This window comes from Asterias rubens, chromosome 13, assembly GCF_902459465.1.
Source record: "Asterias rubens chromosome 13, eAstRub1.3, whole genome shotgun sequence".
Lineage (NCBI taxonomy): Eukaryota > Metazoa > Echinodermata > Asteroidea > Forcipulatida > Asteriidae > Asterias > Asterias rubens.
The window spans coordinates 1066244-1127191 of NC_047074.1; the positions used below are offsets into that span (position 1 = coordinate 1066244).

The 60948-nt window shown below is 38.9% G+C and overlaps 5 protein-coding genes across 5 annotated transcripts; 3 read left to right on the forward strand and 2 right to left on the reverse strand.

The window, feature by feature from the left end:
- The first annotated feature begins 18233 nt into the window (after positions 1-18233).
- LOC117298762 lies at positions 18234-22622 on the forward strand. Its single transcript, XM_033782082.1, has 9 exons — positions 18234-18336; positions 18571-18643; positions 19029-19103; positions 19721-19823; positions 20132-20221; positions 20469-20532; positions 20886-20952; positions 21383-21509; positions 22507-22622. The coding sequence occupies exons 2-9, from the start codon at positions 18577-18579 to the stop codon at positions 22598-22600; spliced, it is 687 nt and encodes a 228-aa protein (XP_033637973.1). The 5' UTR covers positions 18234-18336; positions 18571-18576; the 3' UTR covers positions 22601-22622.
- Positions 22623-24171: 1549 nt separating this feature from the next.
- Positions 24172-32407, reverse strand: LOC117298761 (EF-hand domain-containing family member C2-like). Its single transcript, XM_033782081.1, has 11 exons — positions 32242-32407; positions 31212-31400; positions 30041-30191; positions 29295-29521; positions 28407-28766; positions 27883-28021; positions 27123-27431; positions 26452-26648; positions 25941-26074; positions 25082-25372; positions 24172-24395 (listed from the first exon to the last, which is right to left on the reverse strand). The coding sequence occupies exons 1-11, from the start codon at positions 32281-32283 to the stop codon at positions 24191-24193; spliced, it is 2244 nt and encodes a 747-aa protein (XP_033637972.1). The 5' UTR covers positions 32284-32407; the 3' UTR covers positions 24172-24190.
- A 590-nt stretch (positions 32408-32997) lies between these two features.
- LOC117298563 lies at positions 32998-35278 on the forward strand. Its single transcript, XM_033781883.1, has 2 exons — positions 32998-33894; positions 34372-35278. The coding sequence occupies exons 1-2, from the start codon at positions 33462-33464 to the stop codon at positions 34494-34496; spliced, it is 558 nt and encodes a 185-aa protein (XP_033637774.1). The 5' UTR covers positions 32998-33461; the 3' UTR covers positions 34497-35278.
- Positions 35279-38036: 2758 nt separating this feature from the next.
- LOC117298265 (organic cation transporter protein-like) lies at positions 38037-51626 on the forward strand. The gene is made up of 10 exons (XM_033781410.1): positions 38037-38306; positions 40675-41067; positions 42740-42970; positions 43087-43286; positions 43739-44074; positions 44901-45035; positions 49337-49422; positions 50075-50195; positions 50465-50537; positions 51093-51626. Exons 2-10 carry the CDS (start codon positions 40708-40710, stop codon positions 51312-51314), a joined length of 1764 nt encoding a protein of 587 aa, XP_033637301.1. The 5' UTR covers positions 38037-38306; positions 40675-40707; the 3' UTR covers positions 51315-51626.
- A 2461-nt stretch (positions 51627-54087) lies between these two features.
- LOC117298682 (uncharacterized protein YwbO-like) lies at positions 54088-59181 on the reverse strand. The gene is made up of 5 exons (XM_033782001.1): positions 58983-59181; positions 57311-57407; positions 56572-56734; positions 55453-55615; positions 54088-54547 (listed from the first exon to the last, which is right to left on the reverse strand). Exons 1-5 carry the CDS (start codon positions 59086-59088, stop codon positions 54414-54416), a joined length of 663 nt encoding a protein of 220 aa, XP_033637892.1. The 5' UTR covers positions 59089-59181; the 3' UTR covers positions 54088-54413.
- Positions 59182-60948: the final 1767 nt, after the last annotated feature.

Below are 60948 nucleotides of genomic sequence, written 5' to 3' on the forward strand. Positions count from 1 at the left end.
CAATAGGCTCACTGTATTGTACTCATACAATTGACACCATCTAAATCTATGTGAAGAAATACCCAAGAGCATTTCTCAATATGTATGTGTCATGTATACTGTGTCAGACGTTAAACCTCCCTGCAACATTTTCAACATAACCCCTTGTTCCAAAGTGGAAGGTCTTATAAAAATGGTTTTATTGGAAACACGCGTTCATTAATTTCTTGATTTAAAAACTTGGATGCTGAATGAAAATAAATTGCGCTCTGGCTTAATCACGATTTATCACCGACCCGGAGTGTGGGTTGGATTGAACGGCCGCCGCGAAATAACACAGCGGTAGCCCGGAGTGATCAAGCTATATTACAGGAAAAGTTTAGTGGAGACCGCGTTTATGAATCAAAAAAATATTAATCCATTGTTTGGCTCTAACTTTGACCCATTTGCAGGAATAAATTCGTTTCCTCTCGAATGGAAATAGCGTCAAAAGTCAAGATGACAATCAAGGCGTCTTATATGTAAATAATTATCAACTTCAAGGTCGGGTGTATCTAAATAATGTAGAAAAAATGCACTGGGAATAAAGCGCAATCTAGAAGGTGGAGTAATCTAAATAATGAAGAATAAGATGCAGAAGAGTGATAAAGCGCCATATTGAAGGTCGAGTTTGGCTATATCTAAATAATGCAGAAAAATACACAAGCGCTATATTGAAGGTCGAGTTTGGCTATATCTAAATAATGCAGAAAAATACACAAGCGCTATATTGAAGGTCGAGTTTGGCTATATCTAAATAATGTAGAATACACATGCGCTTTCTTGAAGGTCGAGCTTGGCTTTATCTAAATAATGTAGAATAGTGCACTAGCGACACAGATCTTTATAAGAAGTGCTGAGTGAATCCGACTGTCGTTGTTCGGTAAAGGTTTCATTTGTGGTATCCCTCCGATTCGCATTCGCTTAACATACCCCATAGACTTGGAATCAAGCCGTTGTTTAAATACTGCAATCCTCACAGTTATTTGTGTAGATTCCAATACAACTTAATTTCAAGTCTGCACACCACATGACACATGGTACATGTCTGCGATAATTTACGTTATTGGCCTAATTCACATGACATCATCAAAACAATAAAATATGTGTATCGAGACGATTAAACCGTGACCAATTTCAGCAAGGAACCATATAGCTAGGCAGTGTATTTATTGAGACCTTCCATTACACATTCATGCTTTTATGTAGGCCTATTCCATTTTCATAAGAATTGATCACTGTGATTTGGACTACCACATGGTCTGCGATAATTTACATTATTGACCTAATCCACATGACGTCATCAAAACAATAAAATATGGGTATCGAGACGATTAAACCGTGACCAATTTCAGCAAGGAACCAGATGTATTTCAAAGACCATTCATGTTTACGCATTCATATTTTGATGTATTCCATTTCACAACCATTGATCACTGTGATTTGGACCACCATCATTTTTGACCTTGTGACATCAGTACGTCACTGCTCTATTTCAGGCTTTCGACCGGAAGTTCCCCTAGTGTTCAAACACCTGCCATTTTGTTTTGTTTTATTCGGAATGTCTTTTGGTCTGACCAAGGTCAGGAAGAATCTCATTCTTCATGGGTTATTAACCTTCCTTCCTTCTACGATTAAGAGACCCGCCTTGAGTATTACTCAATGCCAGGGGGTGATGACGACGAGAGACGGTAGTGGACGCAGGGACTCATGCAGGGGTTGAAAATGGTAGCTAAGACGCGTCGTGGAGGATTATTCCTCCACGGACGCGTGGAGTATTTTCCGGAGGTCGGGTGCGGGAGAGAGGTTGCATCACCTGGCAGGAGAAGCCTGTCTCATGGACAGGTTTCAAAACTCACGTACATACATCCCCTTGTCTCGATAAAAACTGTGCACAAATTTATCTGGAGCTGTTCAATTATACGGATTTTGTCTTGTTTTGTTGGCCTCCTTTCGCGTTTCACCTTTGAACGGTCAGTCAACAGACGGAATACCAAGATACAAAAGCCGTTATCGATAGTTTGATAGAGGGCGCACCAGTTTAAATATACCCAAGGTGGCGTGCAATTGTAGTAGTAATGTGAATAACCAATCAGGATTTCAAACCTATTTTTTCAAATCAACTTGATAAAGGCACCAACTGTGGCAAACACATCTTTTGATGACCGTTCTTAAACGTGTGTACTTCCCTGGACAACTCATTTTCATCTTTGGATGACCGTTCATAAACGTGTGTACTTTCATGGACAACTCCTGTCCAAGATGTTAAAAAGTCCAGAATAAAAAAAAAAAAAAAGGTTCTCTAGAGAGTTATTTTAATAAAAAAAAAAAAAAAAAAAAAAAAAAAAAAAAATATCTGCTGAAAACCTTTCTTCATTTCAATATTTAACTGTTATTTTCTATATATATAATGAGTAGGGTAGATGGCACTAGCGTTCGATCCACACCGGACCTTCTTCAGAGGCATGATGCTATGTTCAAATTGATCAGTACATTTACCACTCTGGGCAGGTTTTTCACCCACTATTTCCCAAGCAGTCATACTCTCCTTAAAGGTGTGAACAGAGGTAATAACAAGCGGTCAAGACTTAAATTAAATTAAGCTGCGTGTTTGGCGTCGCTCATTCTAAAAAAAGAGGGAAAAAAAGGGCCGTAATTCACCTTTTTTTTTTTATTTTTTTTTTATTTTTATATCTCCTCATGGTGACTGAGAGTGTGTGCGTGTAAATAGCGACGTGCACAGTCTCGCGAGATTCGTGAACTTGGCGTCAATTGACAACGTGTTCATGTCTAGATCCAGCCAAGTAGTCGAGAATTGCTGATTGGATTTTGTATCTTAGGTTGAGCATGAGTGTCATCAATATTATGGGGGAGGGGTGGATGGGGGCAGAGGGGCCGATGCGGGGGAGTAATTATAAGTAAACTGCTTTGTTTGGATATGCATTTAAAACCCTTTCTGTAGTATAAGTGTAATCTTTATTTCAAACTGTTGGTAATATAATGCAACAAACGTATCATCAAACTAGCGGACTAGTGACTGCAACTCGTAAGCCCGAAGAAAGAAAATGTTCATCTTTCAATTCGGGCTTAAACTTACTAAAGCTCAAAATTGTTAACCATACTATGTGAAGTCGGAGCCCAATTTCATACAGCTGTTAAGCAAACAAAATTTGCTTAACAACCGTCTCCTTAACTAACAAAAATGAGTTGGGCACCAGCTGCATCAATGTAAACCTCATGGAATTTTTGCTGGCCACCAGTTTCTGTTAAGCATAATTGTTTTATTATGGGTAAAAACTAACATGAATATTAAAAGTATACTTAATTTATTGTACTTTTGGTGCTTATTAAGCAGCTTTATGAAAACGGGCCCTTGTCTGATGCGGAATGCGAGTCGGGGTCCACTAAGTTAAAGCACCAAGAAAGACCCCGTTAAACGAACCTATTCTTTAATCAACAACAAGCATTAATGATAATCGATGAATTAACGGACTTTCGTAGTCTCCACTTTAAGAAATGACTGCGAGGAGAAGACCCAGTTTAGCGAAAGGTCAAAATCTCAAAAAGACGCCACAATTTGGAAAAACTAATGACGGTTGTAAATTCCCCGTTTTAAATTGAACACCCAATCAATTTGATGGTGCGTGGCGGCTCAATCATTTCTCACTTTAACTGAATGCCGAAAAAGGGTAAGACCCAAGCTGGTTATTATGGTGTAATCCATCTTCATTGACAATGCAATGTCACCCGCTGTGCGTGACTTGTTGTATCATGTAGAAATAAACTTGCAAATACATCATTTGCGAGTTGGATCGTGAAAAGTGGAATGCCAATTTTTTTCTTCTTTCAATCTTGGCGTGGGATATATGAACTTCATCGGAGCAATAAGTTAAATGGCATACGGAGGGAATGACACTATTTCGTGAAGGGTTTATTCCATAGGAATGTTCTTCATCAAATGTTAGAACAACGTTTGAATGAGAGACATTGGCTTTGCCTTGGCGTTCATATACCCAAAATGGCTGCCCGTTGAGGCTAAACTCTTATTTACAGTGATGCACTTTGTAATTTATCTTAGCTGCAAATACACATTCCCCGAAGGAAGAATGATGGAAATTTTTTTAAATGCTGGGAGCGAGCAAACATCGTCGCTGACTTTTTCCCAGAGTTTCTATGTTTTGATTGCTACGTCACTTTACCCCCGGACCAACCATCCTGACGCCCAATGCTTCCTCTGATGTTCAATATCACAAATATTTAATAACAAAATAAAAATAATGATGATATGAGGGAAAGTGAGTTTTTGTTTTAGAACCGTTCGCGATTGTTTTAATACTTCATAACCATAGATGTTAATAACATGTGAATATTTTGATTAAAAATTATTTCTCGGTAAAGTGGTTGCGTTTTAGGGAAATCTCTCTTATTGTCTCTCTGCATATTGTGCGCATACTGTTTATTTGTTCGTTATTGTATGCCTATGTGGTTTTAGGGTTTTCTGTTTTTTTTGTAATTTTTTTAATTGTTTATATTTTTAGACTAGCAAGCCGAAGTGAATTTCACTGTATATGTATTTATATGTGTGACAATAAACAATTGAATTGAATTGAATTGAAATCGCCTAAAAACCGGAGCGAATGATTATGTCAACGCCTAACAGGAATACACAACACAATGTGAGAAGCGTCTCTGACAGTAACGCTTTCAGATTCAAATTTCGGGCATAACAAATGGTATCCTTCTACAAATTAACCACGTTCTTGGAAGTGACATGATTCTCGATAGGCTTTAAACTATCGCAAGCTGCTGTGGGCTTCTTATATACAGTGGACACTATTGGTAATTGTCAAAGACTAGTCTTCACAGTTGGTGTATCTCAACATATGCATAAAATAACAAACCTGTGAAAATTTGAGCTCAATCGGTCGTCGAGTTTGCGAGATAATAATGAAAAAAAAAAAACTTGTGTCACGAAGTTGTGTGCTTTCGAGACCTCAAAACCTGAGGTCTCGAAATCAAATTCGTGGAAAACTGTGTCACTTCAGAGGGAGCTGTTTCTCACAATGTTTTATACCATCAACCTCTCCCCATTACTCGTCACCACGAAAAGTTTTTTGCTAATAATTATTTTGAGTGATTACCAATAGTGTCCACTGCCTTTAACCAGAATTTTGTATTGCCATTAATCTTTAAGAGTGATACCAAACGTATATCATCCCTTTAAAATATATATATCATGATCGTTCCCTTGAGCTTGACTTCAATTACCCAAGGTTGTATGATTCTATTGCCATCGAGACCAGAGGAGATAAGTTTACCGAGGTGTGTAACACATGTATGCTGAAGCATCCGTTAAGGGGTTTTCAAGTTGCTTCCATACAGCAAATTGAAATCAGTGCATTAAAACCTCATCATTAGACTGCGAGTGAAGATCATAAAGAAATATTGAGTGCCCCCACTCAATGTCTTGCAGGCCAGTGACACTATTTTGTAGAGGAATGTTTACGTATTTCACTTTAAGAAAACTGAAGTGGCATTGCCACCTTGGATAACACTTGTCGAGGAGCAACCACACGCACAGCATGTTTACATCAATGACATTCGCGGTAACTGCCGTGTTTTTTTTTTTTAAATACGTGGCAATTAGAAGGAAACTTCTATTATATCTTTTTTAATAATAAGTGGCCATTTATAATGTGACATATCTGTCTTAAAGACACTCCTGGCAAAGGAGAGATGCATAAGCAAGTGGATCTACTATATGAAGCTTCTTTGTTTTTAATAATAATAATATTTGCTTCTTATAATTGCGCTCGCATCTGTCACTCGGTGACGCACATGGCGCTCTAAAAAACATTATATACCTCATGTAGAGAATCCTCTAATCTGATTGGTTAAAAATGGAGTCATGGAAATAGCTATGCCCCCTTTTTCTACCATGATGACGTCATAGTCACTATGCCCGGGGCATAGTCAATTGACTATGCCCGCGACTATGCCCGCTCTAAAAAATAACGCAACTTTGACATGTAGAATGTACGACTAGCGTTCCGTGTCACGGCGCGACCTTTCTTCGCTGACGACCTTTCACCGTATAGTCAGAGTGTTGTTGATTAGAAGAATCTTTATTCGGTATATAAAAGAAATATTGACTGCTTAGTAATCGGGCTACAGTTAAAATTATAGGCACTCGGTGATGTCAAAACCATGACTATGCCCGAAGCGAATGCCCTCAGCTTCGCTTCGGGCATAGTCATGCTTTTGACATCACCTTGGGCCTATAATTTTAACTATGCCCCTCATAGCAGTCAATATTTCCATATTATCACTCCTCTGTGGTAGCAAACAAAGGCCTATTGTCCCTTTTGTTTCAAATTGGTTTGAAAGTCTCAACATGGAACACCTTTAATCATTTAAAGTTTCACCGACGAAGCAAAACCCGGGGGCTGAAGCAGCGGGAGTTTCCTTTGCATAGCTGCACATTTTCCAACCGTTTTATGATTAAATTTAGAGCATAAAGAAAGTGAATCCTACCTTCATCCTTTTCGAGACCGCTATTATTGTCTCTCCTTTGTTGTTGGTATAAATATTGAGTAGCTTTCAACCCTGATCGCGTGGGCAGTCTGTAAAAAAGAAAGACACAAAAATTAGTTTTAACAAAAATTGTATTTTAATATTTGCTTCATAGCTATAATAAAAACAACTTTAGCGAGAACAAAGGCTATGACTGCTCTTTTTTAAAGCGTGAAACTATAATTCAATATTTATGTTGAGATAATTATTATTGGATCGGTCGAAAAGCGTTCTGAAAACCGTTTGTTATAAAATGCATATGGGTAGAAAGATGTTGTAAAAGTAGAATACAATGATCTACACAAATATACCTCGAAATTGCGTGGTTTTCTTTTTACCTCGTCGACTAACACGACTCGGCCATTTATGGATTTTTGACTCCCATAAATGGCCGACCGTGTTAGTTCGCGACGTTAAAGGAAAACCGTGCAGTTTTGAGTGATATTTGTGTGGATCAATTTATATTCTACTTTTAAAACATCTTTCTAACCACATGCATTTCATCATCAAGGAAGGATTTGACCGACACAACGTGATCACAAGTGTCTCGAATAACCAGGCCAGGATTCGAACATATTATGTAACTATAGTCATTACAGAACTTGAGTCTACTTGAAAATTGCTGTCATGTAAAAGCACATGGTCATTCTTAAATTAAATGTCCACCACACAGTATACCACAGAGAAACTGACACAAGTATAGCCCAACCAAGACGTAGTGTGGTTATCACACCAGTGCCCAATTTCATAGCGCTGCTAAGCAACACAATTTGCTTAGCATGAAATTTCTCCCTTGATAAAAAAAGGATTACCAACCAATTTTCCAGCTGAATACCAGTAACAAGCAACATGAAACATATCGAAATTTTGTTGGTAATCCCGTTTTTATCAAGGATGAAATGTCATGCTAAGCAAATTTTTGTGCTTAGCAGCTCTATGAAATTGGGCCCAGGTGTAGAAGGCCAAATTTATACATAGCATTATTTGTTTATTGGTAACACATTCATACGCGCCAATAACAGGCCGAATAGAAAACGAGAGGAAATGCTCGGTTTTTAGACCTGGGAGAAAAACCACAACGGGGAAAACCCACACAGTCATGTAGAGAGACTGAAACCACAATTCGTACCGATCGTCGGTCTGAAGTGGGATTCGAACCGGTGTGGCGGTTTCAGTCTTCCGCCGTGTTCAGTTTTCCGGGTGACGTTGCCGGACATTTCAGCACGTTGTTCGAACGGTTTTAGCTTTCCGGCGTGTTCAGTTTTCCGGGTGACGTAGTCAGACAAAAATACCGCCGCGAGTACCCTTGCGCTTATGGCGAGTACTGTAGTGTAGTTCTCTCAGTGACCCCAAATTGTTTCTACTACGATTCTTTTCTGTTTAGTCACATATTCTCTTGCCCCATCTTAACACTCATTCGTGTGTACAACACTGCTTGTGTCACTGATTTAATACAGGATAATTTGCTTGGTCTTCACACCAAATTCTCTCAAACGATCCACGCGTTCGCCGCTCGCTGTACTCGTGGACACCGCCATGAGGGAAACAAACCACTGAGCCAACCTGATACCACTTAAAGGCAGTGGACACTATTGGTAATTACTCAAAATAATTATTACCATAAAACCTTTCTTGGTGACGAGTAATGGGGAGAGGTTGATAGTATAAAACATTTTGAGAAACAGCTCTGAGGTGCCATAGTTTTCGAGAAAGAAGTAATTTTCCACGAATGTGATTTCAAGACCTCAAGTTTAGAACTTGAGGTCTCGGAATCAACCATCTAAACTCACAGAACTTCGTGTGACAAGGGTATTTTTCCTTTCATTATTATCTCGCAAGTTCGATGACCGATTGAGCTCAAATTTTCACAGGTTTGTTATTTTATGCATATGTTGAGATACACCAACTGTGAAGGCTAGTCTTTGACATTTACCATTAGTGTACACTGCTTTAAGACATTCCGTCTCTCTTAGACAGTGATCGAAAATCTGTTCTTGTTGAAAGGAAGACGCGTTTATAAACTCCGATTTAATGATACTAAATGTAACATACGTAATCACTGCACGCATCTTTTGATAGTCGGCGAAAGATCAAGGGATTTAGTGTCAAACATTAATCAATTTAAAAGCGTCTGTCCTCCACTGGTCTAGTTCATTCAGTAATTATTCCTTCAATATGACGCTTACATTCACAACAATCAACGCATGCTGCAGATTCGCTCCAATTACGGCATCTTCAACAAATGAAAATATCTCCACCCGACATTGGCTTGGATTATTGATAACAGTAAGTTTTATTCCAAGACAAATGTGAACAGATTTGGGGCAAAGGTTTTGTTACTCGTGAAAGAAACAAGTTACGTATGACGTCATTGACCACAATGCAATTAGGGCTTATCTCTCTTGTGTATAACAAATAATAAAAAAAACGACGCCGCCATCTTTTATAACAATAGAAAAGTGCAAGCGTGTACGCGCTGCGCACCACTCTCAGCCAATGATCTCATTTCACGCATGTACGTCACACCACAGCCAAAAAGGAAAACTATAACATAACGCGCAAAAGTGATACGTCGTTTGATTTCAGAAAATCATTTCCTTCGTTCGACGTGTTTTCTCGTTCCAAGACTTGCAATCTATTGTCCAGCGACTGGCTAAATTTGCCTCAGGGAGGGCGCTGTTTTGAGAGTGTGACGTCATATGCAAAGGGTCAATTAAAGAAGCTTTTAAGAGCAGAGTCAAACACCTGCTCGATAATTTTTTTCCCGTGTAAAAAATCCTCACCAGCGTGCGACAAAGATTGGAAGTGAAATATAATTTTAATTGTATTAAAGCCACACGAGTATTCGACTCCAGTGCGAATATGCACTATTTTCAGATCTACGCTCTCATGGGTTCCAACCAAAAAGGCATCTTACGATTAAATTGAAAGAGAGCAGCGAAAAATCATTTCCCCCAGACGAGATTCTAAGAAGGTATACTTTGGGGAACAGGAAAATTAGTCCTATAACAAGATTTGGGGAATTTTGATGGAGTGTGGAAATTACACCAATGCAGTTTAAGTGTAGCTCAATCCTAGTGTATTTCTTTAAAGACGAGGTATGGAATTTAAAAAGTTTACAGTTTTGTTGTTGTATAACCATTTTATATAATACTGTCTATGAATCAAGATAGTGTACGCTGACAAAAACACATATTCAATGTATGTATGAGATATCGACTACCTTGAAATATCAACAAAAATGTTTGACACTGTACCAAAAGAAACGTAATTCCGAGAATACATTTATAGTTTGCAAACACAAATGCAGAGAACATAGACCTAAAGGCAAATCAGAGGAAAAATATTCACTCATCAAACCAAGTACATCTTGGACGAATGTTCTACACGGTTCGTAATAGTTATGCGACGTCACGACGAGAAGTGATCCTACTTCCAGACGTCATACTTAAGTTGATCCCTGAGGCTTAAAACAAGACACCAGTCTATACATTGGATAGAGACATACCTGAGCTGAGCTGTGTTGTGTACTGAGAGAGTCGCGAGTCGCAACATGGATGGACCAATTGTCTTTATTGGTCACGTGCTTACAGGCTGGGAGCCATTTCTGTCTACATGTAGTACAAGCCATTGTGCAGTCTAGTCTGGCACCCTGTGTGCAAATACTGTTTTTGTTTGAAAAAGGCTTCTGAACCCAATTTGTCGCAACTCTCACACCACAGCTGGTGGCTTGAGTAGAATAAGGCGCCCTCTTGTGTTAACTTAACTCATTAAAGATGAACTGAGGAGGCATCGTATCTCTTGTTTTTCTACTATAATGAGAATGACTTGATAACATGATGCAAATCACTTCTAATGTAACTGTTATTGACGGAGGTAACAGGTTTACCCACAAACGTCATCCCTTTCTCTCTCTCTCTCTCTCTCTCTCTCTCTCTCTCTCTCTCTCTCTCTCTCTCGACAAAACACACCGGTAAGTTTGATTCCCAACACCGCCTGTCTCCACACTCGCGGCACGCTAAATCAATACTTAGGCTCGCAAACATTATACTGAGTACAGAAACCTCTTCTTTTCCTCCTCTGGAAAAAAAAAACCAAAAGGGTGCGAATGTCAAGCACTTGAACATGCCTGGCAAGACAGCGCTGTGCTACCGTGTCGTGAAACTATACCGGACACCGAGTCGATGTCACCGTAGACGCCTTTCGAGGCGCAAAGTTAGCCAACTTCGGGCCACAAGAGTGGCGCGCTACGGTGATGATTTATCCATTCAGGTGGTTTAGGTTACATGGGCTTGTATGAACGGCTAAAAAGGAAGAGAGTTTAGGTGTGTATTGACGAAATGGTATACGTTTGTAAACACTGCTTCTAGCTGCTGATTCGGGTGCTACTTCCTCTGTGGGTAATTTAGGCTGATTTTCTTTTTGTTCAGTTTCAAGATCAAATTATTAGTGGAGAAGAAAAATACTTCAGACAAAACGCTACACTGTAAATAACTGGTCGCTGTTTCTTTAAAGGTGTGTTGAGTTTTCAGAAGAAGGAAAAAACCACTTTCCAGAAGAAGAAGAAGACAAGTTTCCGTAACTAATGAGAATGAAATCGTCGCAAATCCTAGGAACAACATTTGTGCAATGTAATCTTCATGACGTCACACGGACAGACATCGCCCTCACTGGAGTCAAACAAATCATGAGCTTAGGGGCTCAATATGAGAGATTTGTTTTTACCTTCGATTTTGAGGATCCCTCGGGAATCCCTCTGTTCCCACTGGGATCCCTTGGATCCCTCCATTGCAAAAAAAATAATAACTTTAACAACAAAAATATGCTTGGAGATGAAAAATAACATATTTACATAAATACAAAAAATGTCACTTACACAATGAAGCAATTCATAATCTGATGTAACGATAAACATACACCAAAAAGGTCCCTTAACCAATTTATAATTTACATATTCAATACATTGTGGTCGGGGCACCTAAAAGTGGAGCTCTATTTTCACGTTTACAATATAGTTTTTGATTTAGTTTAGTAAAAGAAAACATACCCTAAATGTCCAAACGCCCCGTGGAGAAAAATCAAAATGTTAGTCACGATCGTGAACAAAGTGTTTTACGAAAACCTTACTAAAATGCCTTTTGGTGAATGCATAAGTTGACGTAAACGGCAATTTATGGAAAGTGCGATGTACTGACTGCTGAAAACAGATGGTTTATTCTCTTAACAATATATTGGATGGATAAATCCCATGTACATTATATGCGGGTCTCTAACAGCAAAGAAAGTACACCAGGTTGCACTGTTGAAGCTCTCTACACTCCCTTTGCTGTGAGCTTATTCCATAATTGAACTTGTTCAACACTTTGGAATGAGAGAGGGGAAAAGAGTTGGGAGCCAAATCAAGACCAATGACCACTGATAATAGATCGAAAATAGCCGAGTATATCACACAACCATGTAGGGACAAAGTGTCGTTAAGAACGTAGGGAACTTCGGTATTACTTTAAGGAACCAGCCAGGCGGGAAAGTCTTGGCTAATTTTACTCCTAATTGCTCCCGCAGTAAAGTGCAAAGCATTTACACTTCGCGGTAATTTTATATTGACTATAAAGTTGGCCCTCACGTCACACAGTGAATGCGGTGCTTTCATGCGCAACAACCCCATTGAATCAAACTGCAGAGATATTTTCATCAATTTGGATTGAAATCGTAATTATAATGTGGCTGAAGTCAGTGTGGGTTGTGGAACCAGACCTTGTGACGTCAGTGAATGAAAAGAAAGCTCAATATTCGATGACCTTTATAAACGGCACTGGACACTTTTGGTGATAACTCAAAATATATAGCAACTTACATTTGGCAGAAGCAACGGACAGTTGTTGATAGTATACAACATTGTGAGAAACGGCTCCCTTTGTAGTGTAACGTAGTTTTCGAGTAAGAGGTAATTATTTCTCACTAAAATATTTGAATCTGAGAAAGACTTGAAGGGTTAAGTTTCTTCAAGAAATGTTGTCTGTACAGCCAGTATTGGTCTATTCTACTCTGTCATTCATATAGAAAAAAGTAACCGACATATTAATCTAAAACTAATTAATTTCGCTATTTTGGTCCCGCATATGCACCGTGGTGACATTTTTATGGGTCACTTTTATGACCTACTTTAATTGATATACCGACTATTTTTATACCGATAGTGAAATAAAAAACTTCTTCAATCACCTTTCCATTCGGATGAATCTGTCGGGTCCAGTTTCCCGCCTCAGATCCAACAAGTTTCAAATGTCTTTTGGAATGAATAAATAATGAAGGTGGCATCCAAACAAACTAAAGGCACTGGACACGTTTGGTAATAATACTGTCAAAGACCAGTATTCTCACTGAGTGTATCCCAACACATATATATTACAAACCTGTGATAATTTGGGCTCAATTGGTCATCAAAGCTGCAGATTGAAGAATAGTGGAAGGAAAAACACCCTTGTTGCACGCTTTCAGATGCATAATAAAATGCCTTAGATGTAGTCTTTTATTGTCATAATTGAGTTAAAAAAAAAAGGGGGAAGTTTTTATGCTAACAATCATTTTGAGTAATTACCAATAGTGTCCAGTGCCTTTAAAGATAAATTGCAATAAAAAACAAACCTGTTCTCTGTAGTATTCTGTATCCATCAGAAATCGAACTTGATATACCTGCGATTACCATTTATACTGTTTATCAGAACAGGTGCTCTACGCTTCAGTTTCCGCCTGGAAAATAACTTTTATCAGTTGAAGTTATCATCCAAGAAAACGTCTTAAATATTTATAATGCCGAGCTCAAGTTTCTCCTAGGCTTGCATTTGCTGACCGGAGTAGTCTTTAAAAGAGACGGTACAACAATAAAATATATTTCTTTTAAATGTTTCGGGAACAATCTTTTTTGATCTATTTTGTAAGTACTACTTTTCTCCAGAAGACGATCAGAGCATACTGATCGAAACGTCGAGTTGAAACCAACGGCTCTTTTCAGAACCACCCCAACTCTTTAGAGATAGCCATTACATGGTGTTACCGCAAACCTTTCCATATCGTATTTCCACCATGCAAAGTTTCAAATCTTACTTATTTTGGATGTTTCTTATACAAGAGCCGTTGGTAGGTCTCGTAGTTTTGGGTTGTGTACTCATTCATAGAAGATGATACTCTTCAAAAACTTGGGTGTTAAAATTGACACCGTGGGTGTCGTCACTATAGATACCCAAGAAGGATTCAATATTAAGATCATAGGGTGACAGAACATAATTTTGTTTTAGCGCCCCCTAATTAAAAACAAAATGGGTTGGGGGACTACCGGTTTATAACATTCGTCGTGATTTTTTCCAGAACCTTAAGTGTTACGTTATTGATAAAATAAATGGAACCGTAATATAAATGTTATTTATTGATAAAACCATATCTACCAAACTAGGGGAACCTCCACCAGAAACCACCACCACAATTTATTTATCCTCGTATTTCATTACAGCTAATTATGATTTACCTTTTCACTTTAGAGTTATAATAACAGTCTGGCATGCCAATAATTAATCTTCCCTTCAAATTGGAACCTGCAGCAATGAGGTGAGAAACTGTTGTATTTATTTTGTTTGAACTGCTAATGCCATTTTTGTATTTCCAGCTACGCAATAAACTTCCACCACATTAAAGCCAATGGGAAATGGATTTCAATAATTTGTCAATGTTAAGCTAACCATGACCTATTAGGCCTTCATTCCACTTACCCTGGGGCTGGAAAAACAAAAAGCACCATTAATGAATCTTTATTGAAAATTTGACCGACTTATGGAATGGGGTTCACGCCTTGTTACGTTGTGAAAACAGTTCACAAACGTAGGCCGTACTCAACGTTAAAATTAGCCGGGTGCATGTAGACGGTGATTGACGGCCTTAATTTGCTCTGAAACCGCACAATAATTGTTTTGACAACATACAGGGGGAGGGACAAAATGGTCAGTTGTTTTTCTATAGTTAATGGCCATGACACTTTTCTCTTTTGTTTTATGAAGAGTAAAGCATACACATTTGTATTATAATGTTTGATTGGCACTTTGGAGAGAGGTTTTATGTGCCATTCAAATTGATTTATTTTAATTCTACTTTAGCTAATTACATAAATCCTGCAAGCACAAATATTTTTTTGCTAAAATAAAAAAATGGTTTAGCAGCCAGAACCACACAGTTACCATAGTGCGACTGGTACCCCAGTCATTTCTTGCGAGCCAAAACGATTTGCTAAGCAGAATTGTCTACTAAACAGCTTTATGAAATTCGGGCCTGGTGTTTTTGCTAGAGTGTTTCGAAAAAGAAAATCGCAACCTTCCCTCCGTAGCGAATAAGTTGGTGTGGATTCTCAAGGAACCTTCTCACCTGACCCCTATTCACATCTCAAGTGGTATCATGGTACCTCTGAGAGAAGGGTACCCTTGAGACCAATGTAGGTGTTTAACTGACCAGAAACACTTGAGAGAATCCCACAGGGGTAGCAAACAGTGCCGTGTGACCGCGGGAACGACCGAAGGCTTTGATGGAAAGTAGCCACATTTTTAGTTTTTATGAGAATATTTTGTCAGTCTCGTTCTCCGTGCTCGATCATCCTTGAATCGTTTGAGTCAGTGAGGATGGGCCGTCTGGGAGACACATCGCCACGGGTGAGGAAAAGGCAATTTCTTGCTTTGTCTATATTTTTCCAAAACTGTAAGGAAATTTGGAGAAATTTACGTCAGCATATCTCCCATCCGTTGGCATGGTAATATAGCCGGTATGTTGTCTATTATTCACTGTTGTAAATGGGACTGGACGTTTTACAGGGTATTGCCCATCTGGCTGTAAGTGCCCTATTGGCCAAATAGAAAGTTTGTCCGTCGTAAAAAAAAAAAAGGCAAATCACACACGAACCATTAATTGTATGGCTATACTTTGTCAACATTAATGCTCGATCTATCATTGCAATGTATCCGTGATTTACGTCCATCTTTGTCTACCGAATGAGTCCGTTACGTCATCACCCAGCGTGAATAAATTACAACGTTTTTATTTAATAATGTGCACTGTTTGAACAAAACAAATGTGTGGCTCGCATCTGAACTCCTGACTCCAATGTGTATGAAATATTGCACAAAGTACTCCAAAGTAGCCCGATTGTTTTTTGTTCTATGAATATTTATGAGCAGAGCAGCTGCAACTGACAATGCATTAGTAATTAATTCAAATATAAATCTCTGAACATCAATTCTGATTCATCAAACATGCAGCAGAGGAACATTCAAATCTCTTGTGAAATATTCATAGCCGGTACGCAGTTTATTATTCATTGTTGTAAAAACGGGGATGGAAGTATGGGGGTATCGCCTGTCGTGGTGTAAGTGCCCTGTTGGCCCAGTAAAGTTTCACACACTGACGTCATGAAATTTGAGTTTGTTGTCCGGCCATACAATGGGGCAAAAGTTCGCCATTAGAAAAACCATTGAAATTGTGTAGCACTATAGTATAATGTGCTGCTTCTGCATAATGGACCAGAGGCCTTTGAAGAGGCCAGCCTTGTATAAGCTTATAGGCTTCTTGTCTGACCTCGACCCATTAGTATTATTAAGTTCTGAAGTAGTTTTCCCTTATGTTATTTGTATTTGTCTTTATACTACTATGGAAATAAACATGAACCTGAACCTGAACCCAAGTCAAAAGATTCAATGCAATACACTATTTAGGTTTTCAGTTTTAGAAGCATTGTGCACTTGCACTTCTTCAAATCACAGTGTGGCTGTTATATTTTAAACACTCCAGTTTCCATGCATGGCTGTACGTACCTACTGGACTCTTATAAATTGCAATATATCACTCATCTATTATTTTTACTGGTTAGTGCAAGATTGTTTTAAAGACACTGAACACCTTCAAAATCTAGTTCTGAGGTCTCGAAATCCAATCGTGGAAAATTACTTCTTTCTCAAAAACTATACGTCAGACTCAGAGGGAGCCGTTTCCCATAGCCACAGTGTTTTATACTATCAACAGCTCTCCAAGTACTTTTTTATGCTAACAATTTATATATAATGGTATATCAGTAGTATCGACTATGTCCACTGCCTTTAATTTATAATGTACGTAGGTGGGGTCATAATGAATGATATATTAGTATAGTAGGTTATCTGATTTTATTTTTTAAAACAGGGAGCCGTTTCCCACAATGTTTATTCTATCAACAGCTCTCCATTGCTTGTTACCAAGTAAGTTTTTATGCTAACCATTATGTTGGTATATCCTCCCCTTACCAGTTTTCACGCTATTATGCCTTTTTCTTTGAATTAGGAAAAAATAATGATGCCTTATATCAACCGATGCCCTAATTACCTTCTTTTGTTAATATCAAGTATGCAAACATATATTAAAACTTGATGGACATTGAAATGTTCACACTACACACCGATCTTCGATGACGTCAACTGGCCCCATTTGTTTTTCCTGTTTTCCCGGTGAAGCCATATATACATGAAAGAAACATCTACAGTGACTACAAGTGTTCTTTGAGATTCTGTGTATGACTCTATAGCCAGCAGTTGTCTTCGTTTTATTCAAAATATTTGTTAATTAAATTTTAAAATTACCATGGTAATTTGCAAACAAAAATTAATAATTTAATAAAAAGTGTGAATAATCATTGGCTTTCAAATCTGATTTGTATTTATTTTTTCCCCCTTTTTTTCTCTTAAAATTTATAATAAAGCGTATAAATAAACAGTGATAATTGAATCAACAAGCTGATCGTTTAAATTATAATATTATTAATAATATTGTACGGAGGGTTAACAAAAAAATCTCCAAAAATAATAGAAAATGATATAACTTATAACTTTATAAGGCACATGGCTTCTTTAAGCCTCTGTATTTTTTTCCCAGAATGCTCAGCAAAATATTCAGTCACATGATTTGATCATCATGAATTGTGAATTGAAATAGTGTTTGATAAAACTTTTTTTCGGTGGGCAAATATTTTTATATGGCCTCAACATTATGACAAATTTTTGTACCTTGTAGAAATGCCTAAAATACCAAACTTTTGGCATTTACAAGTGCAAATATCCAGTGGAGAATTACGTGTTTCTAAGTTTTGGTCAAGGGAGAGGAGACTCTTTGCTTGGCAAATAAAACCACACAAATTTTTATCTAGGGACACCTCGAAAACAGGACCTCCAACGATACCAATAGTGTCGACTATGTCCACTGCCTTTAAATGTACGTAGGTAGGTGGGGTCATAACAAAGTTCATTGATTTTATTTTTTAACACACGTGGTTTGTTCTCTCGTGTCAACAGACTCACTGAGTAGACCTACCTGAAATTGATGTTCTCTGTGCAGTGTGAGTTGGTGTTGAGCTGCACTAATTGTTTTACGATGCCCAACCCACAGCACACCAAATAATCTCCGTTCTTTTCACTGGATTCGAACACATTACTGTTAGTGTTATCGTCTGCAACTTCTTTTTAAAATCTATCCAAATGACTCCCTTACAATAGCGCCCTCTTTTGAAACCACAGCTGAGACTTAGAAAGCTGGTAAGCCCAACAAATTTACACTGTTTTGATGCGCGTACTACCAGCGATTTACGGTCGTCAAGCGCTAAATCAAAGCGCAAGATTTGTCAACGTCGTCTGCTCACACTTAAAAACCGAACTCAAAAGTTTTCTTCTCTCAATTTGCTTTCATCAGGTGAGTCAATGTTCACGATAAATATCTTATAAAATTTGTATCCTCAATTGAAATTTTGACTTTATTTTATATCCCGATACTTTAACGAGATGGTTTCAAGTAACGTTTGTATAAAGCTGAAAAAAAGTTGCCGTCATGATGGACATTGTTCAGTTTCCGGACAATACAAAAGTTTCTACTTTCTTCTGTATTTGTTTTGCAAACTAAGTAATTATTTTGCCCTTTTCTTGTTAGATCATCATGGCAGATGTGGGGCCAGGTTTTCACTTTGATGTAATCAAGAATAGTATAAAAGATCTTCAGCAAGGTACTGTATTTTTTCCCTTTTTTATTAGGATACGCCCATCATCATCTCGGTTCAGGCCACTCCCAGCATGCCCAGGAAAATTGAATAACTTCAAACAACAGCAAAATAATAAACAAATAATTAGGTCTGTCAATTATGTTGATTGAAGACTAAGTTTGGGGTAACCCTTTTCCTCTAAGCTCGAGGCTGTGTTTGTGCTAAGCCATGTACTATATAATCAGTTTTGAATGTTGACTAGTTAATTTTTATGATCATGATCATCATGAATGAAGAAATTGTGGAGTAGAGAGGGTCTTGCATTGTTTATATTTTGCAAAAGCTGGATGGTTCGAGTCCCACAAGTGACTTAGTTTTGATAACATTAACACCCTTATCTATCCAACAGAAAAGTTAAGGAATGAGCGAAAGCTGTCCGAAGCAAGAGCAAGGAGGAGATCTCTGGAAAGCAAATACGAAGCAGGTATCTCAGTTTAATTTATGGATCAGAAAAGTATAAGTTTTCTTTGCGTTAACTCTACATCTGAATTATCTGGTCTGCAAAGTGTCCTTTGGAAACATCACACAAACTTAAGAAGACAGGGAAGACTTTTAAGTTTAGATATGGGAGGAAAACCTCTCTTGGGAAAACCCCAATAAATCCACATGCAAAGCTCTGGTCAGGGCTCGAACTGGGGTCCACAGAGTTTAAAAGCAGGGACAGAAACCACTGAGCAAACCTGACTGACCCATCCCTCTTTTATGATTAAAAAAACATCACTTGTTTTGAAGACAGAAAATTGAAAAGATTGATTCAATGGCTGTATCTTCCCTTGAAATCCCTTATGAGGCAGGTGAGTTTTACCTAGTGAGTCAGCACCTGTGGTGAACATGAATGTTATATTTGAAATCAATGCTAGTTATTTCACTGTCTGATTCCGAATCTTACGGGGGCATCTTATGATTCATGTTCTTAAAGGCACTGGACACTATTGGTAATTAATTTTAATGTGCATAGACTTAAATCAAACAATTAAAAGGCGCTTTACATGTATTTTTTGTTTAATGAGTTGGAACTAAATTTGTTTCTCTTCTTTGTAGCTTTGAGCAAGTACAACGTTGCACAAGAGACAAATCAGAAGATGACGGACACCTTAAAGGTGACCCAATTCAAGGTACTTCAATCTCAAGCTGCTATCGAATGGTAGGTTGCTCAATTTTCACTTCCACCAAAAAATCATTTAGAGCTGCAGTCAGCTGATTTTCGGTGTTTCGAGTTATTTAGCTGAAAAATTATCAACAATTTTGCATACTTGGTGTAGTTTCCCTTTTTGGGTATAGGTCTTAGTTGCTAAGCAGAGATGGCTGTAGCAAAATTCACTATAGTAATATTGACAACTCATCCTAAGATAACAAATTATCTAAGTGCTTTGTGGAATCCAGCCCAGGACATTTAACTTCTTAATTTGTAATGAATGAAAGGCTTCAGGATTATTTTGTATTTGATTTCAGTCAGCATAATGCTAACCTGGAGGTAGAGAACAGAATTGCTCACATCAAAACAGCTTTCAAGAATGAAGAGGCTCGACAACTTGAAGAAACGTAAGAATTTCAGCAACTCATAAGTGTTTGGAAGTTAAGTATAAAAAGGTTGCAATTTATTATGTTTGGAGGATAGTAACATTCTTCAAAATTAATTTACATGAGAGTGGTTTGGCTCATTGTTAAGGGATCATCAATGGTTGCCTCGTTGTGTGTCTAATTTTAATTTTCATGGCTTTGTGAAGGCTGGAAAAAATAGAGGTGAAAATTAAATAAATATTAAAAACCTTTTTTTTTTTTTTTTCAGTGAAAAGTTTAAAGAGAAACTGGCCAGTCTGGCTGAAATGTTTCACAATGGAAAAGACTTCTATGTAAGTACACCTATGAAGCATAATTGAACTTTTATTTACTGTGATAAGTGTTATACATCAGACTCAACCAAAGCTGAAAATCCTTGAATGTTCAACAGAAACTCTGAGGTACAAAACGAAATCTTAACTGAGATCTCAAATCTTTACAAGTCCATAAAAAAACAATACAACAAAAACTTCCTTTTTTTACTCAAGTCCTTAAAAAAATCTCATGGTAATTGAATTTTGAGGATAATTGATAACCAAGAGTGATACTTTGTTGGATCAAAAGTTAAACAATTGAAATTAAACATAGCATGTAGTTATTAGTTAGGTGGTTTGTTTTTTATTGTTTGTTTTGTTGATTTGACCAGCTTGATCAATCACTTCAAGCAGAGACAGGGATGGTAAAAGCAGATCAAAAAGATATCACTCAGAAAGGTAGGAACTCAATTTGGGACCTGTCATAATATTCATTAGCGCATATAGCACCGATAGCTAAAAGAATTTAGTGAAGACTGTGAAGGATTGTTCAGTTTTAGATGTGAGATGAAACCCCAAATAGAGAAACAGATGGGAAAGGAAAACCAAATCCACAAGGCAAGGTTCTGGTCGAAGGTGGGAATCGAACCAGGATCCACAGAGGCAAAAGGCAGGGAAAGTAACCACATGAGCCAAACTGATCCCCAGTTTTGTTTTCATTGCAGTCAATCTATCAGATTCCTTGGTGGAAATAAACTCCAATCCACAAGCAAGGCTTGTTGGTCTAATGTTAGATTCGAACCAGGGTCCACAGAGGTGAAAGGCAGGTAATAATAATAACAAACAAATCCATCCAACCAGATCCTCACTATTGTTGTTTTTATTGCAGTCAATCAGACAGACTCTCAGGTGGAGAAGCTCCAAGGAGTGTTTGAAGCCTTAGACATTGTCGCCAGGAAGCAGGACAGAGCGACTGAGCTCTCAGACATACCTCTGGAACTCCAGTACCTAACACTGTAAGTAAGATGTCAAGAAGAATGAAATTTACAATAATCGCACACGCAGCACAAGCAGTTGCACAATCATTCACCTGAAGAACAGGGCCCAATTTCATAGAGCTGCTAAGCACAAAAATTTGCTCAGCATGAAATGTTTGCCTTTGATAAAAACAGGATTACCAACCAAATTTCCAGTTGATTTTCAGGATAAGCAAACAACAGCTGAATACCAGTAACGAGCAATACGCAACAAATGGGAACTTGGTTGGGAATCCTGTTTTTATCAAGGAAGAAATTTCATGCCAAGCAAATTGTTGTGCTTAGCAGCTCTGTATAAAATTGGGCCCTAAACAAAAGCCATTTTGAGATATAGTAGTGGGCACAATACAACGACCAGACGACACTGTTAAGTTTGGGTCAATTTGTCCGTATACAGTACATGTACACCAACAAACACTGCAATCCTATTCTCGCCATACTTCCAAAAGGCTAATAGTGATTTTAAGACGTCAAGATTCATCTCACACTGGCTCTTCCAATTACTACATCTTCTTCCATAGTTGCAATTCATAACCCTATTTTTTCAGTACCCATACATTTCTAAAATACAATGTACCCCAAAAATCTCAAACGCAAAAACATCAAACGCAAAACTCCACAAATCAACAGGCCCCGAGTTTCATTCTTGAAGGGGCATGGCATTTTTCTTCCGGTATGAGGGGTAGTTCTACTAGAAAAAAGTAAATGTATTGGAACATTGCAAAGGGCACCACGGCAGAAACCACTGATCCAATCTGACGTCCCTTTAGTCAGTGCAAATTCTGCAAATAAACATCTTGACTGAAATTGTTTCAAATTTGAATAAAGAAAAAACCGATACTTTTAAATGAGTTTCAACACACAGAGTATATTCCAAGCACCCCTTAACAAGAGGCAAAGATAGCTTCATACATATTTAAGATCACTCGAATAAGATCATATTTGATGTTTTGATTTAATTAATTTTGTCCTGCAGAGCGATGTTTGAAGAAGAAAGAAAGACGGTGGAGAATGAACGGACAAAGCTGAGAGAAAAACAGGAGTGCTTACTCACCCAACTTGAGAAATGATTTATGGTTAAAAGGAGTTACTTTTATCAGCCAACTGTTTGTACAAGTGGAGGCGTTGACGGGGTTGTTTTCACAACCGATATCAAAACATCGACAGGTAAAATGTTTTACAATGAAAACAGTGCAGTGAGTTGTAACATTTTTTAATGAAAGAGTTAATTTGTTTTTCTGAGGGTGTAACAAACTCTTTGGTGCCAAGTTATCCGGAAAAAAAAAACCCTGTGCATTCATCCAAATTTATCATCAATGTTATCCATTATTGTCTTTGCAGTCTTGGATAGTTAAAACCAGATGGAAAATGAGCATCTCTACAAATCTTTTGTTGTTTAGATAAAACAGAATTTATTTGGACGGAAATGGAAAATTACACAATAATTGACAAATCATAAATTTATTAACAGCTCTACCTCTTTTAACTCACAAAAAAACAAAAACAAGAATTGCATTTTGGATTATGTTATGTATAGAAACTCGGTGCTTTTATTCAAAATTCTGGACGGAATCAGTTGGGAAACAGGATATTGAGACTTCTAGAAACTTTGTTACATTCTTTCATATACGTGTACATGTAGTGGCATATAAATGACTTGCAATCTGATAATATCTATTAATATGGAACAAAATACAGCAGTGAAGTTTCTGGCAGCACCCAAGTTCGAGTTTAAAAGCTTTACACTAACACAGTGCACCTTGTACAGGACGTAACTAGAGAGGGCGCTATCGTGTAGATGATACTATAGGCTGTTGGAGTACTGTGAGATGCCTTGACTTTACTGTGCTTTCCACTGTTTTAGTTTGATTTTTAATGCATTCCAAATGGCCTGTTGCCAATTGATATACTATGTACACATTCCGTCTACCGCTGTTTAAATATTAAGAGTTACAAAGTTTACTTTATCTTTTCATAAAATACTTTTGGAAACTTCATGTTCTTCAAGGATACCAAGCATTTTGTAACAGCTTTAAAAGTGTTCACAAGTTATAATAGTTGCTGTTTTAATGACGTTAACTTTGCAATAGTTCTTATGGACTATATAATTAAGAAATGAAGACTTTCTGCTTACTTTACAAAAAACTCTAAACTTTTTGAACTGTATATACAAATGGAATACATGGATGTTTTATTTATCTTGTAAAATTTTTAAATTTAAAGGGCAACAAAGAAGACAAAATTCCTCAATAAACTGAATTTCAAATTCAATATACATATTTGACTTATTGTTACACTGCTATGTTACACTGACTGTCATATGCCATGGTCCCCATCTTTGCAAATGTAGGATTTATTGGTGTCAAAAAGTTTCAATTCAGTCGGGATTTGTTATGAATATTCATAAGTAGTCTGTTGCTTTCTTAAAATATGCATGACAGTTCTTCACCAATCATTGGTCAGGATCCCAGATTCTTTTGAAGGGCCCACTGAATTCAAGCCAAAAACTGAGCACAAATACAAGTTAAGAAATCCGAGAAGACCTATCAAACAAATCATGACTGCATCAGCCTAATTGTTACATAAATCTGGTTTCAACCCCCTCCTTTAAATTCCCCACTTTATATAAATACCACCAAACATGTCCACGTTCACTCACTCTAAGACTGATCCGGGAATAATGTGTTCAACAGTGCAGCGTAGTTCACTCGTAGTACACTGTCCCTCTTCTCCGATCCTGTCCAAGCCTCGTCAATCTTGGTTGGGGGAGGGGCGTACTGGGGTAGGGTAACGGCATTATCTCTCCAGTTAAGGAACCCAACAAACATCACATAATTGACTTTGCCTTCGGCATTTTTCTCCATTCTGAAAAGAGGAAATAAAAACCAATATTTAGTCACATAAACCCGCAACTAATGAACCATCCTGTTTGTGAAAAATTTAATTTGGCAAGTACACTTAAACATGATCAGTAGACACACAACAATGGAGGTTAAAAACACAGCTCAAATAACCATGTGTGTTCAGGGTTGTATGTTTTGGCTACCATAAAACCCACGGGACACCCAAAGGCTTCTGTACCTTTCAGAGAGTGCAGTTAATATAATAAAGCTAGGGTTACCAGAGTTTTTGTTTATACCCTTATTCTTATTTCCGCATTTTGCAATGAAGTGGTGTGTCGTGGCCAAGCGGATAAGAGCACCGGACTCAAGATCTGGTGTTTCTTATCAGCAGAGTGTGTGTTCGAGTCCCAATCAGTGCCTTGCTCAATTCAAGGACACTAGTGTCATGACCAAGAATCAAACCCAAACTCGATCTGCTGCTGACGGACAACACCAGAACTTGGGTTTGGTGAACCCGCTCCGCCACAACATGCCACAAAACACACTTAGATATCTGTCTGACTAAAACAGCTTGAAAATTAAAGGAAAAAGAAAATACTGCCTCAGGCAAAAATATTTGTTCTCAGTTTTTGATGAGAAAAAAAAATAAGAAATATCATCTAAACTGCTGAAAGCCAGAGCACAAGGAACATAGGAGAAAAACCTCACCTGAACAGCAAAGCTCTGACCAAGTCGTCGGGCAAAGGCAGATGGAAGGCCCGGCAAGTCTTTCTTACGAGCTCAACATCCACAAATCCAGACCTGTCTGTATCGTATGACGACAAGCCCTCGACCAGCTTAGCAAAGTTTTCAAAGTTGCTTCGACGAAGTTGTTCTTGGACGACGGAGACCAAGCCTTCGAGGGGCATCTTCTCATCCTGGCTGTCACTGTAGTAACGAGCCACTGTCATGATCTCATGCTCGCTCAGGTTTGAACCACCAAGTTGCACCATCAGGTTTCTATTGAAAAAAGTTAGGAAATAGATTTATTTTGACTTCAAGGATACTAATTTAGTTCAACTTAGTACAGTCAATCATTGTTATTAAAGAGCCCTGTTATGAAGAGGTTCTGCTTATAAAGTGCAAATTCTTAAGTCCCATATCTGATTTCTACTTGATGTTTCTTTAGTTTGCTGCCCTCTTATAGCTAACGTTCTGTTGTTACGAGGTAAACATGGCAAGTACTATCAACATTTTTATAAAAAGAGTCGACTTTATAGAATTATAAACACTTGTTGGACTTTGATAAGCTATGTTAAGAGAATGCAGCCCAGCACCGGCGGTCATGTTGGTAAACATGTACCCCTTAAATTGGCGGCCATCGCTGACAAACAATTGAAACATGTAAGCATTGCGCACAACACTTGGCCAATGATAGGTCTTTACTGAACTCAGTTAGGGCGCTGTTTGGGTCTTGGTGCATCTTATGCAAGGGGTACATTTACTTAAGAGAGTGTATGAAAATTCAACCAATAAATCTGTATGCAGTAATAGGGTAGCCTATTTTTTGTAAATTTATGTAACTTACCTGAACAAATCGTACTCCAGTTTACCAGTTCCCTCTGGGTCATTTCTCTTGAAGAACTCTTTAATTTGTTCCATGTTCCGTGATGCAATCTGGCCCAACTTCTGAACGATCAGATTGATGTCAGAAACGGGCATCTGTTAGAAATCAAACACAAAACAACTCAAATTAGGGTTATTAGTGACATAATAAAACAGTTCGGTGTTCAGTCTAGCAGAGCCCAGTCTCTTTGAGTTGGAAGTTTCAGTCAAACTTGAAAAAGTTAGTATTTTTATGTAAGACAATTTCTTGGACAATTGACGGCACTTTTCCTGATTGGAAAATTGAATATAAGGCATACTATGTATGAATGTGAGCATAATATGTCCTATCTCTGCCTCTTTTTATATCACTTAACAAAAGAAAAGAAAAGGAAAATCAAAAATTTGCTAGTTTATAATTTTTTATTTTTTTATTCATATCTTTTACACTACAATCTTTGCTCTTCAGCCAGCCACAACATTATAAGACTCACCTCTCCAGCGTGTTTCTCCATGTAGCGGAATGCATACTCATCAGCGTCAATCAAGATAAACATGTGATTGTGGAAGTTGACTCGACTACCAACGTACAGCTCTTTGGCGAGGTAATACTCAGAGAGCTCCGTGCCGAAGCGTTCCTGGTTCGGTTTCTTGATACGGTTACGCTCCAAGAACTTGCCACCGATTATGCCTGGGTTTAAAAAGAAAAACACCAACATTGAAATCCAACATCACAAAATATTGTAATAGATGTTAAATTTGCTTTGGGACTTGATCAAGTGCCGCGTAACCATTGCTCTACATACATTGATGTACGGGTTTTGTTTAATTTCATTTTCATTTTATTTTGGTTGTGAAGCCAAGATCTCTCAGAAAAGTGAACCTAATCGCTGCCCTAGCCACGAACCCAATGGAGAGAAGACAAGGAAGGAAGTTTCAGTTTTAGATGTGGGAGGAAACCCCTGAAAATTATTCCAGTGAAAACACCGCAGTCAGGTAGGGACTGAAAACCTACTCCACATAGTGCCACAGTGGGATTAGAACTGGGGTCCCAGAGGTCACCAGAGGGCACGGTATGATACCACTTACAAAACCAACTATAAAATGGTGATAAGATTTAACAAACACAACACAAATGACAACACCAAACAACTTGTAAACTTACCGGAATTGCGCACTGGAGGCTCAAAGACAGAAATAGTGTCATCAGAAAGGAAGTACGACATAATGAACCTTCGGTCGATATCAATTGGCTTGGTAGTGTCAAGTCGGCAGACAAAACGAAGAACGTTGCTGTCGAGTCCATGCCTGTCCTTTTCCATGAACTTGATGAAGTCTCGTCTTGGCGGCTTGGGTAAGAGTCCCATGCATGAACACAGGGAATCTTCTTCAGAGCCGAACCCAGTGTATGGCGGCCACTCGCGCTTCATCCCTGGTGAAGGCTCACCCCTGTAATTCAGTGGTGTGAATGCGGCTGAAAACAGATAATAATAACAAATTATTTTTATGCAAATATTTGAATTCAAAATACTATTAGCACTCACATTTGCCATTAATTTAGTAACGCTCAAGGTGCTTCGACTTTCAGTATTTCCTGCAAGGTATGCAAAGCTTATTTTGAAGTGCGACACCAAATCCCTTACATGGCACCATGTTGGTTTACAAGGTGCTGTGGCGCAATATGCAGCTTATCAAACCAGGAGCACTGGTACGCACCCCCTTCTTTTAAAAAAGTGCACTTTTTTGTTTGCATTACACAGCACATGGGACCAGCGGCTTTTCGCCCCATTCAAAGGACTCAAACCCACACTCTGCTAGGCAGAAACATCAGAGCTTGATCGGCCACGAGGGGCCTTGGTAATAGTGACTGATTTTGTTACATGATAACAACAAATCGATCCCATCCAAAGCACATCAATACTTACAGACACCATACTTGGAGCGGTAGTATTCCTTAGTGAAGTCATCGCAGTCACACAGAGTCAGTTTGCGTCCCCACATGTTGATCTCTGTGCCAATCTTAAGATCATTTTCTTTGTAGTATTCTGTGTGGACTGCACCAGTCTGAAAACGAAGCAAGTATGAATATGTTAAAGATCAACTTTAACGAAAGTAACATCATGGTTCTTTTGGTTTGTGTTCAATGATTTACATACAATTTAGAACAAAACTCAATCAAAATGGTTTCTAACTGCAAAATAAACCATACTTTGAATGATCAGTATCATGCTGGGTCTTCAGGGGTCTTAGATCTGGGCACAATTTCATGGCTCTGCTTACAGCCCAACTCCGCTTACTGTGCAGATGCAGACTTTATGCGCTTGCTGTGTAAGTTGAGTATGTCTAGTAATGTGGAGTACACATATGCGAAAATTCCTTGCTAACCCATGAAATACACGCTTAGCACCGAAATCTCTGATCGAAATTGACCCAAGATCAAAAAATTTACCTTCAGACTGTCCAAGATGTATCGTCCTCCATGACCCATGGGTCCGAAGACGTTGAGCACCGTACGTCCCGTCGCTTCACCAGGCTGCCTCAATGGCTCTGGTCCACTCATCGGCAGGCGAGCTCTGCGCAAGAACATCGGCGTTGCGTCCCGCCCGGAGTTAGCCGGGATGACTTCCTTAACTTCCATGGTGTCGTCGGCCAGGAAGTAATGAAGGATCATCTCGCGAGAATCGCCGAACATGTTGTCCTTGTCGTTCCAGTAGCAGTAGAAGCGTAGGACGTGGCGGTCATGATCCAAGAACTGCTTGAGGGTGTCCACTTTCTCGTAAGGACGAAGAGGCTGCTGGGATTCATCAATCTGCAATGATTCAAGAAGGGATTGAAAGTTAACTTTGGGGTTTACCAGAAATCTAAGCTGAGGTCTTGAACTTCAACCTAATAGGGGCACAGCAAGTTTCCTCTGATAAGAGTATGTTTATATGGAACCTTGCAGATTAGGCCTGGGCGAATTATTCGAATATCCGGTTAATTTTGGATAGTTGGCCAGTGGTATCCGAATATCAAAATTTCACTAGTCGCCCAGCACTATTGCAGAGGGCACCGCAGCAAAAGCACTGGGCACCATAGCAATTGCTGTGGGTTCCCCAGGATATTTTGAGGCCTTTTCAGACAGGCCATGGACAGAGTGGTTTATTTTCAGGGAACTTTCTGCAGAATCAGAGAGAGTTGGGCAGCTCTGAAAAACAGGTTCAGATAACTGTTTTTAATTTAAGGGAAAATATTTTTTTTTGTAGCAATCAGAACTTTAATTGTATTTGTAATAAGAATTTCCCAAATCAAACTATTAAGAGGCAATTTACTTTCCGATAACCATAGGTAGTCTTACCCCTTTTCTAAAGTTGGTATAAGGGTCATCTGGAGTTTTGGTTTCTGGTGGATTCACACGGACACCCGTCTTTCTTAGGAAGTTATAAGTGAACTGGTCACACCCAGTGATCTTGAAGGTGCGTCCATACAGCATGATTTCTGTACCGATGTTAAAGTGTTCCATGGTGTAGAACTGGTCGTCGTTCGGAGGTGGGAGGGGAATCCTGTGGCGTCTAATGAGTGTACCTGTTTGAAAAAATTTTTGAGTTGGTAAAAAATTACATGGGAGAACAATATAGTAAGTATCCCTCTCTAACATTGTCCAACACTGTGGTAACAGTCAAACTGTTGGACTCTGATTATGGTGGTATGCCTGATCCCATGTGAAGTAATAATCAATTTCCTAATACTACACGTAGTGCAGTCCTCACCGTGGCAACAGCCAAACTATTGAACTCTGATTATGGTGGTATTCCTAAACCCATAGTCAGGGCTTACTTTTTAGTGGAGTCTTCAGTCCATTACCATGGTATCTCAAAACAAAACTTTGGAACTATGGTTTTGGTGGTATGCCGGTTTCCCTGTAAAGCATGACCAGTTTACTACTAGTGCAGTCCTCGGTCCAACCCAAAACTATTGTTATTATGGTGGTACGCCCATGTAACGCAAAATGATTTTACTGGTGCAGTCCTCAGTCCAAAAGAGTCAAACAGAAACAAAGAATGGATTTTGATGGGTTTAAGATGATTATGGTTCTTGATTTACCTTGAGGAATGCCGCTGTTGCTGACCTGAGGTTCAATCACTTGTATGGAGTCATCTTCAAGATACAAGTAGATCTTGCATTTGCGGATGCGATATTGTTCCTCAGACTTCTCATGCACCGCTTCTTGGAAGAATGCATCAAAGCGTAGAACCTGGGAGGAACAAATTTGAGAAAGTTGCAACCATAAACATAAGAGAACAACAATCTTAAATAGTGTTTCCTTTTTTTGTTTTCGCATTTATTTAATGACCATAGGCCATCTTGACCCAGTCGTATCTTCACTTCACCCGCTTCACTTTTAACCACACAACTGGGACATCAGGGTTGTTTTTTAGTAAAAAAAACAAAAACAAAAACAACTTGGGGGCATTCTCCTGGTCCCAATCTGTAAAAATTTGAATTAAGCTTGCTGAATTGAAATAATAGGCCTAATGATAAAAATAATAACCGTATTTATAACGGGCCTTTTGCCAAAGGATACAAAGCGCCAGGTATTATTATTGCAAGGAGTGGGCGAATTTTTTGAGATATAAGACCTAATTCTTAAGCACCATGTAATGGTTAATAAGGTGCTGTGGCGCAATATGCTGCCAATCCAGCCAGGAACACCGGGGCGAACCCCTTCTCTTTTCGATAAGTGCGCTGGGTTCTTTAACATGCGTTTACACAACACATGGGACCAACGGCTTTACGTCCCATCCGAAGGACAAAACAATGGTTATGTGTCTTGCTTAAGGACACAAGTGAAACAAGGTCTTTGCAGTATATTGACATGGTGTATATCTTTGGCTTTCGTTTAAAAACTGTCTGATCTGCGGCATTCTAATGGTTTTATCATGACAATTTACATGTATGTGAAGTTGATCTGAAATGTAAAACTAACAAATATTTTATATCATTTGATTCATTGTATTGACTGCTGTTCCATGTAGCAAGTTAATGTTTTGGAGTGTGGCTGTGGGAAGGTGCTTAATGGTGGATGATGGTGTGACATAGGCTGACTTTCTGGTTTGAAACTTAAGCTTGACATTTCTGTTTCATCACCACAGGTACCATCAGCAACGCCAGTCGGTTGGTTTGTTACTTTGGGGGTTTTTTATCAGAAAGAAAGAATATTATTTCTTCCACTAAAATGTTAAGATTTTTGTTTAGGCCTAATAGAATATTTTACCTGTCTGTCGAATGCAACCCAAGCCGGTGCAGCATTTCCCTGTCCTTGTGGAATCTTACTGTGCTGAGCTTTGGCTTTCTGTCCGAGTAGCCTTTCACCACCGATACCCGACTTGGTTTCTCCGACCCACATGGAGACATTGTTACTTTGGTCAAATTGGTGTGACTTGTGGAATTTCTCTTGTCCAAGCTAAAATTGGGGGGAAAATAAACAAAAATATATAATTAAATAAAACAAAATTGTAAAAATTTATTTCAAACATAATGTGTTAACTTACGTTTAACTGAGTGTATTTTGGTAAACTCAGGTATGTTTGTAAGACTCTTGTCGGCAACTTCATACTAAAACAAAGTCTACATTGTGTTCCAACTGGTGGGGAGATCCCAGCTGTTTATTGCGGGAATGATGGGCTAGCTATAAATGAAATAGTGTGTGTGAATGAGAGAAACACAACAAGTGTAACTCACTTTGGTGTTTATTGAAGTAAACAATAAATTTTGGTCTTGGACTTTGGAGTGGAGCAAGTTCATAACACATCTTAAAACCCAAGTAACTACAAGCAACGAATGATTCTTTACAAAATAGGACAAACACTCATGACAATTTTTATAAATAATATTATATAATTTGCTTTGTAAAGCAAATAAAAAATAACAATGTTGCATGCAGTTTTTGACACAAACAAAATAATATTTGTTAAAAATAATATTTAATTTCATTTTTGTTTTGTTTATAAATTATTTAATGCGAAAATCCGCAAAAAAATATCTAAAAATACAAATCAAACAAAAGGCACCAACATGGACTGGAAACTATACAAACAAATGACAAATTTCTAAATTCCATCTTAAAAAATTCAAAATCAAAGTGTCCCCTTTTTCAAGAAGTTCCCAGGACTAGCTGCGCAACTCCAACTCGTGCAGTGACAATCATGGACTGTTATATTTATACACAGATTGAATGGGATTGAATAGGAGAGATTTTGAAATTGTTAGAGTAATCAGAAAACCTGATTGAACACTGGATTTACCTTCCTGTCGAAGCTGTTTCCGGGTAGGAATGGCAGCGACATTGTACCAACTGTCCTCGTATAGCTGAAACCGAATAAAAATGTATCTCTCTTCTGCCAATAACGAAATAAATTGATGTATTTTGCCGCTTGAAGCTAAACTCTCCGTCCCGATACCGTGATAGCTGTTGACATGATGTTACGGGATTGTTCGTTGTTGCTAAGCGCGGGGTCAAAGGTAGCTCAATCCCCGGCAACGTCATAACTTCGAAGTGCGCCCTCATCGCCGGCTGCCTGCAATGTGTTTCAGAGGGGCCGCGGCGCTCGCAACGGCAGTGGTGTCGCAAAGAACAAATTGTGTAAAAGTTCAATAATTATTCAGACATCTTGAAGACGACAAACAGTAAAAAACGCTGAAGGTTTTTTTTCTCTCCAAGATGACGCTTTTAGTCATAGATTCTGTCACACATGGGAAATTGTGGGCTGAAGATTCAAAAGAGGGCACTTTAAAAATAAAAGTTTACAAACCGATGGGGTGTGTGCTGGGGGTAGGGTTGGGGGAACAGCTTTTCCGGGGTAGGAGTGGTGTGGGATTTTGGGACAAACTAGCCAGTGTTAAGCTTCATTATTCAGAAAATAAAATCGCACAACTTTGGTCCTAGTAGTTCAAGTAATAATACGCGAGATCTAGACTAGTATTGTGTATATTTAATGGATACAAAGTGTTTCATCAGTGACATAGAGCAAAGGTCAAACCACTTCCCGTATTGATGATATCCTAGGTCGCTTCATAACCGGATATAGTGAACCTTTGGAACTCCTATCGACCAAACCATCCCATAATGATTTAAAAGCCAGTTGGCTTCGCTCGTTTTCAGGAGAAGTTGCTTTTGGTGACGGTGTTTTAAGTGAGTGTGTCGTACAAAACACTGATTGGAAAATGATTACCTTATGTATCGAACAGAGGAAGAATCAGTGACCATGATTTTGCCCACTCGTGTATTGTGACAACCGAGCCAGCAAAGAAGGACATGACGCTGCATGTGGCCGTAACCACAGGCCTACTTTGACTTTCGCAATAATGAGGAAGTGATTTTCCACGGATTATGCGTTGACTTGTTGTACTGTTTTAGGTTTCAGGTCTGCAACAAAGAGTTGAACAAACCTTCCTTACTTGTAGGATTTTGTAGACAGGTTCGAACACGGTGTAAAATCAACATAGTCTCTATTCAAGTCGCAAAATGGTCTTCGATCAGAAGATTTACGTTGCCAACACATCATCAGAGAAGATCTACGTCCGAACGACTTACGAGAAATGGCAGCAACTAAAGTTCTCCACCGAGGTGAAGCTAATGTCACAAGGGGCAGTGGGTGGCGGGTTGAACTTCGAACAGATGCGGGACATGACCGAGGGTTTCACGGCCTTAGCACCCCACCACACCATCAAGATGATCGGGTCGTTTTTCTCTGCTGAGGTGCACTCACCTCATGAGCAGAATGCTGCCACTACGGCGGGAGGAGGAACGACGACTGAATCGAAGACTATCATCAGCCGGAACCTGCGCGTACCGAACGCGCACTCGATCATCGTGACGTCACAGCACACGGTGCAGGTTGTTCGGAGTGGTGCTAAATGGAAGAAACAATGCAAGGAATCGTGCAATTACATAATCCGTGAGTCGCTTGAATCTTTTTAGTTGGCAAGTTGATTTAGGGTTGAACAAAAAAATTACTAGATTGGGATTTGAACCAACGACCTCCTCTAAATCGGTGCTCTAACAACTGAACTATCTAACTCTATGGAAACCTTTCTAACACTGAAATTATAATAAAAGCTGGTACAGTGACGATTCTATGCAACATCCTAAAATAAAAAAATACAATAGTCTGTACAAGCTGTGATGACGTCACGAGAAAAATGTTAGGAAAAAAATACATTTTGAAAACTGCGTGCAGTTGGCGAAAGTTTAAATTATGATTGACAGCTCCTTTAAAATATTACAACCTTTAAAGGTTGGCTGTTGGGCTATGGTGTGTTTTTTGGGCTATGGTGTGTTTTTGTAAAAAAAAAAAAAAAAAAATGTTAATAATAACCCCCCTAAAAACAAGACAAATACATTATCTTCTTTTCAAAATGTTTTGTCTTGTCAGGTGGTACAAAGCCTAGTCGTTCATGCTGGCAGAGGTTAGCTGGTAGGCAACCATCAGTTAGTAATACAAAGGCATGTGACGTATGCAAACGAGGGGAACCAGTGGCCACTGGAGGAACTATTTGAAGTTAACTACCCGGATGAAGAAGACACGAGTTTAGCTTTATTCTAAAAGGTTGTTATCTGAGATGTGTGCTTTAAATTTATTTTATGCCACCAAAAATGCTAAGTGATTTGTATGGGTTCGAAGTCCAATAAAACCGAAAGACCACGGGCACGAGAGGGCGCTATGTCGTCTACCATGTCTACAAAATAATGTAGGCAAGTATAATGTCCAGCCCGTATACGTTGAGGATCACAAGGTCGAAAAAAACCTCATTTCAATCTGCGATTCCTTTCAAAGATACGTCGTGACCTATATTTATAGTAGCCACAATGATATTATACAATATCATTGGTTTGCACTGGCTCAATATTACTGCCAACAACAAGTGGGCCTGGGTAGTTTTTCAATCTGAATTCCGCTTTTCATTTTGGACTATGATTACAACAGCATCCCACCACGGAGGAATAAATTCCTTCCTCCATGATCCCATCAATGACAGATATGACTCTCTTGCATTGGCCACCATCTTTGATGAAACATGCACACGTGAAAGGCAATCATTGGCTAGAGTCGTGCACGTACAGCGCGTAAAGGGATGCACTTTTCCCATTGGTTCTCATCAAAGATGGCGGTTAATGACGTCATGTGCAATCCATAATTATTAAAACTCTTGCCGTATGCACATTTTATGGATAACGTAATATTTTTAAAGTGTATCAAAACAAGTAAATAAGTGTTTTATTAGTGTGGTTTTTTCTGTATATATTTAGTGGTCGTTAAAGAGCAACCTTAATAAACCAACGATAATAATATACCTAGTTTTAATAATATTATTGGTGGGTTTCTTTTTGTTCTTGTTCACGATACGGCCCTAGAGTCAATGTCGTTTACGCGCATGGTCGACAGTATACGGCTATTAAACAGTCTGTAGAAATCATCAGTGTCCAGCTTTTCTCTTGAAGACAATCAGAGCAAAGTGATTGAAACGTCAAGTGTTTATAGCTCACATTATTTTTATAGAAGAGATTACTCATTGGCAATTTTAAAAACCTTTTACAATTTTATTTTACTTTACTTTATGCGCAAAGTTCGTCCAAGGCTATACGCAACCATTGGTATCAATATAACTAAAGGTAGCTAAAGGTAGAATATGGTTGACACATTACTACGTCATGCTTAGGTTGAGTAATGTGTCTGTATACATTGACCAAAACCACACGGCCACTTGCAGAGTAAACCATCACTTGATGGGTCAACACAATGATACCACTTGGTTTGAGTAAATTTGTCTATAACCTAAACCAAACAGTTCTAAGGACCTTTATAATATTGAACAAACAAACTGCGTTTAGCAAACCATTCAATCGTGTAAACAGATGTCGTGACCCAGTTTCAACTTCTGCAAACTTTCAATAAAATAATACATCTCTCAATAATTTGTTGCTTTGTTTCCAACAAGGTCAACACCGTGTCTCGTTGTTACAAGCTGCTGTATCTATATTTTGCTTTGCATTATGACTTCCCATAGTTGTCCAAACTTGGTTGGCAAAAACTCAGGCTTTGAACAAGCCTTTTGTCAGGGCCTTCGCGGCTTGGACAGCTTAATAAAGCCGCTATTCCAATCCAAGCGACTGAAACGGGAGACTACGCACCGAGTGGCGCATCGACTCACGCCCGTGGTCTCCCCTTCAAGTCGCTTGGGGTCGCTGTTATACGAAGCTGCCCAATTCACGAAGACCTTGACCAAAGGACAAAACGAAGCTCTTCAATCAAACCTTAAATAAAGGGCATATACATGTTGTCGGTATCACCATGTAGAGATAGTCTCTAATAATGAGTTGGGGTTGTTCTGAAGGGAACCAGTGGTTTAAACACGGCGTTCCCATCAGAATGATCGTATCTTCTTTTTTTTTTCTCCAGAAGACGATCCGAGTATCTGATCGAAACGTCGAGTTGAAACCAACGGTTCTTTTCAGAACCACCCAAACTCATTTAAAGTTTATCATTACATGGTGTTACCGCAAACCTTTCTATAATTATCGTATTTCCACCATGCAAAGTTTCAAATCCTATCCCAAAAGGTTGATGCATCGCCCCAATGCAAGTGTTCGTGAGTAATTCGTGCAGTGTATTATGGTGTGAGAAAACTCCACAACCATCGTGTAAATTTCATGCAAAGCACCGGATTATACTTTGCTCCTGTGCGCCTATTTTTACTGCTTAATCGACTGTAGGCCAATTACATGAACACCACAATGAGTTCAGAATGCAAGCAAATAATGTTGCATTGCTCTGCGCACTTGGATATCTAAAGAAATTGTTGTCATAAACAATCGTTAAAAATGTGACCATAATGAGGTATCATTTACTGTAAACACGTCATGTTTTTTTAAAGCCCTTTTGAAGGAAGTAAGTTGAGAAGTGTGATTACACCTTTCGTAAAAATGAAGTGTGGGAGTTCGTACATTGCCTTGGTCTTGTCTCATTTCCCCCGTAATATAGTGTACAGTCACAGGTTAAATCGTCTGTCATTCGGAGTATGGGCCCAAGGAATGTTACCAGCCGAGTTCACGAGTTCAGCATTTTGGTTTGGTCTAGTTGTTTCGATGATGACTTAGTATACGTACAGAAGCACAGAAAAACATTTTTAGGGAGATTTTTGAAATATGAGACTGACATTTATAGCCCATTCTACGGGTTTACAAGCCACTGCAGTCCGCTGCCATAAACGCCGGAATAAATCCCTTCTCAAGTGGTAAGGGTAAAGCCCGGTTCACACTTTCAGCGAATGCCATACGAACTTTGACGTCAGTTGACCCAATTACTGTGAAACTTTTGCTGCAAACACAGTGCTAAGCTCTTGACCATTTGGTGCCGGGATTATGGGTGAACAGTTCTTGAACTGCTGACCCAAGTTGAGAATTGAACCAACGACCTTCCATAATCGAGAACAGATGCATCAACCAGAGATACCTTCGTTAATACCTGTTGACAACTTAAGACGGCCTCTATTTGTAGAAGCAAAGGGTACGACAACATGTTAACATTCTTAATCTGACGGCTGGTAAACGGCTGGTACAAATCAAAATACACTGTCTGCATATCAACAGGACTATGATTTGATGCATTGCATGGTGAGTTATCACCCGTTTGTGTGTATCTGCTTGTCATTAGAGTCTGTTCTTGAGAGAACTGTCTTGCTATGTTATACTCGACTACCGCGGAGTGGATTTATCGGTAGGGTCCTTTACGAAACCACGGTTTCGGCTTTGGGTTCGGCTTCAGGCTTCGTCCGCTCGTCTGAAGCCCTGAGCACGTACGCAAAGCACGTGCAATTGTCAAAACAACTGCGAGCGCCAAGCTAGCCTGGGCCGAATCTATAGAGCCGAAGCCGTGTTTTCGTCTAAAAGGGACCCCAAACCGAAGTTTTCCGAAGCGGCATAATGCGTTTGGTCCACTGTGTCACCGACACCCGTACCCGGACAATGAAAGTCACCACCCTCGCCGCACAAACAAAAACACAGCTTGCCGCGGCGTCTGGGTATAGGACTATAACTCCAGCAGCCCGAAATTCACTCTCATTGCCAGGCTTGAACAAACACACTGTGCATCACGGCTGCTACTTCATTCCCCATCCAGGCACCACTGTAGGATTGAGGTGTCACTACCTTTTTCCAGCGTCATACCCAAATATTATTCTCCTGGTTCCTTTTCAGTGGTGGTGGGATTCAGGGTCGATCGGGATAGTTCGTGCGGTGTATGTTTCGGAAAATTATTTAAAGATCGTTGAAAGTTTCTGAGGGATCGAACTGAACGCATCATTTAAGCGGGTGAGTAGATATTATTTATTGTTTTAAACTCACTGTGAAGTTAAAGCTTTTGGATACGTGTGAGAATAAACGACACAATGTTGGTATCTATATTTTGCTCTGTGGGCTGGTAACGGCACGAGCAGATGTTTGGACTTTGACATGTTTGTTTTTTTAAATCATTATGTTTGGCCTTTCTGCCAGTAAGTATTGATTGGCTTTCGATCATGTGAGGAAACTATTAAATCACAAATTCAGAGGCCTGTAGTACGGCAAACTTAGCCAGCTAACCCAAGAAAAGACCAAACTTTCTTACAACTTTTCTTACCATTCGAGGGTCGAGATCATGTCTCAGAAGCAGATCAGGCATTTTCTCTGCATCAGTTGAAGAGACAGATCTTAAGCTTGAGGTTTGACTCAAAAAACTGACGTAAAAAAACAACTAGAAAACAAACCCGACAACAGTTGGAAAGTGGTTGCATTCCTCTAAACTAAAACAACACCCGGGGCCAAAAATCAATGTTACAAAGTTACAGTTACAGTATACGGTAAATAACCCATGACCTCTTACACATGAAAGTACAAGTCATATTCTGTACTATTTTTGGCTCCCAGCTAAAAGGGTTAGGTTTACGGTTAGGGTTTAGGATTAGGAAAACCCATAAATTGGGGGGGGGGGGGGTATCTGCACGAGGGGTGTTTGAACAGGTGCCACAATCCACCATTACGGAGTTTTCGATAAAAATTACGGTGCGGCTGTCTTTATTTTTCCATTCAAAAACAAAACTGAGGCTGGAAGGAAAAATAATATAGCTCCTTTTTTTTGTACTGAGAATATTTGTTACGCATTACTGGTATTGGTATACAATGAAAATGACCAACATTGTGACAGCGTGATAAAAAACAATCTACAAACCGGTACATTTGCGTAGCACTTCACAAATACAGGCACAATGATTAACACTTAAGCCCAGATTCATGTGAAAATAATATCAAACTGTACAATGATCTGTGTAAAGCCTTTCAAAGAAAGACAATAAATCACATTCAAGAAGACGATGACATGAGTGGGCGAAATGGCATTGGTATTAATCTTATTACTTGATTTATCTGGGAAAAGCCCCAATCCGTTACTCAACCGGTGGTTGTCCATAAGTGGCCGGCCCTAATCCGCGCTGAGCTTGTGCCACTTAAACGTTACTCGACAGAGTATAAAGTAAGTATTGTTTGAAGCTTTGCATGGTGTGGAGAATCTCTTTATGGATGAGTGTTGGCTCTGAAAAGAACCGGTTAAGCTAGTACAAGTACCTGTCACTTAAAGACACCTAATACAAACATAAGCTAAGCCTAAATGTTAATATAAGTTTTCAAGTCAATAACTGTGCAGCGAAAGTATCAAGCTGTCTGAGGATTTAGTCGGCCATTACTGTGTCAAGGCTACAGTGTTGTTCGAAAACTTGCAATCTGCAACTGTTGAACCGAGTGTTCGATTCAGAACTACCCCAACACATTTAGAGATTATCACAAAATGGTGTTACTGTTAAACTGTACTATCGTATCGCCACATTGCAAAACTTCAAATCTTACTTTAAATGCATTTCGTTTCATCTCATGTATGGAACATGCACATGCGCCATCTTGAAAAATATATATCACAATGCATCTGGCGTATAACAAATAAATCAAGCTGTCAAATATGGAGGACATGCATGTTGTTGTAGTTTACTATGCCAGGTTGTTGTAAAATAGATTTTCCGGGATAAAGTTTTTTTTACCCATACACCGAAGTGTGTAAGCACTGTATAATATACTCTGTGCTAACACTAACAGTGCTAACAACACACATCGGTGTATGGGTAGAAAAGTGTCTACCATATCTAAACAAAAAAGGGGGAAAAAACTAGTGGTTGTCGGTGTGCCCTTAAATCGGTTCTCACCAAAAATCCTTTAGGCGCCAACCATGCGGAATGAGACACACAATTGGCCTATTTCAAAACAGTGGACATAATAATAGGGGATTCCATTGTTTGATCCCAGTGATGCGAGCCCAATGCAAGGGGGAGTCAGATCTTTCGTAAAAGGGTTTTGATACCTTTTTTACAAATAAATCAAGCTGTCAAATATGGAGGACATGCATGTTGTAGTTTACTATGCCAGGTTGTTGTATAATAGATGTGAAATTTTCCGGGATAAAGTTTTTTACTCGTTTCTCAAAAACTATAAGTCATAGGGAGAAAGCAGGCAGGCCAACCCAGAATAGACTGGACAACGGCCTTAAAACTGACATGATGATGTCCAGTATCTGTAATGTGCAATGTTTATAACTACCGACTTGTGGCAATTGTGCCGTTTTTTATTCAATGAATTCTCTTTGTCATACTTAATATAGCTCACAAGTTTACTCACTGCTTAACTACTCACCATGGATGTAGATGAAGCATTCCGTTACCTTGGCAACTTCGGTCGCTACCAAACCTTAGTCTTCGTCGTCGTAAGCATCATGGGGACATGGTTCCCGGCTTGGCAGATGATGGCTATGGTGTTCACAACGGATGAGCCATTTGGTTACCAGTGTAAGAGCCCTGGAGCTCCTGCTAATGGATCCCTTGTGTCTTACTCTGCAAACTTCTCGGAAACTGGAAGCGATAATAAAACAGCCGTTGAAGAGTGTTACGTTGTTAATGATGAAATGGTGAATAATGGTTCGCTGGTATCCAACCAAACAGCTTGCACAGAGTGGACCTATTTGATGAAATATGGAGAGACAACAGCTGTCAGTGATGTAAGTTATTTCTATTTAGGAGCGATATTTGAACTTTAAATTTGATATAAATATTGACTGAAATCAGTTTCCAATCATCTTCTAAAATATCAATTTTCAAAAATGAGATGTATAGGGCATAACCAATCGTAGTATGATAAATAACTTACCTATGATTTCAAAATATTAATATTAAAATAATGATTCACATGCACTAGACCTTTGCCACAACACATCACACAACATTCACACGAATCTCTCTGTGTATTTATGTATAACACATGGCTGAATGATCGAGTTGAACTTGTGCTTCCCAGTGTGAATAAGGAAACAGATAGAGAACTAAGTACCTAGCGTGGGGTTAAAAGATCAGTGTTTGCACATCAGTGGTGTATGAATGAGGAACTAGACCTCTGTTCCATTTATGAAGCTTTGATGCTGGCCAACATCATACATAGTGCACTAACGGGGAAAGGTGCAACTATTCACAGGGGATACATGTTTCAGGGCATAGTCAAGAGCAACTTTGCAAAAAAATAGTTAGTGTCCTGTACTTTCTCGAAGGCTGAAGGAGTTGTAACTTTTATTACAGACAACATGTATGCAACCAACAGCCACCAATTGAGCAACGGATAAACCTTTTGAGTATCACTTTGCAGATCTTGTGTTGTGTTCGACAGACTCATTTTGTTCATCATTGACACAACAAATTGTTCATTGATAAATAAACAGAGATAACTGCAACATCAGTGGCTTTCAAACTGCTGTTCGTAAAATGGACACGAACAAAATAATGTACCTATGACTGTGGTTGTGCACACAATAATATGCAAAAGGAAAACAAGTGTTAAAAGTTTGTCTTAAGTTTTTAAAGAAAGTTGTTTGAATATTTAAATGTGCTCTGCCTTCGCGGAGATTGCCCGGGACTAGTCCGCCTGTAAATTGCTTCGTGTGATATGGGCCCTTTAGTATTTCCTCGGGAAGTGTCCATTTTGTATTATTGGACCTAGACTTCTTACAATGGCTCAACATGAGGTCGGGTGCGGCGGTGGTGACGAAGGGAGGTTGGCATGCACATTTTAAGCCACTTCGTTTCTATCCTTTGTTTAGATTATGCTTTGATATCCTAAAGAAAAACAACTTTAACCGAAAACAGCAGCAAATTTCCTGTTTCATGGAAAACAAACCCAGGCCATTACATTTTTTTAAGTTAAACTTCAAGCTGTTTTTTTTTTCCAATAAAATTTATTTTTTATTTTGTACACTAACAAAACCTTGAAGTATTAAACATGGCCGATCACCATCGTAATAAGCGCCGTTGACGGTGACTATAGGTTAAGATTTTATGTAATAAGACTTTTCAAAGGTGCTTTTACACAATACCCCTGTTCATTAATTGGCCATTATTTTAGACCATTCGTCTAAACTTTACCAAAGCTGTTTTTAATTAGCACAATCCAACACAATAATGTCCGCGGCCCTCTCATGTTCCAATTGTATACACCTGGATACAGAGAAGCATGTATGGTTGAGTATCTTGCCCAAAGTTTCCAGATTGGGACTCGAACCACCACACTCTGACGATTCAGTTATCAGAACTTTATTCTAGATGCTAAAGTAGTATTACATTTATTTCGGACACTCAACATTTCAACACTACTTGTTCACATGAATTCTTGAATTGTTTTCTTAGCTGAATCTTATCTGCGGACGAGACCTACTTCCAAAGACGGCCCAGTCTATCTTCATGGCAGGAGTCCTCGTGGGTTCCTTGCTCGCCGGGACCCTGTCGGACATGTTTGGCCGTAAAACGGTCCTCACGGCGGCCAGTTTGCTGGAAGGAATATTCGGTTTCGGTCTTGCCTTCGTCTGGACCTACACCGGGTTTGTTGGGATGTGGTTCTTCGTTGGGATGTTTGAGCAGGTTGGTGTTCTTGTTTTAAAGATTTTTTTTTCATGAGGAAATGTTTACGTTCCTTACCATTTTTTCATTTGCTACATGACATGGATATGACCGTGAATTTACTTGTTTTTCTCAAGGGACTAAATATAATCCAGTTTGTGCTAATCATCGAGACGTTTTCACCGGAGAAGAGGACCTTTGCAGGGTGCATCAACGGTGTGTTTTGGGGTATAGGAGTGACCCTCCTCACGCCAATCGCCTACTTCTTTAGAAACTGGCGTCACATGCAGATTGCTATCTCGTTACCGAGCCTGGTTGTAGTGCCGCTGCTATGGTGGTAAGCCAGCAATGTGTGACTTTTTAGGACGCTAGGTGGCAGCAGACATACCGGGTAAATTCAAACGTAGTCCCACATACCTTGCAGAAAATACTGCATGTTAAAGCGCCTTGGCGGCACTGTGACGGATATGTGCGCTATAAGAAGCCACTACTATCAGTAAATCCATTGTTCTCGGTAATGTGCACATCTTCAGTACCACGTAAACAATAACAATTACCTTGTAAGACTGCTGCCACCAAGCGTTCTAAAGTCTCCGATAAAAAGCAGCTCAAAAAGACTTCTTATTTAAACTTGCATGTGGCATTTTGTAAAAAAAGAACGATCCCCTTCAAATCGATAACAAATCACTTTTCACATAGCTTTCATCGTTATCATTCTGAACACGATTGTGTCATATGTTCATGAATGGTGTTCAAAAGCAAACATTATTGTTCGATTTTTCTTGCCAGGGTTTCCTTCGAGTCGGTTCGTTGGTTGGTTTCCAAAGACCGGGTAGAATCCGCCGAGAAGATTCTGCACCGAATCGCCAGATTAAACAAACTGGAAGCACCGGACAAGTTCTTGAAAAAAGATGACTCAAGCAAGCCCATGTTCGCACTCACAGCGCAGAGTCACTCCACAGATGACAACAAAAACGACACCAGCCAAAATGGCGACCGAAACACCAACGAGGTCAAGATAGTGACCGGTGAGCGCCCTCTGCCGCCCGGTAGAGGCTTCAGACTGGCAGACTTACGGGATACACCGCTAACCGTACGAAATACTTTCGTCATGCTGTTTAGTTGGTAAGAATCAACAGATTCGTAAAAAAAAATACAAAATATGCAATGGGAGACTTTGAGGCGCTTGGTGGCATCAGACTTACCAAGTAAAAGTCCATTGTTTACGTAGTTTTGAGCGTGCGCACATTATCGAGAGCAATGGGTTTTACCTGGTAGGTCTGCTGCCACCAAGCACCCTAAAAGTCTCCCATTGATTTTACATGGATTGACATCGGTTCGAATCACACCTCAGACCAGAGCCTTGCCGGTGGATTGGGGTTTCAGCCACTACATGATTGCGTGGTTTCCCCCCTTTGTGGTTTTCTCCCAAATTTAAAACTGAACATTCTTCTCGTTTCGTATTCATCACGTCATTGGCGTTTATGGTTCTGTCGTATGTGTAGCTCCTCAAAACGATAGTGGGTGCGTTCGTTTAGCTTCCCTGGGTCGACCCCGGTGTGTGACGGGTTTTTTTCCAGGACGAACGTGGGAAATTATCTGCACACGTTCGTCCTGGAAACAGAAACGCCACACACCGGGGTCGACCCAGGGAAGCTAAACGAACGCACCCATAATAGTATCAGAGTCCGGCTTTCTCCAGAAGACGATCAGAGCATACTGATCGAAACGTCGAGTTGAAAGTAACGGTTCTTTTCAGAACCACCCCAACTCATTTAGAGATTATCATTACATGGTGTTTACCGCAAGCCTTTCCATATCGTATTTCCACCGTGATGCAAAGTTTCAAATCCTACTAAGCTCAACCAACAAACATTTCTAGAACAATTTTTTATTTTTCGCAAAAAAAAAATGCGTGAATCAAAATTCCGAATAACCTACTTTTTGACAGGATGGTGAGTAGCATGGTTTATTATGGGATGTCACTCAACAGTTCTAATCTAGCTGGGGACAAGTATCTAAACTTCTTCCTTCTTGGTCTAGTGGAGATTCCAGGCTACGTGGTTAGTTACTTCATGCTAGAATGGTAAGATATTACAGACTTTTTCAACTTTATACATTCAGCGAAAAATTATTATAAATAATAATAAATAATTATAAATAATTATAAATAATAAATTATTATGAATGTTTGTCTTTGTTTTTAAAGAAAGATAAATATATATAGAGTTGATCAATGGTTTTGTTACAATTTGTTACTCGCAGTAGAACCGCAGCGCAAGGCTCGTTGTATCGCAGCGCAAGGCTAAACTTGTAACATAAAAAAATCTGAACACAACAATAGGCAAAAGGAGAAGAAAAAAAATCATAATTTTAGCATTTATTTATTATATAAAAAAGAGAGTATAATTGAGAGAGTATAATTATATATGCCCAAGGGTTTTGTAACAAATAAAGTTCTAGGGGGCCGGTTAACACATGAAATAATTTCTATTCCAGAAAACTTGTTTGAACTGGTACGATGGATGGTTCAAGAACTTGAACATAATATTCGAGTGATAGATGTAGCTAGCTCGCTGATTTGAGGGTTAACATATTATTTACACTATTAAAATACTTCAAAGAGCGATGTGCATTTTGCTGAGGTGCGTTCCAAAGCGTGCCAGGGTCAATAGAATCGGCTACCTTAAGTCCGTGACCGGGTCCAGAATCAGAATTGACAAACATCTAAAGAAAGATTGGGACCACCGACCTATTATTACACCAACGTTTGGGTGACTGCTAGACTTCACTTCAAGTCACTTTATTGTTTGATGTTAATATTGCCCAGAAGGCATTCCGGTGAACTGGTTTCAAAAGGCGATTATCACAAACTTACAAGAGGATTACGACAAATGGCGGTTTGATTGCAGGTCAATTTTGACTCTACGTTTGTCAACTGAAACACCAAAAAAGCAGGGCATTTTAAAACTGGCTGATTTTCTAGGTCACTGTTGGGTTGAAATCCTATATTTTATTTTTCTAGCTGTATCTGACATTGCCTGTTACATCTCTTTCCACGATTGGTTTGAATGTGATTGCTCCGTGCGTGAGAAACCCCTCCCAACTACATGCCTGGATTCGTTCAGATCACAAGGGGGTTGGTCCTTGACAAGGACGACTGTTATACGGCATCTGAACCGTTCAGGAAAGTCCGCTTCATAAAAGTTGAACTTTTGCCCGGCGTTCATAGGTTATTTAAGTTCATCTGGTGTTAGAATGAACCACCAGTACACAACCCATCAATGATTTGTTTTCTCTACCTGTCACGCAAAGGACGTTTATGAATACATCAGATATTGTATTGAAACATTAAAGGGTGCACACTATAGGGTGTTTTTGGCCGAGCGGTAAATAATTATGGTGGTGTCAAGTTCTGTAATTAAGAGAATATTGGTTCGAATCATTCCGAGGTCAGTTGCGACACTTGTCCTTGAGCAAGGCACTTTATCATAATGGCTTCTCCCGACATAGGAGTACAAATGGGCACCAGTGAGAGCAAGGGGTGGGGGGGGGGGGTGGGGGTGTAACCTGCGATGGACTGGCATCCTGTCAAGGGGGAATAGAAACATTCACAGTTGCCTGATGCAACCTAAACAACACTATAGCTATGCGCCATATTGGTTCAGGACAGACTTTTATAAGTCAATAATTTGTAGTTACAGACGTTTTGTCTCTTCAAATTAACAAAAAAGTCAATTTAAAGTTTTCATCAAGCAACGGATGTGGGTACAAAAACGATTTAAAGAAGCACTCAGCAGAACAATTCTGATCGAATATTTAAACCAACTCCAAAACGATGGTAACTGTTCTATTGAAATAATGTTTACCATAAATGCTTCTCTTCACATGGGAGTACCACGAAAAGCCTGCTGTATAGATGTATAACACAACTCAAATTAGTGAAAGTAAAAGTAATTTCATTTCGTTCCAGACGCTCATCTCGTTTCTTACTCATTAAAAATACAGCAACAAAAGCGATCGAAACTTGAACGAAAATAAAATGCAAAATGTCACGTCCATAAATGCTTCTCTTCACATGGGAGTACAAGAGAAGCCTGCTTTGTATCGAGTTTCTTGAAAAGTTTGTTTTCCTCATCTTTCAAGACGATCATTCTTGTTTCCTACTCATTAAAACTACAGTAACCCAAGCGATTTAGAATTGAATGAAAATAACAGTGAATATTTTAAGCATAATACAAAATTCAATTCGTAACACGCTACGTCCTTTCACACTTATTTCCATATGCATATTTCGAAGCACTTTTGATCAAATCGACTGGCAATTAAGTTTCATTTTTCATTGGCAAGTAAGTTTCATTTTTCATAAGTGTATTCGGGACTGATGTTTATGTCACTGACCTCTGAACATGTTGAGCAATTAGTTACCTTTCACGAGATTAACAGGACGCAAGGGAAAATATTAAACAGAGTTCTCAGTGGGCGAGCAACTTTGTAAATAGTGGTCACAACAGCGGCACACCGGGGTGTGTTGTACCCTTAAATCACCACGGACAAAGAGGGGATAGGTGAACACTTAGGTAACAAAAATAACATTCTGAATACGTTACAATAGACAAGTTTTGTCCACCAAAAGTGGGACCGTGTATTGTGAACATGTAACCGTGAGGTACTCCCAGACAAGGGAATATAATCTTTTGTTGGTGAACACAAATTTTATGGTCACCGATTTAACGCCTTGATGAATATTATACTTTGGATGGGCTCAAAAGGGGATAAAAACGAAACAGAGAAAACTTGTAGCTGGAGGTTGAGGATTTGGCAAAGGTCTCAAGGTCACTTATAGAGTTGTTCAGCGGGATATCTGGGATGTAAAGAGAGCTTTTTTTTCGTTTTACACAAAAAGTTTCCACTGCAATGGCCTGAAGTGGTTCGGTCAATAAAAGTGTGACTCAACAACAGCTTTGAAAGGTGTACTGACCGAAAAGTCGAAAGGTATATCAATTTTATTTGAAGGAATGAAAGGGTCAGATATAGCTCGTTGACTTCCTTATCAATAAGTATAGGCAATCCCTTTCTAATTCAGACACAATGCTGTTGTTCCATGCACCCCCTACCCCCTACCCTACCCCCTTCCCCCCAAAAAAAAAAAAAAAAAAAAAAAAAAAAAAAACAGAAAACTACAACAAATTCTTAAAAAAAACTCTAACAGCACTTTCGTCAACAGCTCAACTCTTCGAGCTTTTAATAGGCTAATCCATAAGAGATTAAAATATTAAATATATTTCTTGTGACATCTGACCTACATGAGTTATCAGTCTGCCCTACGGGAAGATTTGAAGTCAGATTAAGAACAAAGGAGTCATACAACTTCCCTAAATAATCTATAAAATATTACACAAAGTTGCCAACCATCATTATTGAGTACAATAGCTACCAACTCTGAATCATATTCAGTTAAGTTAGACAGTGCTTGCCCGTTTGCACAATATTGCGTCCCAACCATTCAACATCAGCCCATATCCATTTCATAATATGTCCGGTTGCAATTGTGTTGTTAAATTACACGGAACAACCGTCCGTAGCCATGAAAAAAAAAAAAAAAATCGAAGTTTTTAAGGCCCTTTCAAAACTACGACTTGGCCTTCGCCAGTGCTGAGGCCGCCCGAGTGAAGCCAATAAGCACAGCGCACGTTTTCAAATACCCGACGAAGCCTGAGCCACGCCTAATACGTGGTTTCGAAACGGCCATTATCAACCGGCCATTGTGAGGACGAATTTAAAGAGGCCTTCTTATGTTCAAACGTACGGACTGCCCTCACTGCATAGTTTATCATTGCTAACAATGCTATCAAATTAATACCGATAACACTGATAAATAAATTTACTTTCCAATACAAAAAGTAAACTGATACCTAATGAAAACAAGTTTTACTATTTTATTTAAAGAAAATAGTTTTTGGAAAGCCTGTTTGTACAGTTTGTGTGTGGTGATAAAGTCAAGACCTCCCAATGGTGGTCAATACGATTTGAGTGTAGACCGTCTTATATAATAAATATAAACGATAACATGACCTTGTCATTCAGGCGACAGGCAGACAAGTCTTTGATCAATATTATCTTCTTCTTTTTATTATAGATAATGGCGGACACTAATAAAAGTGGTGCTCTGTTATTTGGTTTGGCTACACACACTGACAGACCATTTAACCCAAACAAAATAGTGCTATTGCAATGTCCATCGTAATCGACAAATGGCTGGTGGACTGTCTGGCCACTCTAAGTTTGACTTGATGTGACGCCATCAACGGCAATGGAAGGCGATACAATCTATTCACCTTTTACCTTGCAATCCCCGTTGTATCATCATTTTCTTACTTTTTAAAGGTGGGGAAGACGACCTTCTCTCAGCCTCGCCCATTTTATCGCGGGTGTTAGCGGAGTCTTATGCGCATGTATTCCAGTCACAACCGGTAAGACATATATTTGTATACGATTTCAGAAAACAATTTAATTGCACGTGTACTTGTAATGTTTTGCTGACGCCAAGTGGCCGGACAAGCACCAGACTGAAGCTTTGATGTTCTGATCAGCAGAGTGTGGGTTCGAGTCCCGGTCTTGACACTCGTGACCCCGGTAGGCAAGACACTTAACTACAATTGCTGCAGCCTTCAATCGGGAAAAAATTGAAGACGTATGTCCCTTTTCAATTGTAGTCCGTTTTATTGTCACACAAAAAATATATAATAATATATAAAACTTGTGTTGTGTAATGTTCGTACAGAACCAGTATGGTATGCTTTGGCAGTGATGCGTGACCCATATCTCTATTATGTGACCTCACATGGTACTCCTTTCTATCGGAGTAGATTTTTGTTAAACTCGAGATAAGACTAGTCTTAGCTCTTTTTGAAATCCACCCCTGGTAAGTCTGCTGCCACCAAGCGTCCCATTGACGCTAAGATAGTTATACATTGTGTAAACCCACAGCCTCGCTACCATGGGCAGCGCACCGAAACGATACCTCTCGTCGAGCAAGGCATGCTGGTAAAAAACAAGGCGCGGTGAGATCGATCGCCCCTGGGAACGAGGTTGGTAAACCCATTATTTTGTCTTTCCTTTTAGCTGGCGGTTTTGATATGACGGCTGTCATCACCACATTTGCCTTGATCGGCAAACTGGGAGTGACCATCAGTTTCGGTGTTGACTTTGTATATGGTGCAGAGATCTTTCCAACGACTATAAGGTAAAACGAATCTGCCAACAGAGGGCTCAATTCACGCTAATTTAAATAATTTTCAGAGGCAACCCACGCCCCATTTTTGTTGTTGTTGACCTTTGAGCTTCACGCGCAAAAAAGTACCACGTAAAACTTAACTGGATGGTGAGGGGATTTTGATTATTCAAGGTAGAACAAAAGAGGAAGAAGATGACACAAACAGACATGTTTACACTTTTAAACGCCAGTGGATGTTATTATTAATGCTGAGTGTCCTTATCCACCCCCTCCTCCAGAAATGGCGCCTTTGGGTTTTGTTCATTTGCCGCAAGGATAGGAGGCATCTTGGCACCCTTCGTGCTTTACCTGGTAAGTTTATACCAACCTCAAATCCATGTATTCAAGTACCTTAGTAAGTAACAGAGCGCCACCACGTGTTTTTGCTATGAGATGTTTTCTTCAAGAGAAATGCAGGTGGTTAATTTTAAGCTAGACTGGGCCCCTGTCTTTGTCCACAAGGATAAAGACGGTTACTTGCTTTTCAGTTTCATTGGTTACAATGATTTCATTGGATAAACGTGCAGTGACGTAGGCTTATATCTGCGTTTCGATTGGCAGCTGCACTTTCGGTCGTCTGCATATGAATCTAGGTGAAAGGTGCAAATGGACGGGGATTGACCTAATAAAGTTCGATGCCACTCTCTGGCTTTATTCACGAGCCTCGACGTGTGACGTCAGATGTTCAGGCTACATACACAAGGCCTTTTTAAAACGCCATTACGTCAAGAACACAGCACATTAGGTTGGGTATAGAAATGTGTTATTTTGTTGTTGACAAGTTTGCAACACTTAGGTACTTCATGTGGCAAAATGTTAACAAGTGTCAAGATTGTAGTTTTGACATCTTACCTTTTCTCCACACAGAAAGATGTGAGTCCCTTTATACCTCTGAACATCTTTGGGGCTCTCTCGTTGATTGCGGCTGTGATCGTTCTCGTCCTTCCAGAGACTCACAAGAGGGCGCTACCGGAAACGCTGACAGACGGTGAAGAGTTGGCTCGTTCAGCAAGGCCGCCATCTTGCCCGAAATGTTTCTATTTCAGACGAAGAAGAATGTCAGATACGGAATGGGAAGCTGCAGAATAATCTAGTGTTTCAGAAACATCAGGATAATTGAAAAAAAAAAAAAAAAAAAAAAAAGCTCAGTAGTTTCGGTCACTACACAATAATTTGGAATACTGAGGTTTGCGGTAACACCATGATAATCTCTGAATGAGTTGGGGTGGTTCTGAAAAAACACGTTGGTTTCAACTTGACGTTTCGATCAGTATGTTTCTTCTTATACACTTTAAGTACGCTGAGCATTGAGCTCTACTTTTCGTTGTCACGTGGGACTTTTGCACGCTAGGTGGCAGCATTGGTTGACTTTTGGACGCTAGGTGGCAGCATTGGTTGACTTTTGGACGCTAGGTGGCAGCATTGGTTGACTTTTGGCCGCTAGGTGGCAGCATTGGTTGATTTTGGAAGCTATATAGACCTTTTCGCAAATACCGGGGCGCGCGCGTAAAGCTTGGAATTAGGTGCATTGTGGTCTAGCTGGTATCCAAATTTGATCCATATATATCCCACAATGCACCTCATTCAACAGTCTGCGCTTGCGCATTGGTATTGTTACACAAACAATCAGAAATATTCTGAATTTGTTGGAAACAAATGAGTTTGTTCACAAGATTGAATGTTTTCGCTCACATTCTGCCGACCATGCCAACCGGTGTCAGATGCAAATGTGTCCGTCATGCAATACTGTCCGCTCCGGACACTTTTGCATATGCAATCGTGTCCGTGGCTATGCAAAAACCGTCCGGTGGACATGTACATGACTGTACATGTATGTGCGCGCATCAGCGAGCGTGCATGCACTGAACCTACCTATATGCAGCATGATTATTTATGTATTTTATGATTGCAGCGAATACCCAACGGCCGAACATTTCCCATGTCATTCATGACATGCACTTAGCTTGTAAAAGAAAATGACGAACGTGTTCCGTCGACCAATGGTGTTCAATTTACTGCAAGGACGGTTTTGCACGGGGCGGACACAACTGCATATGCAAATGTGTCCGGGCGGACACAATTGCATTATGCATATGCAGCAGCGTCCGGGCGGACACGATTGTATATATGCAAAACCGTCTGGCGGACATTATTGCATATGCAATAATGTCTTCCGGATAGTATTGCATAGAGGCAAAATTGCATGCGACACCGGCGCACTTTGTTTATCAAAGAAAGAAAGGTCTATTAAATGTGCTCATGCTCAAAAATGCGTAAACACTGGAAGTGTACCAGGTAAGTACTGCCACCTAGCGTTCCAAAGTCTCCCATTATCGAGTTAAATTAAACGAAGGGGTGCATCACTGTCTTTAGCAATTACTGCTGACTTTAGAATTAACTGCTTTCTGTAGCATTAAATGCTGATGTATATTTTTTGCTTGTGTATATGTTGTATTATTAATTCAAGCTTCATAATATTTTAGTACAGCATACTCGGTACATGTAAACATTTCTTGCATATCAATATTACATCACACACTGATATAAATTTAGATAGGCACCTATTTTTTTTTAATGAGCTCTTGCACCCAAGTTTAGATTTTTAAGTTCGTTTATCTAAAGGTTTATTTTTAGTGATAAGAAAATAACATCAACCTTTCCGCTGTTAAAAAAATGGTCGTCGAAGTTGCGAGAGTAGAATGGAAGAATAAAACACCATTGTCGCACAAGTCTAGTCTTGATATTTTTTATATATCTATGAAAATATGTCAACAACAAAAATATTCCATACATGTTTTTTATAAAATTAGTTTTTTACTTTTATTATAAATACACCAACAATTTGTTAACTTTTATAAAATTTTAATTAAAACTATGGGATAATTAGATGATTTACATAAGATCCCTTGAAATTTATAGTTTTTTTGGGGTAAATTATAGTATTTCTTAAACCATTATAGACCTTTCTTTTGTCACGTCACAGCCCGAGTTTTTGCCAACCCAGGTTGGGACACTAAGGAAAGTCATAAATGCAAATGGAAAAAAAAATCGCTATTGTTTGTTATAATGTTACCAACTTATTCAAAAATTACGTTGGTTTTATTAAAAGCTAATTATGAGATGTATTTTACCAAATGAAAGTTTGCAGAAAATGTTGAATTTGGTTAAACCATCTGTTAATGCGAATGAGTGTAATCAACCTCATGATTTACAGGTTAAATTTCCAGAATAAAATTTATATTTTACTCCATATTTTACTCCATTTAAAGGCAGTGGGCACTATTGGTAATTACTCAAAATAATTAATAAATAACTCATAAAACCTCACTTGGTAACGAGTAACGGGGAGAGGTTGAAAGTATAAAACATTGTGAGGAAACGGCTCCCTCTGAAGTGACGTAGTTTTCGAGAAAGAAGTAATTTGCCACGAATTTGATTTCGAGACCTCAAATTTAGAATTTGAGGTCTCGAAATCAAGCATCTGAAAGCACAACTTCGTGTTACAAGGGTGTTTTTTCTCGCAATTCCGGCGACCAATCGAGCTCAAATGTTCACAGGTTTATTATTTTATGCATATGTCGAGATACACCAAGTGAGAAGACTGGTCTTTGACAATTACCAATAGTGTCCAGTGTCTTTAATGCATTAAAAAACATGAGGAGTAATTCTTACATCACAATTATGAATGATTTGAAGGCAATGAACCTCTTTAGTATTATACAAAGTGGCTTCCACCTACCACCATACACAATCAAACTCCACAACAAACTTTTGTTTTAGACTTGAATAACATTATCAATGAAAAACTAACAGACATTTAAAAAAAATATATATATTTTAAAATCACTAAATGCTAAAATAATTTTTTTTTTTTACAGTTATTAATTTAATGGTGGCATAGTGTTAGCCAGACAATGACAAGTGTCTGGGTGTCTTTTGTTGGACACACTGTTTTATCTGTCATTTATATGTAAATGTATTGTAATGTAAGTGAACAATTTAGACACCCAGTTCTTTAAATTTCTAGCAAATTTTGACACCATTAATTTGTCAAATTCTGGCTTAAACCTTGGTGCAACGAGAATTTATAGACTTTTTAATATTAAGCTGACCAAACATAGTGTCATTTCATTTATGGATAAATAAATGGTTTTGAAATTGAAATTAAGAAACTAGAAAAAAAGCTGTCTACATATTTGCAGGGAGCTCAGATTTCTGCGTTGAATTCTTGGTCACTGCATGGTCAAAAGCTTGACTGAAAATATCGACATCCTGAGCTCCTGAGAATGTCGCATGTCCATTCATGAAGAACATCGGAACGCCTGAAACATAAAACAAACAAATATTTTTAAAGGCAGTGGACACTATTGGTAAATGTCAAAGATCAGTCTTCTCACTTGTTGTATCTCAACATATGCATAAAATAACCAACCTGTGATAATTTGAGCTCAATCGGTCGTAGAAGTTGCGAGATAATAATGAAAGAAAAAACACCCTTGTCACACGAAGTTGTGTGCTTTCTGATGCTTGATTTCGAGACCTCAAGTTCTAAACTTGAGGTCTCGAAATCAAATTCGTGGAAAATTACTTCTTTCTCGAAAAGTACGTCACTTCAGAGGGAGCTGTTTCTCACAATGTTTTATACCAAAACCTCTCCCCATTACTCGTCACCAAGAAAGGTTTTATGTTAATAATTATTTTGAGTAATTACCAATAGTGTCCACTGCCTTTTATTCTTGGCGACAGTAAACCCTGGTGGTTTTTCACTTTCACAAAATTGTGGCAGAATACTGTCCAGCATAGTTCTCTGCTTAAAGGCACTGATAGTTGTCCGAGACCAGTATTCTTACTTGGTGTATCCCAACATGCATAACAAAACAAATCTGTGCAAAATTTTGAGTCAATTATTATTACTAATTGGTAAAAAAACACACTTGTTGCACAATTGTGTGTGCTTTAAGATACCTAAAAAAGGCTTCAAGCCTTGGGTCTTTTTATAATATTATATGAGCGAGAAAGCACCTTCTTTTCAAAAACTCTGCTACTTCAGTTGGAGTAGTTTTTAACAATGCTTTATTACCATCAACAACTCTCCGTTGCTCAATACCCAAGTAAGTTTTTATGCTAACAGTAATTACCATAGTGTCCTGTGCCGTTAAGCAGCTCTACAAAATTGGGTCCAGGTCGTGAGACATACAACACTGAGCCCTACTGACTAAAACCTCACCTGTCACCCCTCGCTGTGACCAGTTGACCGCTCTGTTGAACGTCTCTTTCTGATGAGCGTCATCTCGGATGAAGGTTCTAGCCTTCTCGGTATCTAGACCCACAGCTTGAGCAAACATCAAAAGGGTTTCTTCATCTGGTAAAAGACCATCAGTAAAGAACCCCTACATCAAGAGGTGCAAAGCTAAGTGTTAGTGATGATAGAAATAAGTATTCAAACATATCAAGTAATGGATTTCTTTTAAGTCAGAATACTTTTGGTAATTATTGTCAAAGACCAGTATACTCACTTGGCATAAACCAACATACGCATAAATATGATTTTATGTTGTAGTTTTTATCAGCTTGTAAACTAAATTAAAGTAAAACAAGTTCTAAAAAGAACATAATCTACCCACCAAGATACATGTGGTGTCACGGCAAACCTGATATGATTTCTATGACCTTAATTTCACTGTTTGCTGCGATTTAGATAGATTAATAACAATAATAATAATAATAATAATAATAATAATAATAATAATAATAATAATAATAATAATAATAATAATAATAATAATAATAATAATAATAATAATAATAATAATAATAATAATAATAATAATAATAATAATAATAATAATAATAATAATAATAATAATAATAATAATAATAATAATAATAATAATAATAATAATAATAATAATAATAATAATAATAATAATAATAATAATAATAATAATAATAATAATAATAATAATAATAATAATAATAATAATAATAATAATAATAATAATAATAAGTTCTTATTTAGCGTATTTTACAAAAATGTATCAATGTACTTTACATTAGTGCCCTGGATGCCGGGCCAATAACATTCCTGTCATCTTTCTCGTCTCCCTGGGGAGTATACAGACCCAGGCTGCCATTGCGATCCGAGAGCTTTTTCAAACACAATATAAACTTTTATCCTTGTGGGTTAGCTATTAATACTCCCTTGGTAAAGAGAATGAATTATTGAAAAGCAGTTTGCAACCCAATGACTTAACCACCATAACTTGAATTTGATGCGCTAAACCACCCGGCCATGACACCCTTTGCAATAAATAAAAATATTTAAATAATTGTTTTTTTGGTTTACCTTAAAGATGGCCTCCTGGAGATCATTCTGTTTGTTGCCTCCTTCCGTCTCCTTCGCAAACTCCAGGAGAGTATGAGCAAGAACTGTTCTCGGTATTCTGTCACTCTTTAGAGTAAAGTCAATGCCTACAGCCTTCCCGGCTTCCTGAATGCGCTGAAGCGCACTGCAAGCAAAGGAATTACGCCTTTTTTAAGCTTTAAAAAAATCAACTTGATGGCTTAAGTTTTGACTCTAGCAGAGTCTTACTCGAAGGATAAATGACAACACAACAAACAAACATCAGTTACCCGTTCATGTTTGTTGTGTTGTCATTTGGCCTTCGAGAAAGACTCTTCAGTTTCCTGTTCATGTTTGTTGTGTTGTGTTGTCATTTAGCCTTCAATAAAGACTCTGCTAGGGTCGAAACGTCAGGCCATTAACAAATTTTTGCTGTTAGGTCCTTAAGCAGTTTGCATTGTCAGCTAATTCTATTTTCTCTTTTTTTTCCCGCAAGGTTTATTTTAAAGGGGCTGTGTGGTCGGTACAGCAGATGCGTGCATGGTCTCTTTGATGTGGGTGGGGCCTGAGGGAGGGCGCACTTGTAGTAACTGGGTGAAAGTTCATACCAAACAGCCACTGGCCTGCTTTGATCATGACGACATAGTACCCTTAAACTTTCGGTTTCAGAGATTACCTTGAAATATGCCGTAGAAATCTGTAAAGCAGTGTTTTCTTTGAACCTTTGTGTCATCCTTCTTACCTGGCACTAGGGAATCCAGGTGGCTTAGGGGTGCCATCCTCCGGGGTTCCTGGTCGGAGTAGAAAAGGCTCCCAACGAACGACAAAGTCATATTTATCTGAGGAGAGATTGGAACAATACCTTGTTAAAACTTCTTACATATAATAATAATGAACGATCAAGATGACAGGTAGTGTAGCACAGCTGACCAGGGTTACCTCCTCCACAGTGCAATGCAACGGACATGACAGACTTCTACTTAGCACTAATTCTACTTTTCTTCTTCTTCTTCTTCTTCCTTGTAAAGTGCACCCTTCACATGATTGAAGATGTACGCACTGCGTGTGAGCGCATGGGTCGACTTAGGCAACAGGAATTTGTGTCAGTGCTGATAGAATTATGTACAGGTGCGAGTAAAAAGGCTGGATGTATGGGGGTTACTTCAGTCGGGGGTAACTTAACACCAGTTTGAAGGCGTCAAGAGAAGGGTATGCCTCAGCATCAACTGGGAGGTTGTTCCAGTCCCGGGTGGTGCATGGGAAGAAGGAGCTGGCGTAGACTGAAGAGCTGGTATGTGGGATTGTGAATCGGGAGCCATGACCTCTTGTTGATGTGGTTGAATGAATGTGTCAGATGGGTGCTCCAGGGGATGTCAACCAGGTTAAATCTTATTTTGTACACCATTTGAAGGCAACTTTGATGACGACGATCCTGTAGCAAAGGCTATTTGAGGTGGTCTAGTATGGTGGTAACGCTCGTTCTTCTGCAATCTCCCTTGACAAAGCGCGCTGAGCTTCGTTGGACTTGCTCTAACTTCTTGATGTTACGCTGTGTGTGGGGATCCCATGAAGTTGCTGCATATTATTCTACGGATGGTCAAATAAAGGTGGTATGGACAGCTTCTTTGATTTTCTGGCTGCTGTGGCTCAGATATCGGGAGAAGAAGGCTCGGCAAAGTCCCATGTTGGGATATCACGCCAAGATTATGCACGCGTTTGACCGATGAAGCAACTAGGGTAGATTAAGAGTGGATTTGAACTGGGAGAGCGGGGCAGTGACAACAGGCAGAGGAAAATTGTTCCATACAGTGGTAGTTCTTGGGAAAAACATTTTTTGTAGAATGTTGGTGCAGTGTGAAAAGAGATGGTATTTTAGTGGATGGTAACTGCGTGTTGATATACCGGGGGGGGGGGGGGGGGGGGGGAAACAAGAGTCAGAAAGTTGAGTGGATTTATGGATGGTAGTTGGTTTTGCGAGATCCGATACATCATTGTAAGACTGGCATTTCTCCTACCTACGGGGTTCTAATGACGACCAATATTAAGCTTCTTGGTCAATAGAGAGACATTTTCCATAGGATGGTATTTATTGAGAACGTATCTGGCAGCTAGTTTTTATGCGGATAATTATTTTGAGTAATTACCAATGGTGTCCACTGCCTTTTTAAGAGCTAGCTGCCAGATACGTTCTCCATAAAACCCTTGTCACACGACGAAGTTGTGTGCTTTCAAATCCGTGGGAAATAACTTCTTTCTCGAAAACTATGTCACTTCAGACCATGGAGGTAGAAATGTCTACCTCCATGTTCAGAGGGAGCCATTTCTCACAGTGTTTTATATATTATCAACCTCTCCCCGTTACTCGTTTACCAAAATGAGTTTTTAGAATAGATTACTAATTTGTACATACCGACCTTTGTTTTGATTTATAGCAGTTTCAAGTCTCCGTTTCCCGACCCAACACCATGGACATATGACGTCACTCACTACGTCGATGTGAATTACAGGTTTTCCACTCATTTTGAAACATTTACCGCTCAAAACGTTTACTCAGTCGTGATATGACAAGATAATTTGCGTGCGTGTGATGGTCTGTTGTTTTTATGCCATCTGTTATTGAAAGCACGCCACCAACTGTTGAGCATTATTTTGTATTTTTGTTAATAAAAAAGTCGTAGCCTCCCGTCAAGGTGTTTTATCTCAAGTTAGGACGAGTTACTAGTCTATAACGTAGGACTAGCAAAAGTGAAGAATTAGCTCCTAAGTTAGGACGAGTCCTAAATGTAATACGGTCTTAAATGAGATTTCTGTTTGACTTGTCAGTTACCAGTAGTAAAACTGTTGAAAGCATTGTTTTACTTCCACTTAAAGTGGAACACTTTGATAACGTGTAATACAATTAAAGTTTTAAGAAGTTTAGAATTATTGTGTAATGACCTCGGTGCTGTATTACGAGCGCCACAAGGCCAAGTAAAAAAAAAACATGTTTCGCGTCCCCGCCCGCTTCCTTTTAACAGGCCGCCTCCTTCTTTTTTTTTTTTTTTTTTTTTTTTTTTTTTTTTTTTTATGCACATTATTATTATTATTTTTTTTAAAAGGGTTATTTTAAATGATCTCAGCAAAAAAAATCTGAATGTCTTGTCTGAATGCCTTGACTAAATTGTTTCATTTATGTTTTGTGTATTTTAGCAGTAGAAAAAACAATGGATATTTGACATTTTAACAAAAAATGGCGGCCATCTTGAAATAAAAAATAAACAATAAAAAGCCCCTCTTCCTCCTTTTTTTGAAAATGATAAAATGAACACCCCTTGCTTCCTTCCATTTCATTTCGGATATCAACACAACATACTTTGGGAATTTTTAAAATAAATTTTATTCCCCCCTGAGAAAACGATTTCCCCACCCACATAGGTCCTTCCACTTTGTTCGATGACTTCTGACACCAATACCTATAATTATCAGTTGAAATCATCTTCTTTCAATTTTCCCTTCAGATTTGATGAAATTACATGCTAATTCGGGGTTAATAATTATCGTTTATCAAAAAACGACTCAGCTAAATGCAACATAAATCCAGTAATTGAATGGAAAACGTCTGCTTGTGTTACAATTAACTGTTCATGTTTATTTGCGTTTGAGAAATATTATAATATAATTGGGTCTAAGCATCAGCAGTTACTTAAATCATTTATTTTGTGCATTTCATTAGGTCCGTGGATGGTAAATTGTCTGCAACAGCTAGTTATAATTATCTTATATACATTTTATAATAAATTTTATACATTTATTTCTAAAAAATCGTTGTAACGTTTATTAGATTAACAACAAACCGACGAGTTTTAAAAATACTGGTTGAATTTTCGTCAGATAATGAAGGTTTTACTTTGAAGCGGCATAACATTGGCAAAATAATGTTATAAGCGGCGGGTAATTATTTTGCTATGCTCCGATGCACATACGCGGTCAATGGGAGACTTTCTGGGAGGATAGAGGGCAGCAGACTTACCGGGTAAATCCATTGTTCTCAGAATTATGCGCATGTTCAGAACTACGTAAATAATGGAAATTTACCCGGTATGTATGCTGCCACCTAGCGTTGGAAAGTCTCCTATTGGAACGGGATGCTATAAATGCACGAGTTGACGGCTCCAAATTGACAGGACTGCAAACACACTGTATTGATTATACGGTACAAAGGCGTTCGGTCAAGACCACGTTCAGGGAGGGCTGCCGAAGGTCTTGTCAATCAACGTCTTAAATAGAGCTTACACCTACTGCAATATTAAACACGCGCTAAACTAAATACTGTTCTTCGACAGGTATATTTATTTATTTGTTTTTATTCGTTTGCTTTTGACGAAAGACCTTTCAGATTCG

Excerpts from the sequence above, each read along its gene's own strand:
- LOC117298762 (XM_033782082.1), top strand. The coding sequence starts at position 18,577 with ATGGCAGATGTGGGGCCAGGTTTTCACTTTGATGTAATCAAGAATAGT. Across the intron at positions 19,104-19,720 it reads GGAAAGCAAATACGAAGCAG|CTTTGAGCAAGTACAACGTT; the intron begins GTATCTCAGTTT and ends TCTTCTTTGTAG. Across the intron at positions 20,953-21,382 it reads AAAAGATATCACTCAGAAAG|TCAATCAGACAGACTCTCAG; the intron begins GTAGGAACTCAA and ends TTTTTATTGCAG.
- LOC117298761 (XM_033782081.1), bottom strand. The coding sequence starts at position 32,283 with ATGTCGCTGCCATTCCTACCCGGAAACAGCTTCGACAGGAAG. Across the intron at positions 30,192-31,211 it reads GGGTTGCATTCGACAGACAG|GTTCTACGCTTTGATGCATT; the intron begins GTAAAATATTCT and ends TGTTCCTCCCAG. Across the intron at positions 29,522-30,040 it reads CAACAGCGGCATTCCTCAAG|GTACACTCATTAGACGCCAC; the intron begins GTAAATCAAGAA and ends TTTTTCAAACAG.
- LOC117298563 (XM_033781883.1), top strand. The coding sequence starts at position 33,462 with ATGGTCTTCGATCAGAAGATTTACGTTGCCAACACATCATCAGAGAAG. Across the intron at positions 33,895-34,371 it reads ATCGTGCAATTACATAATCC|GTGGTACAAAGCCTAGTCGT; the intron begins GTGAGTCGCTTG and ends TTGTCTTGTCAG.
- LOC117298265 (XM_033781410.1), top strand. The coding sequence starts at position 40,708 with ATGGATGTAGATGAAGCATTCCGTTACCTTGGCAACTTCGGTCGCTAC. Across the intron at positions 45,036-49,336 it reads AGTTACTTCATGCTAGAATG|GTGGGGAAGACGACCTTCTC; the intron begins GTAAGATATTAC and ends TACTTTTTAAAG. Across the intron at positions 49,423-50,074 it reads ATGTATTCCAGTCACAACCG|CTGGCGGTTTTGATATGACG; the intron begins GTAAGACATATA and ends CTTTCCTTTTAG.
- LOC117298682 (XM_033782001.1), bottom strand. The coding sequence starts at position 59,088 with ATGAGTGGAAAACCTGTAATTCACATCGACGTAGTGAGTGACGTCATA. Across the intron at positions 57,408-58,982 it reads TGCTATAAATCAAAACAAAG|ATAAATATGACTTTGTCGTT; the intron begins GTCGGTATGTAC and ends ATCTCTCCTCAG. Across the intron at positions 56,735-57,310 it reads CCTGGATTCCCTAGTGCCAG|TGCGCTTCAGCGCATTCAGG; the intron begins GTAAGAAGGATG and ends CTTTGCTTGCAG.